General features: G+C 35.3%; 6 protein-coding genes across 8 annotated transcripts; 4 read left to right on the forward strand and 2 right to left on the reverse strand.

The window, feature by feature from the left end:
* The first annotated feature begins 478 nt into the window (after nt 1–478).
* On the forward strand, nt 479–3,574 carry si:dkey-76k16.5 (uncharacterized protein LOC566887 homolog). Its single transcript, XM_056470925.1, has 5 exons — nt 479–784; nt 876–983; nt 1,084–1,204; nt 2,082–2,211; nt 2,548–3,574. The coding sequence occupies exons 1-5, from the start codon at nt 710–712 to the stop codon at nt 2,945–2,947; spliced, it is 834 nt and encodes a 277-aa protein (XP_056326900.1). The 5' UTR covers nt 479–709; the 3' UTR covers nt 2,948–3,574.
* Nucleotides 3,575–4,807: 1,233 nt separating this feature from the next.
* si:dkey-76k16.6 (uncharacterized protein LOC566817 homolog) lies at nt 4,808–6,721 on the forward strand. The gene is made up of 5 exons (XM_056471324.1): nt 4,808–4,989; nt 5,157–5,273; nt 5,360–5,468; nt 5,558–5,684; nt 6,173–6,721. The coding sequence occupies exons 1-5, from the start codon at nt 4,852–4,854 to the stop codon at nt 6,567–6,569; spliced, it is 888 nt and encodes a 295-aa protein (XP_056327299.1). The 5' UTR covers nt 4,808–4,851; the 3' UTR covers nt 6,570–6,721.
* On the reverse strand, nt 6,707–9,799 carry mgme1 (mitochondrial genome maintenance exonuclease 1). The gene is made up of 4 exons (XM_056471323.1): nt 9,102–9,799; nt 8,799–9,021; nt 7,257–7,389; nt 6,707–6,944 (listed from the first exon to the last, which is right to left on the reverse strand). Exons 1-4 carry the CDS (start codon nt 9,616–9,618, stop codon nt 6,813–6,815), a joined length of 1,005 nt encoding a protein of 334 aa, XP_056327298.1. The 5' UTR covers nt 9,619–9,799; the 3' UTR covers nt 6,707–6,812.
* A 481-nt stretch (nt 9,800–10,280) lies between these two features.
* Nucleotides 10,281–20,121, forward strand: snx5 (sorting nexin 5). The gene is made up of 13 exons (XM_056471092.1): nt 10,281–10,439; nt 12,231–12,335; nt 13,628–13,738; nt 13,954–14,075; nt 14,180–14,303; nt 14,735–14,830; nt 14,912–15,017; nt 15,108–15,183; nt 15,503–15,542; nt 15,638–15,724; nt 16,298–16,457; nt 17,280–17,365; nt 18,796–20,121. Exons 1-13 carry the CDS (start codon nt 10,404–10,406, stop codon nt 18,844–18,846), a joined length of 1,200 nt encoding a protein of 399 aa, XP_056327067.1. The 5' UTR covers nt 10,281–10,403; the 3' UTR covers nt 18,847–20,121.
* An 8,115-nt stretch (nt 20,122–28,236) lies between these two features.
* Nucleotides 28,237–56,015, forward strand: rrbp1a (ribosome binding protein 1a). Of its 3 annotated transcripts, none has more exons than XM_056470255.1 (29): nt 28,237–28,413; nt 30,087–31,721; nt 34,353–34,507; nt 36,520–36,642; nt 37,103–37,255; nt 37,766–37,884; nt 39,645–39,798; nt 43,194–43,332; nt 43,587–43,723; nt 45,080–45,114; nt 45,392–45,476; nt 45,603–45,640; nt 45,732–45,813; nt 45,904–45,941; nt 46,015–46,090; nt 46,201–46,241; nt 46,381–46,468; nt 46,909–47,001; nt 47,905–47,997; nt 48,432–48,521; nt 48,609–48,701; nt 48,896–48,967; nt 51,002–51,097; nt 51,276–51,359; nt 51,494–51,574; nt 53,094–53,177; nt 53,267–53,362; nt 55,306–55,449; nt 55,531–56,015. In XM_056470255.1, exons 2-29 carry the CDS (start codon nt 30,104–30,106, stop codon nt 55,567–55,569), a joined length of 4,146 nt encoding a protein of 1,381 aa, XP_056326230.1. In that variant the 5' UTR covers nt 28,237–28,413; nt 30,087–30,103; the 3' UTR covers nt 55,570–56,015. The 3 variants fall into 3 exon arrangements, with proteins under 3 accessions (XP_056326230.1, XP_056326231.1, XP_056326232.1); XM_056470256.1 differs by having other exon boundaries at nt 34,356–34,507; XM_056470257.1 differs by lacking the exon at nt 51,494–51,574.
* A 760-nt stretch (nt 56,016–56,775) lies between these two features.
* Nucleotides 56,776–59,579, reverse strand: cfl1l (cofilin 1 (non-muscle), like). The gene is made up of 4 exons (XM_056470284.1): nt 59,365–59,579; nt 57,744–58,042; nt 57,318–57,394; nt 56,776–57,161 (listed from the first exon to the last, which is right to left on the reverse strand). Exons 1-4 carry the CDS (start codon nt 59,365–59,367, stop codon nt 57,049–57,051), a joined length of 492 nt encoding a protein of 163 aa, XP_056326259.1. The 5' UTR covers nt 59,368–59,579; the 3' UTR covers nt 56,776–57,048.
* Nucleotides 59,580–71,360: the final 11,781 nt, after the last annotated feature.

Below are 71,360 nucleotides of genomic sequence, written 5' to 3' on the forward strand. Positions count from 1 at the left end.
TTTCAAAAATAGCAAAAATCAAGAGAAACGAAAACATATACAATTTTGTTAAAATCTTGTTTGTAATTTATTTGGCATGAATTTAAATGTATTGGCTTTCCATTTCTAAAGATGTTCTGTTACTAAAATATTATTTTAATAAATATATCTATTTAATAAATCTGTTTTGTTCTAATGCACCAACACATATTAACCCTTTTTGACTGAGAAATTGATAAAAATGTAAATTTTCAAAATGGGGTGTACTCATAAAGGCTATGTATGTATGTATGTGGTCCTCCACAGAACAATTGCAATGAATTTTATACTTGTACGTTTTAAATGAAGACGTTCGTGTAAAAACAAATCTTCAAATAATTACGCTTAAATATGTTGTAAGTTGGGAGAAAACTCTCTTCTCAAATCCATTTCAAGTCTTGGCCGGTCTTTTTTGAACCATTCTGGTTTCCGTATATACAGTTGCGCTGCAATACTAACTTACGGAAGATGTAGTTTGATTGCGTAAAGTCAAATTCCGAGGAAACAACGAGCCAATCGTCACTTCTCTGCAGTTTACTTTTGACAAGCTGACTAAACTACATGCAGTAACTACTGGCATACAAATTTAAAAGCTACGTACAATTAGCTTCACAGAGGTTTCTTAAGCTTTACGAAGCAGTGGTTCGAAAGTAGACTTCCTTTTGACAAAATACATATCTACTAATTTACGATGAAGACTTTAAATTCAGATGAGTTAAAAGAAGCAGAGACTGCTTTATACGCGCACCTGCCTAAAGCCATAAAGGTGAGTTGCTTATTATGTTTTGCTTGTCACATTATGTATCGCTTTTGCTTGTTTTACAGTCGCACTAAATTATATACCTTATGTTCTTTAGGTGTATGGATTTGTTTTTGCCATGAACAGAGGAAAGCCAAACACTTTGGAGGTATTGGTGGATTCGTGGCCAGCTTTTACCACGATTATTGTTCGACCAGACCCAAATGTGAGATTAACTTTTTTTATTAACTCACCAAATGTTTGTTCAAAGATACCACTTTAATGTCAAAATCACTCTGATCTCTGATTTCCTCTGAAATCATCAGAATAATCGAGCTAAAGACTTTATGAAGAAGGTGACTTTATATAGTACAGATGAAGACGTACTGAGAAGAATGTTGACTGTGGAAAATGCAATTGACTGGAGCACATACTTCTTAATAGGAGGTATTTTTTGCCAAAAATCACTATATTATCTTTTATACAACAGTTCTGTCTGGTTTTCGAATCTGATTGGCTAATAGCTGTGAGATATTCTGCCATATTAGAACTCGTACAGCCACCTCACCCATCTATTCTGTATTACTCCGCCCACATAGTGACAGCAGATAAATAAACTCACTATAGTTTGACAAATATTGCAGCTGTTGGACAACATAATGTAATTTTGTGGCTTTTTTTAGGCAAGAACGTGGTTGTTTAGATTGCAATTATGCAGTTTATTTATTAGGATAGTGCCTATTTTACGTAGTTATAATTTCTGAGCTACTGCAGTGCATAGACGGTTGACGTTGTCCATCCACAAGATGGCGATAGAGACAGCATAATAAGCCCTTAGAGGAGAAAAGATTGGCGTATTTTCAAACTACAGCTGATAGTTATAAATAAATGCCCACATGTGTTTAGCGTTTTTTTTCTAATCGCAAACACTACATTAAGTATTAGTAACTGCTTCTAAGCAATTAAGAATTAGTAACTGCTTCTGCTGTTCTGACGTCAGCTGCAGATGTGAATGAATGGCGGAAGAAAGTAGTTCCTCATACAAAAGGATTTTGAGACTCTCCGTGTTTTTTCTTTTTTGATGCACTATTATGCCGTCAAACTGTTGTATAATCACAATATCACAAGTAGCAGTGCGATATGACTGTATGTCGGCACTGGTGGGACACTAAGGCACTCGGCCTGCAGCCTCATGCAAACGAATGCCTGCCACCAGTGCAGATACACAGCTATATTACACTGCTACTCGTGTGATATTACTTTATATTATATTATATTATATTATATTTTTCAGCTTCTAGTAATTGAATAACTTTAATTTCAGGATGTGATATGCGTCATTCACCAATGCTGAAGGAAATTTCTGTAGCTCGGGGTGTCCGTATGAAAGGGCTCTCCTTGGTTCACCTTATGACATTACCTGAACTCAGTCATTTGCCTCAGCTCATTACTAGGTAAGATGATCAAATTCAGCTTCTTTGAAGGGATCTGATATAAACTCATGAATAGCTAAATGTGTTTGTACAATGCATTTTAAGTAAAGCATTCTACATTGTTTAAATCAGTGTTTCTCAACCACGTTCCAAGAGGAACACCAACACTCCATGTTTTGGATGTCTCCTTTGTATGCCACACCCATTACAGGTCTTCCAATTTGTGCTAACGAGCTTATGATCTGAATCAGGTGTGTTTGGTTAAAGACAATAGAAAATGTGCAGAGCTGGTGGTCCTCAAGGAATGTGGTTGAGAAACACTTGTTTAAATGATTTTTTATTTCTTTGCTTCCTCAGTGATCTTGAGTCTAGAGTAACAGTACTGAATGAGTCGCATGCTGATGTTGTTAACAAGACTTGGAAATTTGGTGGAGATGACAAAGGTTACAAGAACATTCTGCATCTTATCAGCCATTTCCCCACATACTGCATTACTGATGAGAACAACCAGCCTGTGTCCTGGGTGCTGTTATATGATTACTGTGCCATGGGGATGCTGTACACTCTACCAGAGCATCGAGGGAAGGGCTATGCCAAAGCTCTGGTTACTACAATGGCAAAGAGGCTCCATTCTCAGGGCTATCCCGTGTACTGTTTCATTGAAGAATGCAATCAGGTTTCCTGCAAACTTTTTAAAAGCCTTGGTTTTACAGAAGACCCATCTTATAGGGCTGCCTGGTATGAATTATTTTGTTAAAGTGAATGCACACCAGTTGATAAGTGATTATCGACAGTTGTCATCATAACATCAAAGTTGCTGTTATTTGCCCTCTGGCTATTAAAGATGTAGATGACATTTGTTCATAAGTTGAATATTAAAGATGTTTTTTTTTTATAAAACTGTGGTCAAAGTCAAAGGCTGGCTGCACTTTGATTGTCAAACGTATACAGATAAAACACATTGAATACCTCTGGCTTCTCCAGCTGAACCAAAACTATAATCTTTTACAAGAAAATTATCAATATTTACAACATTTTACCAGTGCTTAATATTGGCTAGATCCAGTTCCAGAAAATATCAGATTTTCATGTCTTGATTTCTATTATTTATTGTAATCTATCTGGCATTAACTTGAGTCTGGTGACTGCATGTGTGTTTGAGAGAGTAGCCTACGAGTGAAAAACAGCGAGTTGTGTGTAGGTTATGTTTTGCTGTGGAGACCATTCAGATACTTGATGCTCTTATGCTGGGATCACACCAAATGCAGAGCACCATGTCACTTTTTCTAGTTTGCACATGGGATGTTTTTACTAGTGTTGGGCAAAGATTCATTTGATCCAAAAATATATATTTATGTCAAAAAATATATTATGACATAATTTATGTGTGTGCACACTGTTTATTATGTGTATATATAAATGTATACATTATTGCATATGTTTGAGGGAAAATATTTAGATATAAAATATATCTGTAAATGATACAAAATATAGATATATTTAAATATAGGCATATAAAATACACATAGTATATAATACACACAGTCAAATCAAACTCTTATTTTGGATATCATTAATTTTTGCCCAGCACTAGTTTTTACCCTTAGGTGTGTTATGCCTTTGTGTGTAATTAACATCATATAAATAGTTAATATTTCGAAGAATTTCATTGAAAAACATCACCAACTTCTAGAATTTACTTTGAATTTAGTTAACTGATCAATACAAATCATACTGTATGGTTGGTGTAGACTTCACATCTCATTTTATTAGCAAGTATTGTTACAAAGATTATTCAAAGATTACACAGATTATTATTATCTTTTATTCACAGATCCAAAATAGTTCTGAGTATGTTCATAACAGTGGCAAGCAAGAATCCTATTGAATATCAAACACTAAATCTTCTCAAATTCAAACATGCAAATGTTTATCTTATTTATGCAGGTAGCAAAATTCAGGATCAGCATAAATACAATTTTGAAAGATACCGGTGAATGCTTACTGTAATAAAAATATTTTATACACAATTACAGAATTTTTATTATGTATTTGTGACACCCTGGATGGTTAGTGGTGTGTGTGTGTGTGTGTGTGTGTGTGTATATAGTGACATTGTTTTTAAGAGCTTTCACTGTTTTATGTTTTATAAATTAGGATCAAACCACCAAATGCTGTTATTCATTTTGCATGTGTAGCAACACAATAGTTGGAAGGAATCTGTATCATGTCAGTGGTTGAGTTACTGTATAATTCCTGAACAATTTTCATTTCAAATTAAATATATGAAGTTTTTATTCAGAGTTGTAATTATTTAATTTGTGTAGGAAGGTAATATTTTAATGCTGTGAAATAATTCAGAAAACGTTATAGAAAAATACATAGAAAATACATATTTAAAAAGCTATATATTGGACTTAACATATTGATTCACTGTTTCACATTAATAAGCTATACATAAAGTTTGTGGCTCCAGCATCTACTGTATACGTTTTTTACAGTCTGATACATATAAACTATTCAAGTGGGGGCCACTACATCCAATGCTTCGCCCGAACACTTTCAACTTTTCTAAATTACAACCTCGACCTCGCCTTCCTGCTTGCCCCCGTACAGTGTCATTTTTTGTGTGTCTGTGTGTGGGAGAGAGAGGGAGGTTTAATGCGGTGCAAGCAAAACAGACAGCAGACACCGAGCGAAGCTCATGAGCAGAGAAACGTCGTAATGCGTCAGCTGACAACAGAGGATCTGAAGAACCTGGAAGTAGACCTTAAAAACTACTTTCCACAGTCGCTGCAGGTTTGAAAGCGTTTATTAAGAGTAGTTCTGTTGAAATAATTGTATCACCAGCAGAAACACCATTTATTGTCCGTGTTGAAGAAACAGTCGTCGTGTCCTGCAGACATTAGAAAGCCTGTCGTTTTGTTTTGCTTAACGTATAATTGATCTGTCTTCTATACATAAAGGCATATGGGTCCATTGTGCTGCTGAACAGAACTGGGCAGAGAGCTGATCCCTTTATCGTGCTTGTTGACCAGTGGCCAGAGTTCAAAGTTTTACTCATTAAACCAGAATATCGTGAGGTATTCAGAACATTATGAAACATAATCAGCGGTATTTCAGTACAGTTTAGGATGATTTGAACAATCAATTTCTCATTTTTCACCAGAAAGGAGATTCTTTCAAAGACGTGACTGTGTTTTCCAAAAACGATGATTACCTTAGAGACCTGCTGGCACAGAAAGATGTCATTGACTGGAAGAAGTTCATCTGTTTGGGTACTTGCATATGCCTTGTTTGATTTCACATCAGTATGAACCACTAAAAAATCTTTAAACACCTTTTTAACTTTAAACTTTGTCTCAAGCTGCTGAGCTTAAACATGAGAAAATGCTGGAAGCTGTGGCAGTAAACAGAGGTGTACTTATGAAGAAAGAGGCAGTGTGCCACATGCTTGTTCTACAAGATCCATCAAAACTTCCAGCATTTGATAGGTGAGATACTGTACATCAACTATAATCATTAACACCACACTTTACACCATTTTATGACAGGACATAGTTTAAGTCAGCTTATAATGCTGTAATATGTCACTTAGCACGAGCACCATAGCTGAAACATTACATATTACAGGTCTTCAGTCATCAACATTGTAGTTTGCTTTTAGCTCTGTGGTGAACTTTGGTCTAAAGTATTTTTCAGTTCATTAAAATAAAACATTTCTGACACTTGCTACAAGAGGATAAAATAAAAAAAGGATAAGTTGTCTTGGCCATTAATGTGAAACGCATTACTCAAATTAACATTCTTTTTAGCTAAGATTCTAAAGATTAAATTAGCATCTCTTAACTTTAATCATACAATTTCCATCATCATGGCATATCACTTATATTATTTGATGTACCTTTCAACTGCCAAGGATAACAAGTGTGAGAAATATGACAGGGGTTAAACTAAAAGTTTTGTTTCCTTTTTCCGGCAGTTTATCACTGAAGATTTCCTCCCTCAATGAGTCTCATATTGAGCTAGTCAACAGTAACTGGAAGTTTGGCTGTGAAGATAGCAAAGTAATGATTAAAAATATGATTGTGAACTTCCCGTCTTGTTGTGTACTGGACTCAGACGATCAACCAGTAGCATGGTTATTAACTTATGTCTCCTGTGCGCTCAGTATGCTGTACACGCTTCCAGAACACAGAGGAAAAGGCTATGCAAAAGCACTGGTCACCATTATGTCTAACAAGCTTCACTCTCAGGGTTGTCCAGTGTACTGTTTCACAGAAGAGGAGAACCAGTTGTCTTACAGGCTCTTCACAAGCCTGGGTTTCAGAGAGGAACCAGAGTTTAGAGCAGCCTGGTTTGTCTTCAATGATTTATAATTAGATTACCATATGAGCAACTCAATTAAACGGTTTAATTTCAATGAAGATGTGCGCTATTTGGTTACGTGAATGTTGTCTGATGTAAAACTTTTAATAAGGCCACTGTCAACAACAAAAATAATACAGCAATAAAATGTGTAAAACGCAAATGTTTATTCTTTGTATCAAATGTAAAACATTTACAGTTGAACCACACATTGTGTAGCATTAGTTAGAATCTTGATACTAGTCACAGGGGTTTTATTTTTCTGCATACTCTTCTAGTCGAAGAAGCCATTTCTCCCAGAATTGCATTATCTGCTTGGAGTTCAGGAAGTGAGCATGTGCAGGTGAGCCGTCTTTGTAGGCCACCACAATTAAGCCATTTTCTACCTGTAGAGAAACAACCTGACATAGTTCAATAGGATAACTTGAACAGTACATCTCAAAGAATAAACATGCTGTTCATATCTAGAATTAAGATGAATCACACATATAGTCAAACAAAAAGTTTACACTGGGTATTAACATGACTATTTTTCATATTTTATTGTATCGCAAAATGCAATGTAACCCTTTCACTTCCAGACAATCTAAGATTATTTTTGACCAATTTCTTTAAATTGTGTTCCTGGCACCACTCTATGCAAATGTTTTTTTTATAAGTTTTTTTAATGATAACACCAGAGTAAAAGTAATGCTTACCTGGTAGTTGTAGTTGTTGTCACTGTTCAAGGCACCAGTGTATGCAGCTACTTGTAATGGATTGTCATAAGTATTGTGAAGTAGAGGCTTCGGCTTCTCTGAGGTCTTCCAGTCAATAACACACAACGAACCTCTGTTTGAAAGCACATACACCTTAGTTTTAGGGTGAATTTCAACATGACCAATATAGCAAAGAAGAAATTAGTAAATGTCAAAAGAACAAATTGAGGATTTGGATCCACTGAAGTGGCTCTGATATGCTATTTAAAAGGTTTTTAAGGTCTCCAACAATAGGTTTACTCATTTCAAAAAGCACTTGGATTTTTGCACAATATACACTGCAGTATCACCTCTTCCCACTGTCTGACTGAAATGTCTTTTTCAAGGATCTCTTTCTAAACCACCTCCTTTCTGAGAGGATACTCAACTCTGATTGGTCAGATGACCGAACATCATCTGTCAAACGTCAAAACCAGTTGTCTATTACCATATCTAAAGCCCCAGAGGCTTTTAAACAGTGTTTTACACAATAACTATGGTGTAAATGTTTTGAGGATAAGTCCTCATGCTTTAAAAATGTAGAAAATTAGCTTTCACAAAAAACATTAACCAAATTCTTTCATGTCTCTGCTTCAACTACAGTGTTTGAGTATCAAAGAAGAAGTTGCTTGTGTTGGGAGCCAAAAAATCAATTTAATACAGGGGTGTAGATTTAGCATGGACGAAGGGGACGTGTCCTCACCAATAATTTAATTCACTTAATAAATAAATTGCGCTGTCAACATTAACCTGGACATACAGAAAAGCTTAATCACATTATCTGCTCAAGCCGTACCGCCCCAAAACACATTATATGAACATTGTGACTGGCTAAGGCTTTCCCTGCTGTCATGTGAAAGGCTGTCGCTGTGTTCAGGTGTAACAGCTCCAAAACTGCACAGGGGAATTTTCCTGTGCAAGAATAAGGTGTGTGAGGTGGGTGACACACATATGAGGATGGTGGCAGCAAAGAAAAAAAAGGTGCAAGTCACATGAACTCAAGTTTGCTACTAAATAAAACTGTCCATCAATGTAATGGTAACAATTATGCTAGTGTTTTTTCCCCACTTTGACGCACAATCTAATGTTATAGCAGGCAGATATATTCTGTGATTAATATAGTCTGAAAACAAACTGCACAATAAACTGCTAAATGTAAAAGTATAAATAATATGATCCCTGTCAGTTATTTTAATCTCTGACTTGGCTAGCATGTCAAATTTCAGTTGAACCTATATGTCAGAAAAACTACAATCTGTGCTCCATCTACCTTTTATTAATACTGATGTATGAGACAAATATAAAAGCAATGAAAGTTTTTTTTAATATCAAACTCTCTCTGTGTAAGTTATTAACCATTCCACTATTCATTAATTTAACTTAATGAACTGTTTTAAGAGTGGATTCATATTTTCATAGGTCTCCACCAATGTCAAGAGTAAACTATGATTTAATAATACACTATATGAAAAGTTAACTTATAACCTTATAATTGAATCTCACCTGTATTGGGCAACACAATCTACAATGCCCAGATACTGTAATGTTGAATGATGTACAGCGCTTTCAATAGCTCTCACACCCGATATATCACTCAACACATGAGAAACACTCTCCATATATCCGGACACCTCTGCTGGACACTCAATGTCCTCTTTAGAGATAGCTTCCTGAGTGAAAGTGTTCTCAATAGCAGCATGAAACAGCTTTCCTTGTCTGAAAAGGTCTAAAAGAAAATACACAGTTAAATGAGGAGGTCTGGTTTGTTGAATATGTCGTCTAATGAAAGTAAATAGTAGTTTTTACTCAAGCTGTATTCTTTAAAGCCTTCCTCTCCAAGTTCAGCAATCATCCTTCTCTTCCACCTCTCCAGGTAAAAGGCCTGTTCAGGTGGCATCGTCTGCTGGAGGATGCGGGTGACACTGGGTATAGATGTCTTACTAGAGTCCCTCTCTAATGGTATATGAGCCAAAGGTCCTGGGAGATACTCCGACAGACCTTTGGCCTCATTTACCAGTGGATGCAGGATTTTAGGTTCTCTGGGCTGCTGTGAAGGCGGTTTTGATCTTATTATTGGTCCGAACAGCTTAGAGTCTTCATCCTCGATGCTTTCAGGAGTCTGTGAGCTGGTTTTTGTCAACACCGCACGAACCAGGGATGAGTAGCGCTCTGTGTCCACTGTGCTGTACTGACTGACCTTTTTGCGTGCTCGCCATTGACAGCTTGTTGAAAAGTTATCCACCCTCGAGAACCGACCAGAGGTGAAGTCTATTGATCTCACACACTTGTATTGTACCAACTGCCTCAATAACGTTACCAGCATCGTATTAACAGTTCTTTTTATTCCCGTGCTGTGTCTGTTAAGATGTTTAAATATGGTTTTGCATGCTTTGAAAAATAAAATAATGGATAAGTAAATTAAAATAAACAAACCCAAAAGTTACAGCGCGGATTAGCAGTCATGATGTTGCTACATTTCACATTCAAACGGAGCGCAGAGTGAACTGGATATACTGGGGAATTGTGGGAATTGTAGTTCGAACTTCATCGAAAGCCCGTTGAATTATTTTCCAAAAAACTATATTTCCCACAATGCAATATTTGCTAAAAGCTTGGAAAGTGTTTTACTACACACTTTAATTTTCTTTTCCACACAGTACACGATTATTACAGAACTATTGTATATTTGTTTACTGACTATCTGAAGCTACTAAGCCGTAAACCAACTGTACTGAATTTTCTCAATGCCTTTCAAACGGTTACTACCATCTAGCGGTGAAAACAATCAATATCTATGGAAAACAATAAGCACCTGTGACCCATGTACATCTGAACTGCTTACAAGCAACAGCATTTCAATAGATGTCTTACAGTTTTGTAAACTGGATGTGCGGTATGTTGTCATATTTCTTTTAGCGATGAAGTGTCAAAAGAGTAAAAAGTGAAGACTTTTATTTTGACTTGCTGGCAGAAAAAAAATATTCGAGCCGGATGTCCACAGTGACAGGCGAGAGAGTGGAAAGTGAGGAGCGAGCTTGCAGTTGGAAAGTTAAGTGCAGTTTAATGTACAACGCAGAGACGATAAAATAAACGAAATATTTCCTGAACATGACGTCTATTTCAGAGGACAACGATAAGGAGAAGGTGAGCGTTGTCATATCTTTCAATTACAGGGATAACACGGAGAGATTTGCTAGGCTGCCTAATAACCGCCCAGCTCCGCTTTGCACTTTTAGTGAGTAACGTTAGCTAATAATCATGTGCTTGTCGCTCTCCATGGCTTTAACGCTATCTAGCTGTCAGTGTAAACATGTTGGAGTGATAGTGGCAGATACTACGTCAGTATTTGTATTTAATTTGTCAATAATTCAAGTTTATTTGGTAGAACGATGTATATGGCAAAGACTCTTTGTTCCAATGATTTGGGGAAGTTTCTCCAACTGACAGATTTGGTAACTATGATCCATGGACTCAATTTACATAGCATAGACAGCAGAGTTATGTAAATATGCAGAGCAATGAACAAAAAAAACTTGCATTTTTAGCAGGAAATAAAGAAGACACCCAGTAAAATGTTCAGTATAACAATAGTTTATTAGTTACTAATAATAATAGTTATTAATATAATAGTTTATTAATTAGTTGTAATTTAACTTTGTCACTATCTCTGAAAATGTTTAGTTATTGAAAGGTTTTTTAGTTACTTAAAATATAATAAAATGTGATCACCTATTTTTTTTTTTTAAATATTTAGAAAAGTACAGGTCATGATAAGTGTGTTTAACTTTTACATGTATATCTATTACATTGGATGGTGTTTTCGTATGCCCCAAATTTTAGTTTGTAAAATGTTTCAGCATACCAAAAAGGTTTTAGTATAATTTGTGTTTATGCAAGTGAGACAAGTGTGGTGCTAATCATCAAGAGAAGGCACCAATAACAGTCTATACACCATACTAATCAAGCAATACAACTGTTTATTGCTGGTACACACAGCTGATGTCAATTTTCACAATAATCTTGAATGATACTCATGAACATCATTAATCGAAATGTAACAAAATTGCATAAAAGGCTTATAATGTGAAATAAAGAGGAGTAATAAGGATTACATGAATAAAAGACAGATAATGAAATCCCAAGCAATTTGAAATAAGTATATACAACCTCAGAGACATGCCATTTATTTCCTCTTCAAAGAAGGGGGAGCCTGTTTCAGTCACATTGGGAAACCAACCCATGTATCCAAGAATGCCGGGCAATGTGCACTTATCCCACGGCTGAGCTTTCAATGTTTCAGCTAGAAACACTCACCTTTATATCCAAAATTTGGGTGCTGGCCAAAGGTCGGTCTATTAGGTAAGAGAGAAGAGTGAGTTGATCAGGCCCACCTTCTCTCTCAGCTAGGTGCACATTATTTCTGATTGCAAAGCACAAATTTGAGGTTTGTAATGTAAGCATGATTTTCTAGAGAAAGTTAACCTTAATGTCATGAGACCCTTCTCTAGTCATTTGGTCATGCTTGAGGGTCAATATTTTACCTTCTAATATTTGGAGAAAGATGTGAAGTTAACCTTAAGGACATGGTACCCTTCTCTGTTCACTTGGTCTTTGGTTGAGCGCAACAGGAAAAAAAAAAATTCTTACAAATGGCAATGTAGCATTCGTCTTTTTGTGACATTTATTTTTCTCGAATGTGATTTAAAACATTAAAGTAGACCAAAAGGCTTTCTTATGTATATTTAATAATTTTTGTAAGTTTAATTTATGTATGCCCTTATGGAAAGGCTTGTTTTAAAACCATTTATTTGATATGTTTTCAATATTATTTTTTTCAAAAGTCATGACATGACTGTTAGTTGTGTATCTTTTTTCATGATTTGTCAACAACAATAAAAAATGTTTGGGTTTTTATCAACTTCTTTTTTTATATAGGCACGTTCTGTATCAGTTGACTTGAACAATGATGCATCTCTCCTCATTGATATCCCTGATGCCCTCTGTGAAAGGGACAAAGTCAAATTCACCGTCCACACCAAGGTGAGCCAACCTTAACCTCATATTAAAAGACATTCAGATAACTCATCTAGGCATGGGACGATAACCTTTTTTAAGGTTTACTGTGGTTTGGAAAAAATGTTTTAAAACCACCAAAATTTTCTTTTATACCAGTGTTTACTCTAGGATTTTTTCCAGCTGTGGCGACAGAACTTTTACAGAAATCTACCTACAAAAATACATATGGCGTTATTTCAATGACAAATGGAGAAATGTCGTGAGCACAGTATTACAAGTCGAGATCGCATTTATGCAATACGAGCTTGCAAATCTTTTTGCTTGCGCGCCGATTTCCTCTGCTTGTGCACAAAACCTTTTGCACACTCCCTTAAATACACACTGCTCAAGCGCAGGTCTTCTTGTGCGCTCTCAAATAAACGCTGCTGATGTGCAATTTAGTGCGTTTATGTAGTGAGTATGTCTCCAATATTTCTAAGATTTGCTAGGAATATTTCTGAATGTCTCCAATAGACCTACAGAGTGGCTATAATGCGTCCTGAATTAAAGTGAAACGGTTATAAACTCCAGCAAGATAAAGTCACTGTATGCAGAGCCACAGACCTTTATCTATAAATAAAGTATAATTATGGAAACTGTGTTCATCATAACTGAAAGCCATGTCGTGTTTGCTGGCCTCACGCACATAACCTCAAAGGGTTAAACAAATAACGCACAGCACTACTACGGTTACTGAAAAGTTTGCGCTGTTATAATTCACTTACCTTTTAATACATTTTGGTGCAGTTATAACCCGCTATTAATAACAACTACAAGAATGACTGAATGTTTTGAAAGAAAAGCTGTAGCCGTGGAGGGATGAATTTTGGTTGTGGCGCCCCGCCATGGAAGAATGAAAGTAGCTGAAACCATGTATATTGTTCCTATAGATATATAAAAAATATTATTTACGTTTTTTTTTTTGTTTTTTTAGGACAACAGTATCTCCATCAGAAAAGATTTACCAAGATGTTGTTTTACATTTGGAAAGAAATCTGTGTTTTAGAAACTAATGAAGACAGTAGAAGTCAATGATTAATTTGAATAATTTAGCCTGGCATGTTTACTGCTCCAAAATATTATAAATTTTTCTCAAAATAAAATATATTGTGTTTAAAAGGGGAAAAAGTTAAATAGTTTTTATCCAAGGTTAACAAGCCATCCGAAACTTATACCAGCCCATGCCTAAAAACATCACTTGTATATCTAATGTCTAGTTTTTGACAGGCGGTATGTCCTTGAGTCATATTCTCGATTTGCTCTTCACTTCCCCTCAGACCACACTTAGTTCCTTTCAGAAGTCGGACTTTTCTGTGCCACGACAGCATGAAGACTTCATCTGGCTTCACGATGCAATTGTGGAGACTGAGGAATATGCTGGCCTCATTGTAAGTTTAAAAGCCATATTCCTATTGTCTAGATTTATAAAAGCTTATCATCAGGAACACAATGCAAGGTTCTGCCAATGTTCAAACCACCAAGTGTCTCCGCTGACCATCAGCCTGCATTGTAGAAAGTTGGAATAGCCAAGTAGTCTTATATTGAATTGAATTGTCTTGCATTTACAGTACTTTCCTCCTTCCTCCCTTCCAATATTTCTCAGATCCCTCCTGCCCCACCAAAACCTGACTTTGAGGGTCCCCGAGAGAAGATGCATAAGTTGGGAGAAGGGGAATCAAGCATGACAAAGGAAGAATATGCCAAAATGAAGCAGGAGCTTGAGGCGTGAGTCTAACTCTGTAAAAAAACTAACTAATTAATGAATAAATTAGTATTTTTGACATTAATAGCTTTTAAATGTATTTATTAAAGCCTGTGTATTTTTCTAGGGAATATCTTGCTGTTTTTAAGAAGACCGTGCAGGTTCATGAAGTGTTTCTTCAGCGACTTTCCTCCCACCCAAGCTTCAGCAAGGACAGAAACTTTCAGATATTCCTGGAATATGACCAGGATGTGAGTATTCTGCTTTGTCTAAGCCAAGCCTATTCTTCCCAGACCAGGAAATAAGGAGACAGTGAGAGGGACTGTTGGCATTGCTTATTTCCTGTGAAGCTGCAATGTTGGCAGTTTAAACACAAATGGAGAGAGTTTGAGTGTAGAAGATAAAGGGGGAGGGCATATTTTACTCGGAGAGCCACTTCCTGCTTAGTTCAGCTTAAAAAAATGATTCATGACTGGACTGCTGCTTTAAAAAAAACTTTAAAACTAAGCCATAATCTTTAAGTCTTGTATTACTCTGACAAGTGTCTGTTATGCTGATAACAAAGACAAGTGACCTTTTTGGATCTGAGCCAGCGGTGATAAAGAGCACACACTATGCTTCTGCATTCTGATTGGTTCATATTGAGCTTGACTCTGTAATCCTCTTCTCATTTGGTCTTTAGCTCAGCGTGAGGCGGAAAAATGCCAAGGAAATGTTTGGGGGTTTCTTTAAGAACATGGTGAAGACTGCTGATGAGGTCCTCATTTCAGGGGTCAAGGTTAGTCATCTAGAAAGTTTCTGTGGGGGTGTTTTTTAATATCTCATGTCATGTAACACAAGTTTAAACTTTATTTTGCAGGAGGTTGATGAGTTCTTTGAACAGGAGAAGACTTTTCTGTTGGATTATTCTAATAAAATCAAAGATTCCACGGCTAAGGCTGAGAAAATGACTCGTTCACACAAAAGTGAGACCATGAAGCAATCAGCTGAATGCTTATCGTTTATTGGTTAATGCTGACATTTATTTTCATAAAATATTGTCATTCTTTTCTAAGATGTTGCTGATGATTATAACCACATTTCCGGGGCTCTGAACACTGTTGCAGCTGACAACAACTCTGCCTTTAAAAAGTAAGAAATTTATTATATGTCATATTGCTTGCTGTGAAAACAGCATTTAGCAAAGCAAAAATGTTTAATAATACATAAAGAATATATTTTGTGTTATGTATGTTCAGCTTTAAATATATTATATGGTATTTTCTTACTTTCTCCACTAAATTGTATTATTTTCAGTTAAAAATGACAATATTTTATTTTATTTAAACAGTATTTTGGGGAGTCTTTTGAAATACCTTCAGATGCTTTTGTGGAGTGTGAGTGTTTAAATTTGAAGATGTAAGATTTTACACTTTTACTGTCTAATTTTTCATTTTTGTTCTCTTTCAAGGCACTTGGAAAAATGTGTTGAAGTATTTGAAAAGCTTAGAGTGAGTATCTATGTAGGAGTTGTATACAAACCAATTGTCACCATCTTCATATGGCCTTAAAAAATGTCATGAGTTTGTATGTGCGTGTTTTGTAGAAAGTTGAGGACAGGGTGGCATCAGATCAGGAGCTCAAGCTGACAGAATTGTTGAGATACTACACAAGAGACATCCAAGCTGCTAAGGTAAATAATTTGTTCTCTTTTTGTTCAGAAACCTTGTAATGCTGTAATATAACACACATTGGATTTTATAATTCAACCAAGTACATTAGATATTACGTTTTTAGAGTCTTTTTTTCCAGAAAGAGGTCATTGTGGGATTTTTTTTTTGCATACCAGACATGTGCAGAGAATGCCCCAGTTTTACAAGCCATCTATATTTTTGTCAGTCAATCAGACATGCATGCTTATAAACAGATATAAACAGAAAAAAGGAGATATTTTGAAGAATGTTGGCTATTAGTTTCCAAAATTCTTCAAAATACATTTTTGTGTGTTTGACAGAAGTAAGAAAGGTTTGAAATAAGTGGAGGGGGAGTGATTGTTTTTTTTTTACGTTCTTATAGTGACATTATTGGTCCCAACAGCAACAGAATTAAGTTTGAATCCAAGTCTTTTTATACAGTAGCCTGTGTCCCACAGCACAACGAGTATTTGCCTTTAGCTGACCACCTTGGGTCATTGTTCACCAACAACACTCAAATAAGTTGATTTATCCTGATTATATGTTGAGCAATTATGCATTCCATTCCCCAGGACCTGTTGTATAGACGTGCACGGGCACTTGCCGATTACGAGAATTCCAATAAAGCTCTCGACAAGGCTCGCCTAAAAGGCAAAGATGTCCCACAGGCTGAGGAAAACCAGAAGCAGTGTCTGCAGAAGTTTGATAGGCTTTCAGAATCTGGCAAGAAAGGTGTGTTGTGCATTCAAAATCTTTATTTTTTATTTGACTGTCAAATAACCTTGATGAATTACTGTGATGGTTGAAGTTAATAGTATATGAAGAGTTAATGTAGACAGGGCTGGAAGCCAAAAGATTGTAGGTATGAATTACCCAAGGGGTAGTTTATAAACCATTACTGTTGTGCCTTGAAAAGAGATTCATTGCAGAGAACTGTTGAATTAGACTTTTAGATAGCTAATACAATAAAAAAATACATGTTTTTAGCTTTTCAGGTAACTGTGTTTCATTCTAAACTAAAGGGAAATCTGTTATCTGGGTTGATGTTTCACATTGCTAATAATTTATTTGTGGTTATTGTTTAATATTCAATTTCACACTTTACATTTCAAAACCATCCTTATACGTCTATATATATCATGCTAGTATCATAGATTTGACAAGGATGCATAAATAAATACTTTATTATTGTGCATCATAATATTTTACATTTACCATCTTTGTAGGTTATAAAGGTAAATACCACTCAATTTTTGCCCCTCAAAAGTTTATAAGACCTGTGGTGTGAATATGAGCACAATTTGCCTGTAACATTATAACACTGCATCGTTTCACACTGCAATCTCCCAATTCAGTGTGGCTTTAATGTTGCAAAGATGGTGTAATCATAACCCCAGATAAAAAGCAGGTCTAAACTTTCTTCTAAATTATAAGTGAAAAACATTTATATACCTGGACATTTAGAACTTTGATAACCCAGGTTTAAGCACCGTGTGAAAAATCATAACTTTTTTTTTTCCTTGGATAACTTGTTCTAATTTATTACTTGTGTAGAACTCACCAGCTTCAAGGCAAGACGTGTAGTAGCCTTTCGTAAGAACCTGATTGAGATGACCGAGCTGGAAATAAAACATGCCAAGGTGAGGATGACAATTTGTCACATGTATCATGTCTCTGTTGAAAAGTCTGGTAATATCAGAGAAGTTAATTTGGGTGATTTTCACAAATGTTCTTAGTGTGATTCTCAGTATTTAAATATACAGTTGAAGTCAGAATTATTAGCCCCCCTGTTTATTGTTTCCCCCAATTTCTGTTTAACGGAGAGAAGACAACACATTTCTAAATATAATAGTTTTAATAACTCCTTTCTTATAACTGATTTATTTTATTTTTGCCATGATGACAGTAAATCATATTTTACTAGATATTTTTCAAGACACTTCTATACAGATTAAAGTGACATTAAGTGACGTTAATTAGGTTAACAAGGCAGGTTAGGGTAATTAGGCAAGTTATTGGATAATGATGGTTTGTTCTGTAGACTATCGAAAAAAATATATATAGCTCAAAGGGGCTAATAATTTTGACCTTAAAATGGTTTATAAAAAAATAAAAACTGCTTTTATTCTAGCCTAAATAAAACAAATAAGACTTTCTTCAGAAGAAAAAATATTATCAGACATGCTGTGGAAATTTCCTTGCTCTGTTAAACATCATTTGGGAAATATTTAAAAAAAAAAAAAAAATCAAAGGGGGCTAATAATTCTGACTTCAACTGTATGTGTTGAACAAGTTTGAGCTCACTGAGATTTTAAAGACTTTTTTTTGGCATTGATGTATTATACTCATCAGTAGTGATTAAAACATAGCATTCTATTTGTCTTTCATATTTTTAAAGTATTAATCAGCAAGGTTATTTTCAAGAGTAATCATAAGAAATCATTCTGGAGCACAAAATCAATTCTTAAGGATGATTCCCAAAGGACCATCTGACAGAAAACTGGAGTAATGATACTAAATTTTTGCTAAATTTTGTACAGGAATTATTTCCTTATTTAGAAAAAAAATATGCAAATAGAGATGTTATTTTAAATATTTATATACACAAAATATACTAAATGTTTGATCATATAAATGCAGCCTTGCTTTGTGTGAGAGACTTCATTCAAAAAATGTTAAAATCTTATTGATCATAAAATGGTTCATAAACCATTTTTAAGATGCTTTTATCTGGTGTTATAAATATGTTTTAAAACATTAAGAAACAATATGACACATATATACTGTATTAGTAACCAAACAAAGAACACCTACCCTATCCCAGACAGAGCCATAAAAATATATACACATTTGCAAAAAGAAATAATAATAAGGACAATTTTGTAAAATACATTAACGACAATTCAACACATTTACATTCCAATGAAAGTGAAATATAAAATAAGTCATAACAAACATTGTTTGAGTTTTTTTTTTTTTTTTTTTTTTACTAAACTTAGGAATTAATTTTTTGGAGCAATCGTAGTCAACAGAAAATCAAGATTTTGTCTCTTCTGTTCTCCCACTACAGAACAGCATGTCCACTCTGCAGGGCAGCATTGAGATGCTGAAAAGCAACTGACCCACACGATGATGATGTCGCTGCACCATCTTGAGCTCCTAGCATTGTTACCAGCCCATTAGAGTGGAACCTAAATGCACCTACTTCAGTTATCCCTAACATGGTTCATTAACCACTCTAAAACATGAAAAAGAGCAACTGCAGTGTTTACACTTTTGCCTCGTTTTTTTCCTGCTTATGTTCTTTTTCACTGCCAGTACCATCTCATGAAATTAAGGCAGCGAACACGACCGGAAAGCTCTCTAATATGTTCAATTATGAGTTGTTAAATCCCTGCATTAGCCTTCGTTTTTACATATTCCAAGTTATGCAAATATTAGCTGATATATCCTATCTGAGATTATGCACACACACACATAAAGTACCACAATGACAACAAATGGATCATTTCAGCGATTTTTCTGTTGTTTTGACTGCAGTTTTGTACCTTAAATGTGATTAATCTGCCTTTTGCTGGCACACTGGAAAGCTGATGCATACTAATCAAACTATTACACAAAACTTGACCTGTGATGAGAAATAGAGCAGTATATAAAGAAGTGTTATGTGAGATGGAATGCTTTAGATGTCTTTCCTCCTCATATTTTTCTGTTGAATTGAGATTCGTCCGAATGCATTACTCTGCGTTACAGATTAATGCACAAAAATGTACGTTCCAAAAGAACGCTGACATTAATTTACGATCAAATTCTTTGCCAAATTACACTTTCCTTTTACTTTAAATGAAAAGGACTGACTGATGTCCCCAGTTGTTTGTGTGTGAAATGAGGTAAATAAGTGAGTAGCAATAGTAATAGTTCATTAGATTGTTTATGGTTTGCACAGTAATGAATAAGATGGTGCTTCCATATTTGTGTATGCAAGAAACTTTTCTTCTCAATTGAGCTACGTTTCCACAGAACTCGTCCTTTTCTGAAGACTCAAGTTCAATTTGATATTTTCGACACTTTCTATTCGATATAAATCAGCATTCCTTATTCAAATGTATTTTTTTACTCCGCTAAATGTTGTTACTAAAACTCTAAGACTAGCTACTTTTAAGTTCAGTGGACCAAAATATGTGTGAAGTTTGGTTTTGTGGAGTGCCACAAAAATATGTCACTGCTGTTCTGATTATGGAGATTATTTTTTGTAAAGCACTATTGCAATCACGTGCATCTCAGAGAAGACTTAATTTTATAAATGACTGAAAATATGGGAAGTCATTTTCGTATGGATTACCCTTATTTTTATGAAAGCTTGCAATAATGAAAATAAATATTCCCTGTTTTCCCATTTTGTGGTTTATTTCATCTCTGCTTATTGTAAGATGTAAATACCATTTTTGGGGGGGAGTGTTTGGTCTAAAATTCCGTTTAAATCGTTATAATCCTAAACTCATTCATTTCATTGAGATTTGAGCATATTTCTCACCAGAAGGTGGCAGTGCTCATGTATTTCGTTGCTTCTTACCAGAAATTGTTAATATCATACATCGTAGCTGAGATAGATTTAGAGGCTCTTGCAGCTAAAACGACGCAATAGTTCTTTGCTTATACAGGATGGTTTATTATATTTTATAGATTCCCTCACAGAGATTGAAATCTATTAATAGGACGAACAGACACACCAACTGCTCAGACTTCCTCATTGTCTTTAGCTAAAAGCATATTGATTGATGATTTTCCCCACTGTCTTCCTTCTTCCTTGTATTTAAACAGGACTTGCTGTCCACGTTTGGACTTGTAGGGCTCATTGCTTTTTACATATGTTTTTTTTGTTTTTGTTTTTTTTGTTTTTTCGAGGAGGTTGTTTCACTGTTATTTAATGATATCTCCGCCAGACTTCGAACTCGGACCTCTCGGCCCTGTTGCTGATTAAATTTCCCCACAGACATAATAATAATAATTAAATGTTTGTCCTTAAATGAAGGTAGCCTGTTTGTCCCACGAGGAAACTATTTTCCACAGAATGTTGTGGTGGCATTTCTAAATAGCTGTTGGTGAGTTTGATTATAAGAAGAGATTGTCCTCAATCATTTTGACTTCATCAGTTTTGTAATAACAGGTCTGTTTTATCCAATAAGCTCATCATAGCGATAAAGTGATGTACATCCTGTGACTCATCATGACTGTCCTATCCATAAATTTGATAGAATATATCATGTTCTGACAAAATAATAATATTAATAAGCTTTATTATAAAATCTATGACAAACAAAGCTGGATTCTCATACGGGTTTGTAAAATGTTGTCATTGCAGCCAGGATGTGGGTCAGCTCTTCCAAACCATACAATAGATATGGTTCATGTCAACAGTTGAGGTGGAAATTTCGTGGTTTTGCATTTGAATTGTACATACGTGTAAAGTTCCTCATCTTCTGTATATCTGCAGGCAATCCAGTGACCACATTTTACAATCCACTATTTCAGTTGTGTTTATAGCATAATTATGCTGGCTTGACAAAGCCAATATAGTCTACTAAATTCCTGTTTAAGCGGTCATCTAATTCTGTGGCAAAATTTAAAACAGTGTGTCCCACTAGAATCTTCTAGACCTTTAAATTGTTCAATGACTTTTAAAGCAAAGCAGAGTTGTGATTGTTGTTAACCAGGCTATCAAAGTGAGCTACGATAGAAACCCACAGCAAAATGCTAAACAGGAACATGATATGAAACATGATTAAACACTGGGCATGAGTTAAAATATATCAACATGCTAATTCATGTGTTAGCACAATGTTGAACATGCTAGAATAGAAACTTGTTGGCCATCCCTACTGGAAAAAAACGAGCTTAAACCAGCCTAGGTTGGTTGGCTGGTTTTATCTGGTTGACGAGCCTGGTTAGGGGTTTTGGCCATTTCCGGGGAGATGACCAGCTAAAACCAGCTTGACCACCAAAGCAAGGCTGGAAGCCCAGCCAAAACCTTGTGTAGCTCAAACCAGGCTGGTCAAGTTGGTTTTAGCTGATGATGTTCCAGCCATTTTCTTGCCTAGAAATGGCCAAATCCCCTCTAAAACCAGGCTGGTCAACCTGCTGAAACCAGCCAACCAGCTTTGGCTGGTTTAAGCTTTTTTTTCACCAGGGATGTGTTAGACAATGTTAATGTGCGCAATTGTGCTAATTCATACTACAAAATGTTAAAACATTGTAAGAATAAACTTGGCATGCTAACAACACTAGTCATAATACAACATTCATACTTTAAGGTTTTCAAAATTTTACTTAATGTTCAAATTTTAAACTGTCAGACTGGCTTTGCTAACCAAACACAGAGTGTTTACGTCCATACCTGAATGGATACAATGTATATATACTATATTTTTTATATTTCCCTCTTGAAAATGTAGGTTAAAAAGCTAAAAGCCAGTTTGGAGTACTTGATTATTATCAATAATCACATTTAGTGTTTAAATATTTTAGTATAATGACCCTAAACTGGTAACTAATATGCCAGTTTTACATCTTTTGTGTCACTCTGCTGCCAACATGTAATAATATAATTTCAATAGAAATTCATTGTCTTTAAATTCATTTATCTTGTTAGTAGTCATATAGTGTCATATTGTGAGTCTATTATCAAAAATAGCTCTCAACAATAAGATTGGGGCTCTGAAGGGAGGTGCATACTGTATATAGGCTGAATATATATTCTTCCTTACATACACAATATAACGTTGAGCAGCTAAGGCAGAAATATAAGACCTTAAATGGGTCATCCAATACAATTCCACCCTCTTTGCAGTCATACAAGACTTTCATTATGGTCTTACAATGCCATTAAATCTTTATATACTTCTGTCCTAGTTTCCTTTCAACCACAATCTAAAAATCATTTTACGGACCTACTTTCCTACAGAGTTTCAATATTGTGTCTGGATTGCCCAATCACATGTCAGAATTCTGGGTCAGAGTGTCTTGTCCTGTGTCAAATGACTTCACCTGCATAACAGGAGACACAAGGGTAGAGCGGGTCCCCCCCACCTCACTGATGTTTGGTAAAGCCTTGAAAAAAAAAGACTGTAAATATTCAAGTGTATTTTAGCCTTAGGTAAAATTCACATACATTGATATAGCTACAGGGTTATTTTGGCAGTTGACTTATAAGTTAAAATTCATTTGAGTTGATTGACAGTGTAACATTTATACTCCTTTTAAAGGGGTGTGGAAGAAACTAAATATTGAAATGAACAAAGAGACAGGACAGTGAGTTGATGGTAACAATGTGAATTTTTTTTTTCGATTTTTAGGATAGTTCACCCAATTATACCAATAGTATCTGGATGCAGCCTTGATGATGCAAGCTGAGACTGCACATGCACAGACACCGTGCACTCAATGGAGCTAGTGATGTCACTACCCAGGTAGCAAAGAATTTTGGCCCAGATTTGGCAAAAATCTGGCACAGCAGGCATTCATCCAGCACTGGCATACAGCATATCAGCACATGGCCCTGGTTTGGTAGAGGTGGCACCATTTTAAGGTGGCACACAATACTTGGGCCAGATGTTAATAATTGATATGTGGGCTATGTAAGTTTGGCTTATCTTGACCCACATTTAAAATATATTTTTATTTTTTTTAAATAAAGAAAAAAAAATCTACCAATCAGGTCACTTTGGGAAAAAGCACGGCCATAGCACGCCTAAAGTGCAATGATTCATGGGTTTATCAATTTCATTGCAGCCAGGACACACCAACATATCTGACCCTGTTCAGGCTCAGTTATGGGTTATCAACTTGGCTGAGACTTAGCCCAGATATGGTCTATGATTGGCCCTTGTCTGGAATCCAGACTTGGTCCAGTTATGTACCATAATTCACTCCGGCATGTGGGCCAAACATAAGCCTATTGTGTGGGCCAGAGATATTTTGCTATGTGGGTGTAAGGGGTAGGAGTTCATTAAAAAGCATTGGATGCAGCTCAGATTGCACTGCACCAGGTCTGTATCCAGACCCCTCTCAATTATACCTCGGGCCATCTTGACATGTTGCAACTTTTTTTAACAAGAACTGTGGTCCTTGGTGATTCGTAACATTCAATGTGACATTTTGATGGTGGGCACCTTGAGCGGACACCTTGTCAAAGTAATGTCAGAAAATGTCATTCATTTTCCTTTGGCTTAGTCCCTTATTTATCATGGGTTACAACAGCGGAATGAACCACCAATTATTCTAGTATATGTTTTATGCAGCGGAAGCCCTTCCAGCCGCAATCTATTACTGGGAAACACCCATACACTCAGGCATTCTCACACACTCATACACTATGGCCAATTTAGTTTATTCAATTCACCTTTAGCACGTGTTTGGTCTGTGGGGGAAATCGAAGCACCCGGAGGAAACCCACCCAAACACAGGGAGAACATGCAAACTCCACACAGAAATGCCAACTGGCCCAGCCGAGACTCAAACCAGCAACCTTCTTGAATTTAAATTTATGTGATGTCAGTTGACTACATTGATGCCCAAACGTCATCAAACCAACATCTAAGATTGGCATCAAAAAACTGCACTGTCCTGATTTTTGTCTTGTGTATTACCACCATTGTTGGGTGTCAATTTGATGTTGTTTTGATATCAAGGTATAGTTTACAATCATTCTAGGGATACAAAATTGATTTAATCATTTGGGATGGAATCTTGCAGATGACCAAAACTTTTGTAGTACTTTGTAGTGAATGTATAATGAATACTTTGTGTGTCATTATTTTGGTGGTCAAAGGAGAATCATGTGTAGATGGATCATCTGTCAAATGGATGTCAAGAGTTTTGATGTGTTTTTTGACAGTAAGCTGATGTCAATTTGATGTTGTTTTGATACCAAGGTGCTCAATGGGATATACAGTCAACACAAACTTTACTTTTTGAGGAACAGTGCAACGTGTCCTCCTCTTTTTCTGTGACTACACTTTTAGAAACCGTTTTCGTAGGATGTGCATTAAAAGTAATGTTCTTACACAAACTGTTTTGCATTAGTGTATATATACTGTACACCAATATGTATTAATTTTGTTTATTTAACTCTCAAATTTTAGCAATCACCAAGAATGGTTTCAGCTAAAATTCTCTTTTAATGTTCAGTGGTTAGTACTGTCGCCTCACGGCAAGAAGGTTGCTGGTTTGAGTCCCGGTTGAATCAGTTGGCATTTCTGTGTGGAGTTTGCATGCTCTTCCCAGTTTGGCGTGGGTTTCCTCTGGGTGCTCTGGTTTCCCCCACAGTCCAAAGACATATGCTATAAGTGAATTGAATAAACCAAATTACCCATAGTGTATGAATGAGTCTTTATGGGTTTCCCAATACTGGGTTACTACTGGAAGGGCATGCGCTGTGGCGACCTCTGAAATACAGACTAAGCCTAAGGAAAATGAATGAATGAATGTTCTGCTGGAAAAAAGCATCCCTTACACCTTCCCATGTGTGAGCAAATTAACAGCAAATTTTAATTTTTGGATTAAATATTTAAATATTTAAAAAATTAAAATATTTTTGGAACAATGTTATGAGGAGTGTTTTTCAAACCAATGAGATTTGAATATGGGCAGGACTACCCAGAAAATCAGTCAGGGCTAAATCCATTATGAGCATTAACACTGGCAGAAAATATCTCTGTAGAATCGCAGTTAAATTCAGTTATATGAAGTATTGCACAGTGTTTTCTAAAGTCAGCGGAGGGCATCCGCTCTGTTCTCCCTTGCTCAGTCTATTGAGACCACAGTAGTGGTTTAGCATGAGTGTACTCTCAGTATCACTTCAATAAACCCCATAAGCAGTGGTCTTAAAGAGACAGTTCAGCCAAAAGGAAAACCTCTGTCATCATTTGTTCAAATCTCTTAGAGTTTCTTTCTTCTGTCTGAAAAATATGGTAAAAACTGGTAACCACTGACCTTCGTATTTGTTTTTCCTACTGTAGTAGTCAATGGTTACTGGTTTCTAACATTCTTCAAAATATCTTCTTTTGTGTTCATCAGAAAAGGAAATTCATAAAGGTCTGGAACCACTTGAAAGTGCTTAAATAGTGAATACAATTTCTTGGGTGAACTCTCCCTTTAAAGTCACAAACAAATCTAAAATAAAATATAAACAATAAAATAAATAGGAAATTTATAAACAAAGTTAATACTATAAAAATATAGCATAAAGTTACTTTATATAACTTCAATGAGCAGTTCAGTTTATCTTCTTCTCTTGATGAAGTTAGCGTAGCAGTTCTGTTTACTCTGAACTGACATCAAACACTGCAGTAACAGCTGAGACTCTACCATGCAGTCATTTATAGCTTATATAATGTACCATCTGTGTTCTATACAACAATGCAAAGGAGCTTCAAATTGTGAGCTATTTTCACAGCTATTTTTACTATATTTAAAAACATTTCTAAATATGAAACAATGGTAACATTTAATAATTATTTTATTTTCATATTCATGAATTCACCCATTAGGATTAGGCAATATTCAGCAAGATTTAAATTAAAAAAGGGAAAATACTCCTCTGACATTACATTTCTAGACCATGTGCTACCGCAGCTTTGACTTTCTCACTCACTACGCAAATAGACCACATTGACTTGACCTCGAATGGCTGACCGATAAATGTGAGTCAGCAGTAAAACTACAGTTTCATGCCAGTTATTTCCATGCATATGGGATCAGTTGTAAATCTCTAAGCTATGAAGCAATTATATTTCATGGGCAGTGTGTTCTTCCTGTTCTTCCTGCAGATAAACGAACATTTGAATATATTAAAAAAAAAGGTGTTTGTGGATATTTATATTTTATTTTTAACAATCATGCAGTTATCGTGTAGCTTGTGCAACATGTGATTATGCAATTTCAAAGAAGGAAATGAAGCATGGATAACACAATGCATATTTCTGCCACCTATCTGAAAATATATTAGGCTTATGCTGAAGTTTGCACTGAAATGAAACTAAAAGAATGACAAGACATTTCACCTGGTTATTAATTTTAAAGCACGTGTTAAAAGGTGTGGACTGACGTTACAAATTCAGGTATATCTGCTTGACTGTACTCTTTTAACGCCCTTTTATTCAAGTTGTTGATGTACTATCATTCTTTACTCAATAAAGTAATTAATTTAGAATGCATATGGCATGTATTAGATTTTTTAAAAGCATGATATGTTTTGAAGCTTCATTTATAGTATAAAAATCATTCTAAAATAATTTAATATTAAATATTAATAATATATAAATATTTTAAAACATTCTACTGACTGTTGTATGCCACATGTGCAGATGGAAACCACACCCACTGCTAAGCAAATGAACATAACACCACACACACACCTAACATAACACAACCACACCAAGGAATAACCTTGCAAAAGTAAATTAAGGTGTTTTTGGTAGTCTATGTTCTGTAAACAGCATCCTAACTGAGGCTAATGCCATAAGCTTAAGGCAAATAAAGATAAAGAATATAAATATTGACTTTTGAGATGTTTATAATGAATGTTCACTTTAGCAATAAATAATTCACACCTTGATTTACACACTATTTGTAAAACAGCCTTTAGTTAGAGTATCTTACATAGTTTACAAACCTTAAAGTCTTAAAACTCTTTAAAAAACTACAGTTGAACCATATCAACCACAAATCAATACGGTTTTCACTAGACTACAGTTTAAACATGGTATTTATTGTAAATCTGTGTTGACAATCAGTTTGCTGAAAGCCGTGGTTACTTACCACACTTTTACTATAATAAAACCATGGAAATATTTGTAAGGAAAGAGTCACATTACAGCTGAAATCAGACGAATAAGTAAAACAATTAAATTACTTAAGCTTTCTAGCTTTCTCCTTGTATATGTTCAATTATTTACATGTTATTTTCACACTATGCAAATTGTAGCCTATATCTGTACGCTGTAAAAAATGCTGGGTTCCGCACAATTCCTTCATGTTTTCTTAACATAAACCAATTAAGTTAACTCAGTTGTTTTTACAAATTTAATTTGATTGAACATAAAACTAAATTAAGTTATTCCCCAAAAATCTCAAGAATTGTGTTGATTTAGCTTATTTTAAATACGTAGTTTGAACAAGTAGCAAAAATATCTTTTTGAGTGTATGCTCGATGACATTTAAATAACAGCTTATTATATAAATCATGTAAGCTAATAATATTTACAGATAAACAACCAGTGTGGTGATAAACGAGAAGTCAAAATAAATCGTTTGGTAGTCAAATCTGTGACGGTAACTTTTCAAAGAATTGTTTCAAAACCGAGCAAAAGACTACAACTCCCAGAGGAGTCATAAAGCCCAGCCTTCTTAGAGGATTGCGAAATTCTATTGGCTGATATCAGTTTGACTGACTCTACTCTAGCCAATTAGCTGTCTCCTGAATGGACGGAATGTGGGCCACTGACCGGCGTAATGCCAGCGCGAGAAAGTGCCACGACTCCACACAGACATCGACTGACTCCTCAAGCTGGGGATAAGATTTTTTTTTGTTTTTTTGCTGGCGTGGTAAGGCAGTTGGATTCGAGATATTCTCCTCCGTATCAACTCTTCCTGAAGTGATTCATCAAACGGAAATCTGCCGCGAGAAAAGGTGAGATTTAAAGCTTTTGTTTCGGCGTTATCCATTAAATGCCTAAAAGATTTTCAGTAGCAGTTAACCCTAAACTTTGATCTCGCTCATTTATTTTCTCCTATCGTTAACCTACTCGTAACACAAGTGGGATGAAGACATCTTATTGTAGTTAGGAAGCGAATGGCATGACTATAATAAGTGCTTTCACATTTTGGTTGGGGTGATGCTCGGCTGTAGACAGACAGTTAATATCAGCCTTTCCTTTGTGAGCTAGCGAAGGAAACTCTTCAATATATAACACATTTCAGCTTCTGTAACTGCTCTGAAGTCTGTCGATTTTAGTGGAAACCTGTTTAAAAGCATATTTTAAGTAGAGTTTCAGGGAGGAAAAAAACATACGTAGTTGTTAGAAAACCTTACATTAATTTCATAATTTATATTAATTGAACATTATAAATACTAATCATGGGGCAGAATGAACAACAGTTGTTGCTTTAATTAATTAAAATAAGCGTTTTGACTCACTTTATATTCAATAAGGTTGAGTGAGTCTATTCCTCAGTGTTTGCTCTTTAAATGTATTGCAGATTATCCATGCTATATCATTTAACTTGTAAAAATACTTTAAATCTTGTATAACAACTGTAAATATACAAGAGAAAACAGAAATCAACTTAAAAGTGGGCCCCATAATCTCCAGTTGGCCCATTTTGCTTTGAATGAAAAGAGGCTGTTATACTGTAAGTGAATGTGAAATGAAAGCACATAATGCAAGTAATCTTGCCTTATTTATAATAGCATTTTATTTCCATTAATATTAGAGTTTTTCATTAATTGGTACCTGATCAATGGATTACACACACACACGTTGGTGAATGAATGACAAGTATTTAAACATTATATAAATACACATGTTTTGTGATATGCAAAGTTTTCAACTTTGTCTAGAGATAAAAACCATATAAGGCTGCTGACCAGCTTCACACCTTTCTCAGAATGTGAGTGTAGGGCTGTAAAATTACCTGTCGGGTTATTACAACAAAAGTAAACATAGTCAAGGCCTATGCAAAAGAGAGCAGTTTATGTGCAAATCTGTTTCCCCAGATATTTAGCATACCTAGTACACAAAGGTAACAGATGGAGACTACAAATTTGTATTTATATATTTTGTGATTTGAAAGCTGCCTAGGGCTTCTGTATTTGGGATGCTGAGAATTCACATTTCTATTGTCATTTATTTGTGCTTTGGTGCACATTTGAAGTGTGAGATTGGTAAGAATCTCATAGAAGCGGCAGAGTACAGAACTTTAATTTGGCAGACAGCAGCACATGCTGGAATGGAAATCTATGTTGCGTAACTCAGCCTTTTACCAAATGCACCGTTTGCAAATTGAATGGAAGTTTTTTTCTTTAAAAATTATAGTTAAATTTGAGGGTATCATGCTTGGTTGTCTTTTCCTGGTTACATCTGGAACAGAAAGCCATCGTTTAGTTTAAAGTCTTGAGTTTTCTCTCTTGCCTCAAAGACAGCATTCATAAGCCAATATTAATGTCCTTGGTATGAATTTTAAAATATGTGTTGAAAAATATATGATAAATATGTTTATTAAAGGGAATCAGTGAAATTTTAATGTAAGCTCTTTCTCTGTGTATAATGCCTTAAATCATACCTTTTTTTTCTTTTAAATCAGAAAGGACACTAGCAGTCATGGACATCTATGATCCTCAGACCCTAGGAATTGTGGTGTTTGGTGGCTTCATGGTGTTCTCAGCCATTGGGATTGCTTTGGTCTCAACATTTTCTATGAAAGAGACGTCATATGAAGAGGCTTTAGCCAAGCAGCGCAAGGAGCAAGGGAAGGCCCAATCCAGCCAAAAATCCGACAAGAAGAAAAAGGACAAGGTAGCTGAGAAGAAAAATCGTAGTAAGAAAAAGGAAGATAAGCCTAATGGGAAACTCCTGGAATTAGAGTCCACCACTGAGGTTTTAGAAGTACCAAATGAGCCCAATCCTCCTGTTCCTTCAGCCCCAGAACATGTTGCTGCGCCAGCAACTAAACAAGAGGCTTCAATTCAGAAGTCTGTCCAACCCACTTCTTCTCAGAAGACCACTTCACCTGCCCTGGCTCAGAAATCAGCCCCAGCTGTCCAAGCTCAGAAGTCAGCTCCACCTGCCCCGGCCCAAAAGTCTGCTCCACCTGCTTCGGCCCAAAAGTCTGCTCCAGCACCTCCCACTCAGAAAACCTCTCCAGCGCTTCTAAACCAGAAATCCTCTCCAGCACCTCCCACTCAGAAAACCTCTCCAGCGCCTCCAAACCAGAAATCCTCTCCAGCGCCTCCCACTCAGAAAACCTCTCCAAATCCTTCTGGCAAGAAATCTGCTTCACCTCCTCCTGCCCAGAAACCTCCTTCACCTGCTCCAGCCTTAAAGTCAGTTCCAACTGCCCCTGCCCAGAAGTCCACTACAGTTGCTCCATCCCAAAAGTCTGCTTCAGATGCTCCAGCCCAGAAAGCCACTCCACCTGCTCCAGCCCAGAAAGCCACTCCACCTGCTCCAGCCCAGAAAGCCACTCCACCTGCTCCAGCCCAGAAAGCTGCTACAACTGTCCCAGCCCAGAAAGCTGCTACAACTGTCCCAGCCCAGAAAGCTGCTACAACTGTCCCAGCCCAGAAAGCTGCTACAACTGCCCAAGCTCAGAAAGCCACTTCATCTTCCTCATCCCAAAAATCCGTTCCACCTGCTCCAGCCCAGAAATCTGCTCAGCCAGCCCCTACAGAAAAATCTGCCAAAGCCCAAAAAGTTGCTCCAACTGCCCCAACTCAGAAATCATCTCCACCTGCCCCATCCCAAAAACCTGCTTCAAATCCTCAGCCCCAGAAAGTTACTCCACTCGCCGCATCCCAGAAATCAGAAACACCCACAGAAAAATCTGCCAAAGCACAAAAAGCTGCTCCACCAGCCCCAGCTCAGAAATCCTCTCCACCTGACAGAAAACCCAGCCCTTCTGCCACAGCTTCTTCACAAAAACCTACTTCAGGTATTACCCCTGCTCCACCCTGTCTTACTGTTGAAGATGCCCCACCTGCTCCATCTCCTAAGGGTAAGAGAAAGAAGAAAGCCAAAGCAGAGTCTGCTTCTGCTGAGGTTCAGCCCAAATCAGTTGCTCCATTGGAGGTGGTGACTAAAAAAGTTCCTGTTATGGCAGTGCCTCCGGTGGGCACTCAGAAAGCTGCAGCAGTGACTGCTGTGCCAGTGAAGGCAGAAGAGCCTAAACAGGATGCTCCACCCAAAAAGAAATCAGCATCCAAGAAGAAGGCAGAGCCAGGTATGCAGCTATCTTAACCAAAACGCACACATTAGGTGGTCAGATAATTACTAGACCAAGTACATAAACATAAAGGAAGTGTTTGACACTGCCCCCTCCTGGTTTTTGGCAAAACCTAAACATTTTCTATTTAGATTTTCAGACATTTCACTTAACTAGATTAATAATTTGCAGTAGTAGTCAGTATGAGGTTGCAGGACATCATCAGACTTAAGTCTTGTTCTCTCTATTAGTTCTTTTCCATTTAGCAGTTTTATTTCTTCAAAATGGATACATGTTGTGTTGAGGGGAGGTGTAAAAGGAATTAATCACCCAAAAATGATAAGGTGCTCATCCTTAAGTGATACAGAATGTTCTTGAGTGTCTTCATTCTGTTGAACATTAAAGAAGATAGTTTAAAGAAAGTTGAAAAGCTGTAATTGTTGACTTCCATAGTAGGAAGAACAAATACTAAAGAAGTTGATTGTTACAGGCTTTAAGTGCTCTTCAAAATATCTTCTTTAATGTTCAACAGAATAAAGACACTGAAAAAAACTTTCTATATCACTTGAGGAAGAAACAGAAACTGAAGAAAGAAAAACAAATAGGGTTGAATCAAGTAGAGGGAGAGTAAACTAAAGAATTTCCAGTTTTGGGTGAACTATCCCTTTAATAGTGAAATCATGTTGTGTATTTTTAGGGGCTGTGCATTGCAGCATAGCAAACTTTAATGATTTAACCTAGTGGCCTTATTAGATCTGTCTGATCTTCATTCTCATTTTCAAAAGAAGCCAGTGTAGCAGATGCTAAATTAAGGATGGAAAATTAAGTAAACCTGTCCAAATGAATATGCAGAACTCGGGTATCTCTTAAAAGAAGTTTGCCTCAATATGAAAAACAGGATACTGATTCTGATTGGTTTGCCAGACCCATAAATACACAGATTACTGTTTTGGCTGGACCGCACAGATGACATCTACGTGTAATAAACCTTCAAGCTGAGTCTGGAAAACTTGAACAAATGGTGTATGTGAAGTGGCTGACTTCTGAGTTTATATGAGTGTCACTTCCTGATGTCATTCATCTAGTTCAGAGTACCGTCTGGATTGACTCTGCTGACAAATAGCGCTGATGTGCTCTATTTCCTTTGTGGGCGGGGTGTTGGAAAAGCACTACTCCTTATTTGCTGATGTTGGCTCTGATTGGTTGCCGAGAGCTCAGAGTGGGCTTGTGTCTGAAGTGCTACTCACTGGGGAAGGGAGGCAGTGAGCTGCATTTTTCTGCTCTTGTGCTGGATTTCATGCACAGTTCTAGCTCACAGGCGTATGTGATGGTTTGAGTTTCATAATAATGATTTAATTTGGAATATGGTTCATAGTCTAAATTAATCTTGATTTGTGCATAATGTTGCTCTTATTTAGGTGTTCATTCTGTTTCTTTTTCATGTGCACTTCTTTGCGCAGTAAGAGATGTGCAAAAATGCTAATTTGTACTTTAATAAATACTATGTTTAAAAAATGAAAATTAATTTCTTAAAAAAGCAATAAAAAGACAAAATAAAAACTAAGATATGTTGCTAAAAGTTAAAATGCAAAGAACAAAAATTGAAAATATTATACTACTATATTGGCGCCATGGAGTGCAGTGGGACGCACGATCGCCTCACAACAAAAAGCTCTCTAGTTCGAGCCCCAGCTGGGTCAGTTGGCATATCTGTGTGGAGTTTGCATGTTCTCCCTGTGTTCGCGTGGGTTTCCTCTGGGTTCTACGGTTTTCCCCCACAAGTCCAAAGACATGCAGTTAAGGTGATATGAATGAGCTAAATTGGCCGTGGTGTGTAAATGAGTGTTTATGGGTGATTCCGAGTGTTGGGTTGTGGCTGGAAGGGCATCCGCTACATAAAACATACGCTGGATAAGTTGGCGGTTCATTTCACTGTGGCAACCCCAGATTAATAAAGGATCTAAGCCGAAAAGAAAATGAATGAATAATACTACTATATTAATTATACTAAAATATCACTGATCATATCTCAGTCAGTAAATTTCCCACTCACTTGTTATGAAGTATTTTCGTTTACATTGGAGAATGCAGAGTGTTTGTGACTGCACCCAGGTGGGTTTCTGTACACTCAAATTTCACTTTATGAAGCGCAGCCCTTTTGGCCCTGTTCAAACAATACTTTTGCTTCAGCTGCTTCATTAGGGAGGCACACAAAGGCCTTCAGTGACCAAACAATAGGAGTTTATTGCCAATCTTGGGTGCCATCTCACACTGGTGCCACACTGCACACATGCCATACTGGCACTGTCTAAACACAGAGAGTTAATAAAAAGAACATGATAGTACATGCACAAAGCACTGTGTAAGGCTCTAGTTAGCTGTATTGACAAAGAAGAAGCAGTTCTTTTGGGATCTCGGCTTTTTCATTACTGTGCCGATCTGAACACGTTTGATTAGATGCTGAAGTGTAGATTGGGTTTAGGCATTGTTTAGGAGTGCTATAAAATGATTTGAAGAACTTGCTCGTAAACACCAGGAGTATAGTGGGCACCCTGCTGCAAACAAAAACCAAAGCACTTCATAGCTTTCTGATTTGGTGTCCATTTTAATGTATAATCTAAATATATGATCTTTTCTGTTTGTCTCTAGCAGTGGCTGCAGACCCCGCAGACAGTCCACTGTACCTGCCCTATAAGGCCCTGCTTTCCACGGTGAGGAGTATGGTGTTCAGTGAAGGAGAAGCTCAGCAGCTTATTCAGATTCTGTCGGATAAGGCTGGTATTATTCAGGACACATGGCAAAAGGTATGGCCATAAATGGTTTTATATTTTTAAATGAGTTTTATTAATAAACTAGGACCGTATGATTTCCTTGATGTGGAAAACAGACTGAATCATAGTGTGTAAATAACTCAATAGTAGGTCCTGAGATCTTTTAAACACCATACAGTCTAGTGAGACTGCATAGGTGAAGTTTTACAAACTAATTTCAAAAGGAGCACATGATATGATGGATCGCAGCTGGCCTCTTGTCCGTAATCAGCAATAATCCAATCAGGTTGATTCAAGCTTACAATAAATAGACAATTCGCCCTACTACCTTATCTTCGTTTTGGAAGAATTCACCCATTCCACCCCATCTCCTCCTTTTCCTCCCTTTACCAGGTGGTGCTCTCAAGATTTACCTGATCTCAGACCCCCTTATATGCTTATTGACTAGGCAGGAGCCCTGGGCTCAATTATCTCTAAGCTCAGGGTTCTCTCCCGGGACAATATGCCAAACCTGCTATTACCATCAAGCATATCTAAGTGTAAACTCTTGAAATACCACTAATATACATGTTTGCATATTTTTTTGTGTGTGAATGAGAAGGACAGTTTTGTTTACTCTACATGCCCAAATGATGCGACTTAAGAATTCACAAGCATTTTAAAGTTTTATTTGAGGAAAACTATTATTTATATAACGAAATTAAATATTTACAGCCTATCAAAACTTAAATATGGTTTAACTTGAAAAAGTTATGACAGAAATATTGGCATTTTAACAATGTACAGACTTTCTCTCAAGTTTTTTTTTCTTCACTTTCGCCAGTTAGTGAAGTTTTTTTTTTTTCCCTCTCCGCTGTTGCCACTGGCTTGCATGGTTCGGGATCTGTAGAGCTGCGCATCGTTGGATTTGCTCCTCAGTGTTTGGACTCTCAGTAGTGATTATTAAACCACACTGAACTGAGCTAAACTGAACTGAACTTAAACTAAAAACTGAACAACACTGTTCCAATTTACTATGACCTTTTATGTGAAGCTGCTTTGACACAATCTACATTGTAAAAGCGCTATACAAATAAAGGTGAATTGAATTGAATTGAATTGCGATCTTTTTTTTTATTTTTTTATTTATTTTTTAAATATTGCGATATGATTAGTTTCAGAGGACGGTTTGAATAGCTCTAGTTTTCTTGGGAGTCTTACAGTATTCGGATACAGAAATGGAATAATCACAATGCAAAAAAGCTTTTTGTCTTGTTTCTAGTGCAAATATAAAAAAATTATTAAACCAAGTAAAAATATAGTTTAATTTTCGCCGTCTGAAAAAATAAGTGAAAATGAAGAGGTTTTTTTTTTGCTTGTTTTAAGGAAATTATTAATTAATTAATTATAATTGCCAGTGGGGTAAGTGAAATAATCTGGTTTTCGCTTTGAAATGTAGATATTTGAGCTAGAAACAAGACAAAAATTCCAAGAAATATATGTTTTTTGCATAAATCAAATACATTCCATATAAATACAGGGATTAATTACAATTCTGTAGCTCCTGGTCAATAATAATTCAGACTGGACATTGCATATCTTTGCTATGTGACAATTGCGTATGTGCACATTGTGATATCGATGCTGAATATGTGCAGCCCTTGTACAGACGTGTGCTTCTAAATGTAGTAATAATATTATATGTTATTTTTTGCTATTATATGTTATTTTTTGCTCATGTTTTGTTTTTAACAGCAATAAATTGGAATTTGAGGAAAAAATCTAGTTTCCAAAAAATGTAAATGCATACATTGTAAAATTGTTTAAATGGTATTTTATATTAAATCATATACTTGCAAATACTTGCAATCATATGATTTATGAAAAGCAAACAATAAAATATGCATTTTTATTTCAAAAATGCAATGTGAAAAAAAAAAAATCCAAAACAGTATGAACGTATAAATCAAGAAAAAAAATACTGTGATTCATTGTCTTCTTACATTCATCACCTTATTTAAACTTAAACAGAAAGTTTGTCTAAGCAGTTTTGTGCATGTTTATAGGCCACACAGAAGGGTGATCCGGTAGTTTTGCTGAAGAAACAGCTGGAGGAACGAGACAAGCAGCTGGCAGCTGAGCAGGAGGATGCAGCAGCTGCTAAAGGACGACTAAGGGATTTGACTAAAGTAAGCCCTGAAACACTTATACCAGTCGAAAATATAATCATGTATGAATTAAGAAAAGTTCTGTATGTGCTCATGCATCAGGAATTATAATTTTTTTTTTTAATCGCAACGTCTTGTGTTTGTGTTTGCTCAGTAGAAATATAAATTTCTAGTATTCTTTTTAATAACCACACTAATCAAAGACTTTTAATTGGTAGTAATGTGCACTTATGTTTACCACTTCAAATGTAAAAATGTTATTAAATTTGTTTGTTTGTGGTTTTTGTTTGTATATTTAATAATGAAATGTTTGTGCCATGAAAATAGCCTTATTTGCTGAAATAGCATTAAATAAAAATATATGATATGCTATATGAGCAGATGTATAGCCAAACGCACAGCCCTTGAACTAAAAGCCAGTTGTATTTTAGTGGCCTGTTTTCACTCCAAATAGTGACCTGTGTTTGTTTTATGTGTACAGGAGCTGTCTGTGGAGAAATCTAAGGTGGCGTCTATAGAGACCAGATTGAGCTCTCAGTTGAGCAAGCGTGAGCAGGACATCATCGCACTGCAAGCACGCATGCAGGCCAGTTACCAAGACCACCTAGCTGAGTCTCAGCAGCTCAATGCTAAAGTGAGAATTTTATTCTCCGCTTTTACACCAACATAAATATTTATTACACACAATTATGACACCTGGCAAAATATTTGTTGAGTTGGACAGAAATGTTTTTAGAATTATTATCATGTATTAGCGCTAAAAATCTTATTTCATTTATGTATTCATTTGTTTGGTGATTTTTATTTTTTATTTATTTTTTTATTGTATTTTTATTATTGAATGCCATGATAATTGCCTTGCTTGCTGACGTGGCATTAAATAAAAAATACATTAACATTATTTAGTATGACAGTAGTTCAGTCTCTAACAATCTCTAATCATAAATTTATTTTATTCCTAAATATGTGTTTATTTATAATGTATTGTTTATATATAGTTTCTGTAGGTTTTCTCATTAATATTAGATTTAAAGTGCATGTATTAAGTATAACAAGATTAGATGCTTTTAATTAATCACATTAGTGAGCTTTGGCAGCTTTGATATTTACATGACTTCACTAATCCCTGTCTTTTGCTTCTCAGGTCTTGGCTCTCCAGGATCAGCTGGAGAAAGGTCCTAATGCTCAGCTGGCTCGTCTACAGCAGGAGAACTCCATTCTCAGAGATGCACTTAACCAAGCCACCAGTCAGACGGAGAGCAAGTATGAACATACAGTTCCTTCAAAACCAAATACATTTGTTAATTTAGCAGATGCTTTTTATTTCGAAGAGTTTTACTTGCAAATGATTATAAAATAAGCACTTTAAATCCAGTTAAAAACATCTAATCTTGTTAAATTGAATACATGCACCTAATTTAAGTTGAAATCTAACATTAAAGAGAAAGCAATTGCCTTGTAGCAGTCTATGAATACCTGCATGAACACAAACGTTTATACGCATAAACACAAATACGCATACATGCACATAGGGAGGAAAGAGTCTCTTCTACAGGTGGCTTGACAAGCTCACTCACCCGTGTGAAGTACGAACAGAACTGCACAACAATTAGTTTAGTTTGCTTAATTTGTCTGTTTCACAATTGTGACAGACATTATTTCATATGAAGGGATGGGCCTTTGACAAAAGAGTTTACAACAAACTTCCTGGCATGACACACCAAATAAAGTAACCAAGTAGCTGCAAAAATGCGTTGGTGTAATGCTGTGAATGATAGCTGCTGGTTATGATAAACTTTGCACACATTTGTTACAGTCTTGGCTACTAATAAACTGATACCTTTTTTCTCATTTGTAATATGCATTCCTTCTGCTGTGGATAATTCACCAAAATACATTACAAACATTTAAAAATTGTCTTTCTAATTTATAGAAATGTACCATATATATCTTAAAGGCAATGTTGTATGTGAAAAAGTTGTTATTGCTTTTTATTTTTTAGATTTACTTAATATTAATCTCATTGAGTGTTTACATGGACACCAATAATCCAATTTTAATATGATTAAGACAATACTCTGATTACCATGTAAACAGCTATTTTTGATTAATTTAATCAGATTAAGGTCATAATCGAACTAAAAAAAAATCAAATTAAGACATGTGGAGTATATCGATTTTAGTTGCATTATTGAAGTGCAGTACAGACATGTAAACACCTTAATCAAACTATTACCATCATGTAGGACTTTTCGCTGCGCTTTTTCCGACAGAGTTGTCCACACACACATCTGTTATACACTATTCTTTGCACATACTCCGAAATGCGTTTTTTTTTTTTTTTTTCTCCCATTCAGCTTGCGGTATGAAATTCCATTAAAACAGCACTCTTCCAGCAGTTCATACTCTCATCCAATATCTCGTTTGTCAGGGGGGAATGCATGAAATGTTCCTGAATAAAAGTGAAATTGTCAAACTGTAGTTAAACTTGACAAGTTAAAAATAAAACACTTGAAATTACATGAAACTCCGGAGGAAACGTGGATAGCTCGGTGACACAATGATGTTAATTTAATTAGTTGCTATAACATGTAAAACGGGATCACAAAAGAACATTCAAAAAGCTACTCGTGTAAACACCTTAATCATATTATTGTCTTTATTAGATTAAGGCAAATTATTCTATTACTGATGTCCATCAACATAGTCGTTATCTCATATTTTGGCATAAATCATTTATTGTTTATAAATAGTTTATTTATTGCATATTATTCATCTCATATTTTTGTCTGTGAATATTTTGTTTTAATTTCTTGCTGATATACATCCTTTCCTTCAGCCACTGGCACATTTTTAATACATAATATCGATTTATCATGCTATCAGTGGAGTTTAATGGCAGAATTCCAAAGCTAAAGGTTTTGCAGATACTTCTTGAATACCAAATGGTGAAGTTTGATTCAACCCTACACAGTACTTTTTCCCATCTATTTAATCATATTTATTTGTTTTTGATCCGTCAGACAAAATGCTGAATTGGCCAAACTGCGTCAGGACTGCATTCGGCTGAATAAGGAACTGGCGGAGAAGAACGATGCCTTGCAGGCTGATGAGCAGCTAAGGAAAAATCTAGAAACCAAAGCCGCCACCACTGAAAAACAACTAAACCAGATGCAGGTCAGATGCACACCTTGCTAAACCGTTCTCTGCACCACATATGCCATTTCTTAGTGTTTAGTTTGTCAATTTGTAATTAGTTTTGTACCAAAGAGCTAAAGCGATACTTTTTACGAAGAAGCTCAAAATGACACTCTAAGTATTATAAAAAATCTCCCAGTATGAGCACAAGCCTCATTAGTGCTTTCTGCTACCTCTCGCTGGGCTGTTTAGCCTTGCACGTCTGCAGGTAGGCGAGCTTAGTTTCTTCAATCTGCGTGTGCATTAAAGAAGCTTGATTAGGCTTGCTGGTAAAGCTCAGGCTTTGACCCCACAGTGCTGGTGCCTCTGCTAATGGGATTGTTCCCATGCTGGCAGAACATTTGATTGCCAGTTTGATCGCTCAGCAGTGCGCTGTGGGTTGGAACATGGCCCGCACTACAGGGAAGCGCTTCTTCCAGCGATCTGGAATGTGAGCCTGCCTGAGCAGTTCAGTTTCAGACAGAAGTATCTGATTATCCGTACTGGAAGGACTGATAACAACGATTTAGCTTCGAGAACTAACTGCGTTTCTTTGCTAATCCGTTGCTATAAACCAAAAGGCCACAGAATAAATAGCAGCCTTGTGTTGAAGTGTGTCCTGAGCCCATTTTGAGCATCTAGACGGTGTACTGGATTAGGAGAGACATGGTAATGTCTGGAGAATGTGAGTCAGTCATCTTAATCATGAGTGTGGAGCAAGCAATGGGGAAACTCTCTCCTTTTGTGTAAGGTCGGGATGTAATTCTGAGTAATCAAACAGAGAATTAGTGTTTATACGTTATGTTTGAAGGGTGGCCGGTAAGAAATGTGTATTTAACATTAACTTAACATTAATTTTAATATAGTGTTAATTTAAAATAGAGTGGCTTTCAGTGGAAAAAGTAGTTTTAATAGTTTCTCATTCAGTTTTTGTGTATTTTGTTTTGTTTATTTAATTAATATAATTTTTCATAAGAATAATGGTGGTGATTAATATATATATTTTTTTAATTATTTTACAATTTTTATTATTATTTTATTGTTGTTTTTGTTGTTGCTAAAGGTGTGGTCCACCATGATATCATATTTTAAACTTTAATTAGTGTAATGTAGCTGTGTGAACATAAACAACATCTCTGAATGTAATATGCTCAAAGTTCAATGCAAAGGGAGACTGTAGATGCGTCCCAAATTGCATACTTATGCACTATTCTACGCCATTTTGTAATAAAAATAGTGTAAATAGTGCATTCACACTGAAAACTTTACAAATAGTAAGTGCACTTTAATAACCCGGATGATGCACTCATTCAACTAGTAAAATGAAGTGTGGAATGATGGACACTTCACACACTCAACGACCGCAGTTTTGCTCAAGTAGCGGAAGGGGCGGAGCTATCGGGCCACATTTTGGATAACTTTATTTATTTTGGATTGTGAAAGCAAAATTCTCCTATGAGAGCGATTATAGCGCCTCCTGATGGTGAATGTGGTTATACTAATGGCAGGTATTATTGGGTAGTTTGGTCATTTATTTCACTAATTTGGCAACCGTCAAACGTCATCAGGGAAGCGGTTTGAGTTTCCGCTTAGTAAAAAAACATTAGTGTTTAATTTGGGACGACACTACATACATATACTATGCTGTTGAGTGTGTAAGTGTATAGTGTGCCATTTGGGACGTAGCTATTGACTTTTACAGAGTTAGCTTAGCAAAGCCTACAGCGAACAAAGTTTTGGACTACAAAAAAAATACATCCGGGTTAGTGAGATCACAAACGCTTCAGGTTACGCGCATATACCCTGTGCAGGTTCGGGGCATGGCCAGAGGCACTATAATGTTATAGCAGAGAAAGCTAAAATGCCGTCCAAACGCTGCTATTTTCACAGAGCTTGTTCTGTTTCTGTATTTTGGCTTCCAAAGGACATGGAACGAAGTTTGTCAATATTGCAACAGAAACCAAACTTTTAAACATACTTGTGAAATGTTATTGGACAACGTTTTTTTTATCTGGAAAGACTTTAAATAAAATATTTTTAAATGTGAATCCTTATAAAATTGTAAAATTTTTATCAGAAGTAAACTTTAAAAATGGTTTTAGATTTTTATCTTCTTATTATTATTATTTATCTATTTTATCTTGTGTATTATTTATTGCTGTTAATTAATTTAAATTTTTAGCATTATAGAAAAGTGGTGTTTTTAAAATGTGTTAGACTTGATCTGTTTTTTTTTTTTTTTTGACATTGCTAGAGAAAATCCTCTCTCTCTCCAAAGGACACGACACAAAGAGAGAAGTGCTTACAATTAAATTTTAAATTATGTTCCAGAGAATTATAAAAAAATATATAGATAGCATTTGACAAAGGACAGCTTCCAGAATTATTATTATTTATGTATTTTATCTTGTGTATTATTTATTGCGGTTAATGACTGTTTTAATTTTTATAATTATAGAAAAGTGGTGTTTTTAAAATGTGTTAGACCTGATCTGTTTTTTTTTTTTTTTGCAATGACATTGCCTGAGAAAATTCTCTCTCTTTCTCCAAAGGACACGGCACAAAGAGAGAAGTGCTTACAATTTAATTTTAAATTATGTTCCATAGAATTATAAAAAAAAATATAGGTAGCATTTGACAAAGGACAGCTTCCAGAATGTCTCCCGTGCCGCTTTTCCTGGTGACGTAAAGCTGATCCGAGAATCACATCACATTGTTCGCTGACCAAACATAGCCTTTCTGAGGAACTAAAAAATATGACGGTCGTTTTCATGTTAGCCGAGTACCTGTATATAAGTAAAGATATTTGAAAAAATAACCAGATACAAATAAAGCGTGAGAACACATTGCTTTGCATTTTAAAAACACAACCAAGCCTTAAAAATACACTCTGGACCACCCCTTTAAATTGTACATTATAAATTTAGATATGTAATATTTTAATTAAACCATAAGCAGAATCAACAAATATTTAATAGTCTCATTTCTTTTGGCTCAAAATAATTTTTAGTAATTTTAGGGTCAATATTATTAGCCCCATTAATTTTTTTTGGTCTAATTAATCAAACTTGCCTAGTTAACCTAATTAAGCTATTGTTTTGGTTGCACTTTAAGCTGAATACTAGTATCTTGCAAAATAGTTAATAACGTATCATGGCAAACACAAAAGATATTATTTATTAAGTTATTATGTTTAAAATGTTTTAATCATTTCTATGTTAAACATCACTTTGTAAATATTTGGAAAAGGGTTCACGGGACGGCTAATAATTGTGTTTTATTTGATTGTCTGTTATGATCAAACCTTCTTTCTTCATAAAGTCTCTGACATCGATGGTATTGTGTGACCAAACCTGACCTGTGTTTTCTGTGTTCTCATGTTTTGTCCCCTGCAGGCGAACAGGGTGAATGCTGAACAAGCTCTGCAGAAGCGTCTGGAGGAAGTGAGTGAGGAGCTCAGACAGACCCAGAGCAGCAAAAACAACCTTCAGGCACAACTTGAACAAGCTCAAAAAGACGCTGCTGCTCTTGCAGGTCAGCACCCACTTGGTGTTTCAGAATATAAAAGCTTGTAGAACAACAAGATACATCCAGAATGTTTAGAAAATCTTTAAGAAAAGTAATGTAATTAAATCTGATCTTAAAGTCCTGCAAGGTATGATTTCTTGCAGTATCACCAATGTGTCCTTGTACGAAACGCTTGAGTATGGTGTACTGCGGCTTTGGGCAGACGCATTATGAATTAGTAATTTGAACTAAGTGTTTTGTTCCACACTGCACTGTTTTAGAGGCTAAAGCCCGTGTGGCCAGTGTGGAGGTGGAAATGAAAGAGCGGGCTGGACATTTGGAGAGCCTGCAGAGCCAGCTGAAACAGACGCAGACAGAGAGAGAGCAGCAGCTGAAAGAACAAAATGACAAATCAGAGGTATCTTTGCAGATCTCTCTCTCAATGTATAATAATTGCATGTTTGTAGATGGATATAATCATTTAAAAATCCTTGTGGTTTGCCAGAGAATTTGCATTACCTCAGTTTGCATTATACCAAATGACAAGCCTAGCCTGAATGATGAAACTACTACTTAATTGCAGGATATTTATTGCCAATCTAAATTAAATAATCATTTTATTTATCTATTTATATATATATATATATATATATATATATATATATATATATATATATATATATATATATATATATATATATATATATATATATATATATATATATATATATATACACATACATACATACACACACTCACTGGTCACTTTATTAGGTACACCTTTCTAACTGCTCATTAACGCAAATTTCTAATCAGCCAATAACAAGGCAGCAACTCAATGCATTTAGGCATGTAGACATGGTCAAGACGATCTCCTGAAGTTCAAACTGAGCATCAAAATGGGGAAGAAAGGTGAGTGACTTTGTAACATGGCATCGGTTGTTGGTGCCTGATGGGCTGGTCTGAATATTTCAGAAACTGCTGATCTACTAGGATTTTCACGCACAACCATCTCTAGGGTTTACAGAGAATAGTCAGAAATATAGAAAATATCTAGTGAGCGGCAGTTCTGTGGGCGCAAATGCCTTGTTGATGTCAGAGGAGAATGGCCAGACTGGTTACAGCTAATAGAAAGGCAACAGTAACTCAAATAACCACTCGTTACAACCGTAGTATGCAGAGGAGTATCTTTGAACGCACAACACGTCAAACCTTAAGGAGAATGGGCTACAGCAGCAGAAGACCACACCGGGTGTCACCAAAATTGGACAATAGAAAATTGGAAAAACGTTGCCTGGTCTGATGCAGCTACTGCATGATGCTATCATGTCAATATGGACCAAAGTCTCTGAGGAATTTTCCAGTACCTTGTTGGATCTATGCCATGGAGGATTAAGGCAGTTCTAAAGGCAAATGGGGTCCAACACGGTACTTGTAAGGTGTACCTAATAAAGTGGCCTGTGAGTAAATAATTATTAGCCCTTGTGTGAAATTTAATTCATTTTCAGATAATTCACAAGCGATGTTTAACAGAGCTATTAACGGAAAATAGATAATGTTTTCATTCAAAATAACTTTAATGGTTATATTATTACCTCCTAAAGAAATATATTTTTTGATTGGCTCCAGAACAATTACAGAACACGTTGTCCGTTGACTTAAATACTTACAACACACACCTTGGTTTTGTACCGTGGGTTACTAAAACTGTTAATAGGTAAAATTATCAAATGTGTAAGAGCAATTAACTCATTTACATTGGCCATTATTACAGACTGTGACGGCTGAACTGGAGCAGGCAAAGAAGAGGTAAACCTGACTGTTAATGTGTTTAAGTGTTTTTGTTATTTCCAATTACAAAAATTTAAATACCCTCCCTTAAGATAAGTATTGTTAATTAAGACACAAAATAGCATAAGATAGGACTTAAATTCTTTTTTTGTTGTTATTTTATAAATTTCTTTTTTGCATAAATATCATAAAATTGTAGTATGATTAATAATTAAATTAGATTTTAAAAGAATATTTTCATATTTCATACACTTGTTTGTTGAACATGAATTCACCTAGAGTGTTTAATTTTTAGCCTGAAGGAGAAGAAAAGTGCAGTTTCAACACTTGAGCAAGAGCTGACTCAACTCAAAAACACAATCTCAAGTCAGGTGAATCAGGTACTGCTTTTTAGACATTTTCAGCTCATTTTAGTTAGTCATTAGTACATTTGACTGAGCGTGTGTACTTTTTTTTTAAATTAATTTTTTTATTGTAAACAAATCCTTTTCCATTGTTCATTTTAGGTGGATAGCACAACAGACGTCCAGCATTTACAGCAAAGGTATAATGTTTTCTGTAGCTTCTCTAATACACTTCAGTATCTTAGTCAATTTTTCCGGGTTTATTTCATTCATTTTGCTTTTGAATATAAGCATAAAAGAAAAGGATACCCAAATAGCAGCTCTTCAGGAAGAACTACAACAGGCTAAAGAGAAAAGTTCAGACCTAAACAGAGTAAGTTTATCATAAGAGATTTCTAAACCTTGAACAATAATTGAAATGCTGAACTAACTGTTCGTTTAATTCTTTTGAAATTATCCATAGCTTGAAAACCCAGAAATGCTGGAACAATTACAAAAGAGGTACGCGTCATTTGTAATCCAAACAATATTTCACATTCACAATCTGTTATTAAGATGTTTCATGTTTCTGTAGTTTGAAAGAAAAGGAGTCTCGGGAGGAGTTGTTTGAAGAACAGATAAGGCAATGTAAAGAACAGTACAACACTAAAGTAAGTGAGATTTACTGTTAATATTATATGTTTGACCTTCAAAGATGAAGTGTATATTTATGGTAAAAATAGCTTTGAACTGTGTCCAATAACACAATCTTCATTTACAGCTGGCAGATAGCACAGCCCAACTAGATTCACTACATAAAAGGTACATATTCAGTCCCACTGAAGGCCATTGCATGTTTATGTGCCTCCCCAGCCACCCACGTTAACATCATCCTTTGATTAAATGCCTTCCTACACGTTGAGTGTTTTTTTTTTTCTTTTTTCTTCAACGTGTTTTTCAGCATATCTGAAAAAGAGAGCTTGATGACATCACTACAACAGAAAGTACAGCAGCTCAAGGAACTAAACCAGTCACAAAGCAAGAGTTATGTAAGTAGCTGGGACAATTGTGGACGTGCATGTCATTATCTTGCATGTACACAATGATTCATAAAAATGTGCACACGTACACATTATCACATCTTGTCGACAGGGTTTATGGCTTAACTGTGTAAAGGAGATTGTCACAGTACTCTTACATTACCATTTCAGGAGTGTTGACATTAAAAGCACTATACACAGGTATTTCTGTGTATAAAATGTAACCGGTAATACTGGTATTGAATATAGTGACATCAATAAAGGAAGTTTTGAGCGTCATCATGTTACTCAGCAGTTTTTAGTTACGGATTAAATACATTTGTTACATTTTAGTTTGCTTAGAATTGTGCTGAGAGATGCAAAACATGCCTTTTTGTTGAATTTAAGTGAATTTTTTTTTTTTAAAGCTGTTCCGTCCGGTTATTAATAAGCTTATAATTGTATTACAGGAGAGTTTGGAGGATATGCTGAAGTCTTTCCAGTGCGAAACTCAAGAAGTTCTTCACTCTCTTTTCCCACACATCAACATAGAGACAGCAAAGGTATTTAGGCTTTCAGTCATCTCGTAGTTTTATTTCCCAGTTTTGTTTTTCAGATCCACATGTAATATTGGCTTGTTTTGGAAACACGCATACACATGACCTCAGTCTCTCTGTATGTGCAAGTCTGGAGGCTGTATATGCTTCCTTTCTAAATGATCCTTTGGAAATCATTGTAATGTGATGATTTTTAATAATAAAATCACTTTATTTATACATAATTCTTTAATAAATACAAAAAAATTATATATATATATTGTTCTAAACTGTATTTTAAATGTATACATTTACTGTATTTGATCATATTAACATATTGTTGCTAGCTTTTTTTTCACATGAAAAGTTTCACACTTTGATTCCTGAAACTTTCGAATAGTAGTGCACTTAGCCTTGTCATAAACAGTTAGTGGAGTTATTGTTAAATAGTTGTACAAAACCACTCAAGCTCTTCTATTTACATTAGGGCTGCACAGTATTGGAAAAGTCTGACATTGCAATATTTTGTTTGCTGCGATATATATTGCGATATGAATACAATTCCACCAGATGATCTGAATAGCTGTATTTGGAAAGATTTCATTAATTTAGATCAACTGGAGTGATCAAGTCTTTCTACGCAGTGCATCTGCATAAAATATAGTAAATTACAAACATACATAAATACAATGGAGTAAAAATAGAGGTTAAAATAAACAGTGGCTGCTGGTTTTCTGGGGAGTCTGACAGTTTTCAAATGTACAATTTGAACAATGAAATATAAAATATAATAATAATATTTAATAATAACTTTGCCTTTAATATTATAATCCTGCGCCGTGTCTTGTGGAAACACACGTTGTAATATCAATGCACAATCAATATATTGTTCAGCCCTAATTTACATCACTGCAAATTCTTTTCTTTCAGACCAATTGGCTGCAGGACTTTGCTGTTAAAGCACAAGAGCTTTTAAATCAGAAGCAACAAAGCCAAGAATCTCAGCAAAGTACTGAGATAGAGGTAAGCATTCTGCAGTTACTAACCTATTGCTGTTTATTACCTAAAGTGACTATTTGCAGCCCCCTAGTGGGGATATAAGCAATATTTTTCATGAAAACACCCGAAACAAAATACTCTAAAAAGAGTGGTGCTCAATTTGTAGGTTTATTCTTTATAAAATGTACACCGTACGGAACAATTTATAATGAAAATGAAAACAGATCTAGGTTGTGACTTTAAGCACTGTATAGTTGATTTATTTATATATATATATATATATATATATATATATATATATATATATATATATATATATATATATATATATATATATATATATATATATACATATATATATATATATATATATACATATATATATATATATATATATATATACATATATATACATATACACACACATTTGTGGTTATGACAGTGCTTTGATTTTATAGGAGATTACGGGTAAACTACAGGCAGCCCAGGAGAGTCAGTGCACATTACAGTCTGAGTGTGAACAGTACAGGACCGTTCTGGCGGAAACGGTGAGATTCTGCACCAGGCAACCTGTTTCAGCAAAGCCTGAATGCCAATGAGATTGAGCCTGATGTTTTTTTTATGTTGTTCAATAGGAGGGGATGCTAAAAACACTTCAGAAGAGTGTAGAGGAAGAGGAGAGTGTGTGGAGGACAAAGATTTCAGAGTCTGAGGAGAAACTGAGAATGGTGAGTTTTGACACACAAACACACATAATACTGCAGACACAGTGTAAACACAAAAAAAGAATACTTTCTGTAAGATTTACTTGTTTGAATGACAAATTCTTTAAAGTGTTCACAGACATGGAAGTATCACTGTTTGTGGGTAATTTGAAAGTTTATCCACCATCAAGTTTCAAATGATCATTTTGTTTTTGCAGGCACTAAAAAAGGTGCAAGAATTAGAAGAGACAGCAGAGAGCCTGAGAACAGAGAGCCAATGCAACCAACAGGTATACACTTGTGTATGTGTGTGTGCTCTGTATGCATAAACCAACTGCATCCTGAAAGTATCCTATCAATATTTGTACTTGTCATACATAAAGGAACTTATCAGACAATCTAAATAAAGGAGTGTATTTGACATTTCTCCTTAGTGATCTCCAAGACAATAAAGCATTAATGAATTATTAAACATGCCGTATTAGGACTCTAATGTTTTGTAATACTGGTATAGCAAAGTTCTTATTTCAAGAGGCCTTCAGTTTGGGGACAAAAAGTGCAGGAATAAGCCATTTAAATGTAAAATATGGTATTGCAGAGCTACAGGTTTGCTGGCTCGCTAATACAAACACATTTATACCAAGCGATTGCTTATCTTGGGGCCAAACAAGGTCTGTGGACATTAATTGCTATTTTTGCGTAAAATTATATAAAGTTCTGTGGATTTGTGGGAGTATATTAATTAAACTTATAATGTGAAATATAAAACAATTACTTTTTAAACTTTTATTTAAGGTTTTCAATTAGAGCCATTTGTTTTGTAAACAAAGCAGATGTCTCGTATAATATCTCTACTAAAAGACAGAAAATATTACTTTACAAAATGTATTGTATATAAATCATACATACAATCATTTTGAAATTAAGTTAACAATATAAAAACTGAGCAATACATATTTACACATTTACAAAAGTAAATAAATAGACTCAACGATAGGCTACAAATCTGCGGATTTCTGTGCATGCAGATTCCGTGTGGACCTATAGAATGTAGTGTTGATTTATTACCACAATGTTTATTTCGTTTTTTTACATTACAATATGTTGTAGATCAGGGGTGTCAAACTCCGCAGCCCTGCACAATTTAGTTCCAACCCTGCTTCGATACACTAACAAGCCTGAAGGACTCAATTAGTTTGATCAGGTGGGTTTAATTAGGGTTAAAGCTAAACTGTGCAGAGCTGTGGCCCTCCAGGAGTTTGACACCTGTGTGGTAGATGGTTTTAACAGTGAATATTATCTCCCTCGTCTGTTTGAGTGTGAAGTTGGAAGTAGGAAAGCATGGATATATAAAATTAGAATCCCAGTGTAATTTGGAATTGTTTAGAATCAAAAGTACAACATAATGCATTACATACATATATTTATTTCCCCTCCCAGTCAGTCTTGGTATTTTACTCACAGAGTAGATTTTTTAGTAGTAGTTTTTTGGTGTTTAATTCAATGTGAACTCTTTAAGCTTTTCTCCATTTTAATTCTTTAGGTATGTAGGTTAAATCTATATAATAAATGTTGTATTGATACACTAGTCTGTTTACAGTTTGCTGATACAATAATGTTTAATGTGTCTGTTTTTGTATTTCATTGTGCATTTCTTGAAGATCTTTTAAAAGGCTTAAATTTGATTTTTAAAAACACTGAAGATACAAAAAACAAACATTTTAGTTCATGTACAGTTTAGGTCAGAATTATTAGCCCCCCCTGTATATTTTTCCCCCAATTTCTGTATAACGTAGGGAAGATATATTTTTTTTCAACACCTTTTTAAACATAACAGTTTTAATAACTTATTTCTTTTTATCTTTGCCATGATGACAGAAGATTATATTTATCACTATACTATTTTTCAGCTTAAAGTGACATTTAAAGGCTTAACTGGGTTAATTAGATTAAGTAGGCAGGATAGAGTAATAATTATTGTATAACGATGGTTTGTTCTGTATACTATCTAAAAATGATTGCTTTAGGGGGCTAAAAATATGAAATGGTTTTAAAAAAATTTAACTGCTTTTATTCTAGCCAAAATAAAACAAATCAGACTTACTCTAGAAGAAGAAATATGATTGGAAATACTGTGAAAAATGTGTTAAACATTTGGAAAATATTTTTAAAAAGATAAAATGTACAGGAGGGCTAATAATTTAGACTTTAACTGTCGTTGCGTATACAGTAGAGTAGTGTATATAAAGAAATGCATTTTCAACAGCACTTAATATTAGTCTTTGAATCTATACGCGTATCTAATCATTTTCTCTTGTGCACAGCTGCAGGAGCAAGTGAAGCTGCTGGAGGCTCAGTTGGAGGAACAGCTGCAGTCAGCTTCCACTGACAGTCAGAGTCAATCTGAAGAGATGACGCACGTGAGCGCACACTCCTATTCACTAAAGCACAATATAACATACAAAAGCTCAACAATCATCTCAGTCAAAGTCATAAAGCACATTATATTGTATATTGTGCTATGTGTCGACAGACATGCATTGTGAATAGGTCACTCTTTCTCTTCTGACATTTCTCCTTTCTGTCATTTGTTTTCAGCTGAAGCAGGTTTTAGCTGAATCAGAAAGCCAGTTGAATTCGGCCCGGAAGGAGGCACAGACACAGAGGGAGGAACTTTTACAGGTTAGTTGGTTTTACTCAGAGTCCAGTGCATGTGCTAAAAATTGTTTTTAGCCACAATCCTGTGCTGGAGGTTTTGCCCATGAAAAAAAAACACACACAAGTTGGTTTTGTTGAGTTGAAGCTTCCTTTTCCAGGTCAAACAGCAACTCAACGACGTGACAAAACGAGCTCAGGGAGTGGCGGAGAACGGGCAGCCTGAGGCAGAGGAGTGTCAGGTTAGGGTGCGACGCTGAAAGGCACCCTGCACCTCACTTGGCAGTACTAGATAGAGTGTTTAGTACTATGTCTTTCAACCTAGTGCTGTGGACGGATAAAGTCTTTTAAAAGATGGTCCACCAAAATAATGCTTATTTTTCAGATTACAGAAAAGATGTAGATGCAGAGACAATTGGCAAATGTAGTCATCATGGGTTTTTTCTTAAATTAAATGTTTTATTATTATCGTTTTTGTAATAATTTGTTATTTTTATTGAATATAATATTAATACAGTTAAAAAATATATATTTTTCAGAGATGCACCAGTTATTTGCATTCAACATAAAGGTTGATATTGATAATTGATCATTTTCTCTGTGATAAATAAGGTACAATCTAATCAAATCAAATGTTGAAAGTATAGTTTTTAGACCGAATAATAATTCTCAAGTCAAGTCGAGCTTTATTGTCATTCCGTTACATGTGTGGACATACAGAGGAATGAAATGTCGTGTCTCGCAGGACAACGGTGCTACATAAATTAATCATAAATATAACACTTGATGCTGACGCCCCGTGTAAATGGGGCATTGGATAAGTCAGCTCTGAAGCCAAATCTGGAGCTTATCTAACAAAGTATGTTAATGATTCTCAAATTAGTACAATTAAACGAATATCAGGGTAAAGTATTAAATAAAAATGTAGAAAAGAGGAAAAATTAACTATCCAAAAAATATATTGAATTTAGGTGAAATTTTGTAGTTTGTCTTTTTTTTGGTGCAATATTTAATTTGAATTTTAAATGTTATCTTTGTTTCGAAAGATGTTAGGTGACCAATCTATTATTTTAATGAATATCACTGTTTAATAAATCTGATTTGTTCAAATGCACCAAAATATATGAACTATTTTCACTGAGAAATGGACAAAAATATCAGTTTTCAAAATGGCGTGTATTTCTTTATGCTGAGCGCTGTATTATGTATAATGAATCCATCAGATCCATGTTCAGTGAAAATGATATGAATCAGCAGGAAAGTTTAAATTGAGAAGGTGAAAAATATTTGGAATCAGCCCGTAGTGGTTTATTAAATTTAGCACTGACCCCAAATTTTCTTTTTCTTAAAAGAGGCTACATAAATTCAACATTATACATACAAATACAACAATTTCTCCCTGTCTAGTGCTGCCAACAATGGGAACGTCTTATTCATAAGTCTAATCATTCATATTTCAGCATTTTGTTTCAGCAGCTTCTGTTAACCCAGCCGGCCGTTTTCACTTCTGAATATCTGCACCTTTGGGTTCTTTCTCTCATCCTCACCTTTTATAACCACTAACATTTATCTTTTGCATTGGAAACTCACACTTCTTTGATGATCTTGCTGTTTTTGCAGGATTTTATGCTTGTTTCACACTTTTTTTGAATGCAGTGTGCACTAATGCAGCTCTTGTGCTGGATGGCATGGAAAGGTTTAGCAGTAGTTCTTGTATTAGTTACAGTAGCTAATTGACTGTTTTGGTTTGCTTTTTGTCAGGTCCAGGCTCAGCTTGAACAGACATTAGAAAAACTGCAGGGTGAACAGGCTCTAAACCAGCAGCTCTCTGCAGAAGTGGAGCAGGTACAACAATCTCCATGACCTTCACTCTCAATTCAATTCAATTTTTTTTTAATTATTGTTCACATGATTTAATAACTCGTTCTTTTTAGGCTCAGGAGACTCTCAAAAATCATCTTCAGAGCCATCTAGAACAGATGAAATCAGCTGAAGATACTGCAGCCATGGGAGATGTTGCTCAGCTGAAGGTATTTGGCATTGTTTATAACAAGATTTGAGATTAAATGCATACAAATCAGTACTGTAATTTTACATTTAAAGATTATATGTAGTCACTCATTTATAAATCTAAGGTTTAATACAAGTGGTATCATCTGAAACTTGCTGTAACTTGTATTCCTAAGGATTACTAAAACAGAGTTCAACATCAAACCAAATTTGCACAAAGAACCCACATTTTTGTATTCATGCCGAGTGAGAGACGTGTCAGTATTTGTCTACAACGTTTCTGACCAAGATTCAGGTTTCCTTTAAATTGTTCTGGTTTGATGTTTGTGATAAATGTAGCATTATCCAGAGAATAACATTTGGCCATCAATACAAACTTTGATGTTGACATGGCAATAGACAAATACTAATTTTAATTATGAATTTTACACTTATCTGTTAGAGAGTTACATTACATTAGGAGATTTCAGAATCTTCCATTTCAATTCTGTTTGCACAAAATAAATGCACAAATTTCGAAATGCATTATACTTTGACAGTACACAGTAGGGCTGCACGATGTTGGATAAAACCGATGTTGCACTTTTATATTTCTGCAATATGAATATAATTCAAAATTGAGTAACAGTTTGGAAATAATTCATAATTTTACATTGATTTGGATGATTTTGTAGGGAAGAGCATTTTATATAAAATAACCAAAAATAAAAAAAATGTAATAAATTAAAGTACAGATGAAAACAACAGAACAAAGATGAAAAACTAAATAAACAGCACTTTATTATTTTTTGTGGAATCTAACAATTTTGAGGTTAGCCATGGACCAGTATAAGAATCTAATAGTATGATAACCTAGGATTAAAATATTACGGTTTCGCTGTATTGTGATTTACTGCTCTAAAATATATGCTTTATAAATGTCTTGGTAAAAAGCAAACTTTCCGATTGAAACACAAAGGCTGTGTCCAAAAGTGCGTACTTCCATACTATATAGTACGCTAAAAAGGTATGTGAGCCGAGTAGCATGTCCGAATTTAAAGAAGTTGAAAAACAGTATGCGAGAAGTACCCGGATGACCTACTACTACCAGCGAGATTCTGAAGTGCGCATCTGATGGATGCATGGAAGTGAAGCGGGTGTGTCAAGTGATCATGATTAAATGGAGGATGTAGTACGTCCGAGCTCCATTCATACTACCCACATTCATACTGTATAGAACGTACTTTTCTATTGGTCGAGTAGTAAATTCAAATGCAGTACCTACTGAGTAGCAAGCAATTTTGGACACAGCCAACATATTTTATTCTGTGAAACATTTTAAATATTTAGGAGCAGTAAACATGTCAGGGTAATTAATCAAATCAATCATTGACCTCTGCTTTATTCATTAGTTTCAAAAACACCGATTTAAAACGGCATTTTTTCTGCTGGAGATACTGTTGTCCTAAAAAAACTAAACAAAAAATCTTACATGTACCTTAGGAACGGTATAAAAGAAAATGTTGGCAGTTTTAAAACCTTGACTTCTCCAAACCACGGTATACCTTAAAAATATAATTATCAATACTAAAATATGACTAACTCAAAGTAATTGATCACAACTATTCTTTGTAAAAGCGGCAAATATTATCATTTCTTGTGCCAGATGGTTTAGATTTGCTTTAAATCTTAGAGTCGCAGGCCTTAAAAACACATTCAAGTAAAAAATCTTTTACATTTATTCGATTATGGTTAAAATTCGCAGTGACTCCACAAATCATGTGTACAAAACTGTGGTTCCTGGTTAATTATAATTCCAACTGGCCATTGCAGATTCTGCTATGCGATTATAGCAGATGTTCACATCGTGATATTGATGCTGAAACGATACATGTATATTGTGCAGCCCTAGTAATAGAGCCATAGAGGTTTGGTTAGCTGTTAGAATTGTTTCTGTAAAGCTTTAATGCTCATGTTGTTTCAGGAGTGTCTCGAGAAAGAGCGAAAGATGACCAAAGATTTAGGCCAGGCAGCCACTAAACTTCAGCAGCTGCTGAAAAACAGTCAGGACCAACTTGCCAAAGAGAAGGAGAAAGTCAGAAGCCTGCACGATCAGTTGCAAAACAAGGTAAACAGTCTTTCATAACAATAGAAGTCTTTTATAGGAGGTAAAGCTGTGTGCTTATGAATTGATGTGCTTTGTTTTCAGGAAGGAGATGGAGAGCTCAAGCAAGGCACATCTGTTTGAGGTGGAAAACAAAACATATAGCCAAAAATTGCCTTACAATGACCAAAATGAAGCATTCCGATGTGTTTTCTTTTTTTTTTTTTTATCGTACTGTAGTCATGGGAGAAATTGTATGAAGACGTTTGGAGAAACCTAACTTGTGCAAACGTTTTTTTATCATGGAGATGCGCTGGAACCATTTTCACTTTACATTCCATCTAAAACCTTCTGGCTATGTCAGAAACAATGCCTTACATCCTTAGTGTTCCTGCATTTCTCCTGCTGTCAGTGTTAAAAGGGAAACCGTATGTACGTTATGCGTACATCAACTTGTGCAATTAATTTCTTGGAAGTAAATGAGTATGGATAATTGTATGGTACATGGATTCAGCATTTGGAATGCCCTCTCTGTAGCTGGCTTCAACACCACTGAATAAGTTTGATAATAAATAATAAACAGCAACATAGCTACGGTTTACTGTCTTCATTTTTATGGGAGTTTACCTAGAAAAATAGCATTTCATTTACTTGCATGAATCTGTTGAATAATGACATGCGTTTAAGCCTATTGAGTTTTGACTAGGATTTAAGGGGTGGTCCACTTCGATATCATATTTTAAACTTTAGTTGATGTGTAATGTAGCTGTGTGAACATAAACGTCTCTGAATGTAAGACGCTCAAAAGTTCAATGCAAAAGGAGACCTTGGCTTTTACTGAGTTAGCTTGGCAAAGCCTACGACGAACAAAGTTTGGGGACTACAAAAATATACATCAGGGTTAATGAGATCACAAAAGCTTTAAGCTTATGCACATTCACCACAATCACCACACTACAGTATTTACACTGCAGAGGCACAGCGCTATTAGAGCATGACGCTTTTCCTGGAGACGTGTAGCCAATCTGCGAATCACAGCACATTATGTTAGATGACCAACTACAGTTTTTTGGAAGAACTAGGAAATATGACAAGTCGTTTTCATGTTAGCTGAGTAGCTGTATATAATCAAAGTAAGGTATAAGAAAAAAATATATATTTATTTATTATTATTATTATTTTTTTTTACAAATGAAGCACATTGCTTTGCATCTTATAAACACAACCAAGCCTCAGAAATACACCCTGGACAGCCTCTTTAAACACAGAAGAATAAGCACAGTATTTGCATTAAAGTCAACAATTTTTGGGGAAAAAATTAATTCCCAGTTATGACACATTCAACATTCATTGAAAATCATACGATTTTATTTCAGTATACACTTTTGCTTTTGATAACAGTCCAGTTATGCTTTGTTATACAGGATTACGGTCACTATGCTTTGTAAAACGGTTTTATTGAAAACTACATTGGTATTAATGAACATTGAGTTCTCATATGGTCAAATTACAAATACTGGTCCCAATGAAATACAGTTTCTCAACATATCTAAAAAGTGGTTTTTAAGAGGTAATCCTTTTCAAAATAGCCGACAGACTGACAAAAGGCAATTGGGTCAAAGTTTAGACAGGCTTCCCCTCCAAAGACGTTACAATTTTGCTTCCACCAAGTTTTTCCACAAGACTTGATGAGTCTTTATCTGCGTTGTCATTAATTTGCCACTCAAACTTCATACCTGTCAAAGGAAAAAAAGAACAGCAATGAACACAATGTTGCTTTCCATATGTGAACAGTTTTCCTTTAGTATATCCTTTTCTGTAAAACTATTAATGTGCATTGTAAGAGAATGCATCACAGATAAATCTATATATTGATTATAACGGTAACAAACCTGGCAATTTGGCCTTCAGAGCATTCTTTGAGCTCGCGTACAGCATTTTACTCCTCATGGGGGCATCATCAGGGGCGCTGTACAAAAAAAAAAAAGAAAGGAGGAAATTAATGCTATACAATAGTCTGCCTCACAAAATGCAGTGTTGTTTCTTAGTGGGCTTGTATGAAAATGAGTAGCAGACATTTGTTGTACTGTGTTGTGAATGTCACAATTAAAGATTTGTATGTGAATAGCATTTATCAGTGGTGTTGTATGTTCTCATTACCAACTGACAAAGCTACAGCCTTCAGATGTCAAATTATTTTGAAATGAGTTTCAAATTGACTCCACTTACATTAGAAACATGTTTAACGCAACCAGCTACACAGAACACGCCATCACGAGCTACAAAACTAGTTTCGATTAATGAAAATGGTCTCTTACGTAAAGATGAAGACCAGGTCCTCCTTCACACTCTCCTTGTTAGTATATTTGCAGTCATACAGGGCGTAGCGACACTCTTTGGGAGGAAGCACACTGATGATCTTTTTGAAGACATCCTTTTCGTGCTCCACATCTTTGACTTTCAAACAGTTTTTGTCGTCCACTATGATGGTCTTTTGGTCATCGCTCAAGCGCATGACCACCAATTTAAACCGCTCTTTCTCATCTGTACCCTGGAGACGCACCCGGATTAAATCATAGTGGGCTATCACGTCATCGCTGATCGCTACACCTGAGGCCTGGGTGTCAAATGGGGAAAAATAAAACATGCAGAAGTAAGAACTGAACAACCCAATTAAGATATTTTCTTCAAAATGACTCCGAGGTAACAATGCTGGTCATTGTTTGAATCTTCTAAAATTATACATATTAGATTAAGCAGACTATTGCTAAAGTATTTTTTTCAAATCAACATTCCATAAGGGCTGTCCCATCTTTATATATGTGTAAGTTTAAAAAGTAAGAGATGGAAATCTGAACCAGTTTGCAGCCTTCACATTCCATTCCTTAATAAACAAGTCGAAACAAGAAGCAGAGTTACACCTCAAGACACTCTGCTGCTTTGTTCACTCTGGAATGTCTTTGAATATCATTTCCTTGGTAATACTATAAATTAGTGTCCATGTTTTAAATTTGAGGTGCTAAAATATAGCATTCCACCTCAAACTTTCAGCCCACTGAAACCCTTAGTATTCATTTATCAGGAAGCTCTTTAAAGGAATAGTTCTGTTGTCCTTTACTCTCCCTTCACTTAGTTCAAGCCTGTTTGTCTTTCTCTTTTTTTTTTTGTTTAACACAAAAGAAGATATTTTGAAATAAGCTGGAAACCATTGATCTCCATAGTATTTGTTTCACCTTTCATCGATATCTCTTCTTCTTTTGTGTTGAACAGAACATAAACTCAAGATTTTATATTGTATATCAAGAAGGAACCACTTGAGGGTGAGTATTTTCCTTTTGGGTGAACATTCCCTTTAATGTTTTCCAAAAACATTATTTAAAAGGTCACTGCAACCATATAGACATAGAAATCTTAAGTTAAACACTATTTGCTCAGCCGTCCTAATGGAGTAAAACTCTGATACTAGCAATGAGCTACAGTAGTCTTAAAGTAATAACACACTGTAGCTACCAGCAGTTCATCAGCATTACTCAGAGCTTTTGACATGTGAACATGTATGATGTAAGGTGTGGCCCAACACATTCTGTCCTATCCAAACAATTATCTACAAAAGCATTACATAAAGAAACCTTTAAATATGGCTTTTCCACCAAATCTCACAAACAAATCAAGCTTTTAATACTTAAATTCCATTATATTTTTTGACAAGCTAGTTTAAACTTTTTTAATATAGATTATAAGTGATTTAAACGAATAAAAAAGTAGTTTACCAATGAACAGGAAGCCAGCCTTCCATGGATGAATTGGCGTAATAGATTTTTACCATACGCTACTCTGTACGACGCTAAACAGTTTTAATACAAATTACCTTATCTTCATTAGCATATCAGAACACTATAGTACAGTCCACAAAACGTACACCAAAATCTGAGCACTTACCATGCCTGTCGCTTGTTTGGAGACGGAAGAGAGAAGTGGGTCGTTGCCCTGAACTGTAAGAAAGCGACTCCAAGAAGCGCGCGGATGTGAACACACCCTCCTCCTCAAAACAGATCAGTCCTGAACGACCTGACTTTCCACCTGCTGTGCCTGTCCGCGACTGCAAACAACTTCAAATACTGGATGGTTGTGTTGGAATATATCCCGTTGTCGCAAGATTATTTATATTTTGTGCTTGTGATAAAAAAAGGTGTTATAAAAATGATGCGTTTATGGCACGTGAAATGTCTCAGGTGAGTCATACGCAGATTTGGAGGTGGAGTCTGAACAAAACGACCTTATAAGGAAGACAGAAACGCAATAGAAAGCCCGACAAAAATCCGTATTTGGTGAGAAGAGCTCAAATACTAGATTTGCGGGGATGGGAGGATCCAGGTGTAAAAATGCACGGAGCGTGACGTGGTTTCATGATGTTTAGACTGAGCAGCAACTCAATTTCAATGTTTTGCGTTAATGATTAGGTCTTCAACTGCTCATTACTCATGACATGGTTTTTCATGGTTAAGAGTTTCAGGTACAATTGTGTTTTTAAACCGTATATGGCGATTTATAATAAACATATATATACACACTTTTCAACAATGTGAGTGAATTATAGGAAAAGCTTTTTCATTTAAAATAATAAAAATTGTTACCCAATAGTTGGGGATGTGTGTATTTGAGAACATTTTAAGTTAAAACACAACTGTTTTTTAGATGTTAAGAATTAATACATTCTGAAAATTAATATTAAATAAACGCCTACTAAAAAAGTCAGTTTGCATCAACACATGTATTTTTCTTGAACATATATAGCTTAAAAATGCTGTTAGTTATATATATATAGTTAAAATTAAAATCATTTTAGTGCACAGCATACCTTTTTGTTTCCTTTTTCAGCATAATCCCTGGGGTGTTTTTTTCCTCCCTCACCTACTTTGTTTGAAATTATGAAAAGCAAATTTAGGATTCACATTTGACAGATTAGATTAGATTAGAGTAACTTAGTCTTTGGTCTTAATACTGTAGGTGTGAAAACTGTCATCTGTGTTGGTTTTATTCGCTATATCACATTGGTATCTTTCAGAAATACTTTATTTTTGGCATAGTTGAATGTGGGCTATATGTAGAACTTTAAAGATTTATGCACATCAGTCTCAAATGGGTTCTCAACTTAAAAAAGCAAATGTAAACGTGGCAACACCAAAGCTCCAAAACATGTCGAAATGTCACATAGTCACATAGCGTGTCACGATTGTTGTCTTATGTAGAGCCAGTGTGTTCTAAATGTTAAATGCTATGTGATAGCGTTTTAATAAACTTTATATATATATTGGAGCTTTAGGGTTTATAGATTTAAAAAACTGGGAAAACATTATATAACAACTAATATTACCGTAACCACATAAAAGTTTCTGATATCTTTTAAAAAGAAAACAAATTCCAGGTTTTTTGACAATCAACCCAGTCCAATGATAATTTCTAATTCAGAATGGCTATCACTTTACTACTTTAGATAAGATGGTCTTTTATTGAAAACTGTTGGCATTAATGATTGTTAGTGTAACTGATAAATTAAAAATGCTGGTCCCAATGAAATGCAAAGTTGCGATTAAAGATGCTTCTAAGAGGTAAAAGGTTTTATAATGACCACCAGACTGACAAGAGGTGTTGGGTGATGTAATCTGCTTTTTAAGCATCTCATGTGAATACCACAGTGTTTTATTTATTATCTTCTATGTAAATTGCACCTATCAGGCCTTAAACAATCTTATTTATTTTAGATGCATCAGTTCCCATTTCCAGCGGACAAAGCTGCAGCTTAAATATGTCTTATTATCATAAGTATCACCCATCTTTATGTATGCTTTAATTTAAGGTATGAGAGGAAAATGTGAACCAGATTGCAGCTTTCACATTCCATTTCTTTACAAACAAGTCGAAACAGGATGCCAAGTTACACCTCAAGACACTCTGCTTTGAGTAAACCGAGGCACTTAATTCATTTATTTGCTAACATTCGCTGTGTCTTTAATTTATGTGCTACAGTATGTTTCACCTTAATACATAGACTAGAAACTGGGATTTTTTTTAATGATTCAGAAGAACTGTGACGTCACCAAGGCACTTCAACAAAGCACCCAAGTGTACCTAACACAAAACTCAAATGGTGGTTACACCGAATTTAATATAATTTAGTTAATAGAAGTTAATTCATAAAGAAATTTATGCCATTATTTTCAAAGCATCTTTGCTTTACCGCATTTTTACTTGTGTTATACATACACTCTTTTAGAAGATGGTTCTTAAAATATTCTTTGCACATAATAACAGTCCTGTTCAGAACTGTATTATCTTTTTTTTTTATACTGAAATGTGTGTGAGTGTGTGTGTGAATGAGAAAGTGTATGGGTGTTTCCTGGGTTGTGGCTGAAGGACAAATATGCAGCATGCCAAATTTATGATATATGATATTGATGCCAAATATAAAATATATGCCAAAGCTTTTTTTCAAATCTGTAACTGACGAAGTAGTTCATTACTGGTTTTCCAAAGCTCAAACATCATCACTACACTGTCAGTACTCACATATTTCCTGTTAGATTTTTTGTTTCACATGTTTATTAATGTTCAATGTGAATTATTATTTATAAACATTTATCTAATAACTGTTTCTGCCATTTTGGTTCCAATCTAATAACTGTTGCTGCCATTTTGGTTCCAAGTTCATCAAGTTTTACATCAATTAAACAAAAAAATATATAAATACCAACACGCACATGCTTTTGGATTTCTACAATGTGATTTTATGTTTTTTTAAAAACCTTATAGCATCTGAGATATAAGACTGGACACAAAAATGACATATAACAACATATACTAATGTACAATTTTATAAACTAATGCTATTAATAGCGGTATAATATAAATAAAATAAGTACTCTTTATGCTGAAACTTATGACAATATTATTAAAATATATATTATGTTTTTGCAGAGCATTTTCAACACACAATTCTTTATTGAACCATATAAAATGGTTCTACAAAAAACAATAATACCCTTGCAATAAAAGGGGTATATTGTTAGAAGTCAAGAACCCTAAATTGGAACTGTGTGTAAAGGTTTGCAGGTATAGATTTTCTTGAAAGGTTGCCACAAGTTCTTCTAGATCAATCACTGCATGTCCACATAAAATGTTGTTTGGATACCAGCACTTACATTAAACCACATTAAAATCAATAATCAATGTAAAATATTATTCACTAGATGGCGCTACCAGACCTCTAAAAATAGATTTTTAAAAGGTTTATTTTTTATCAATCAAACATCCATCTTATACAGCAAGGAAATGCAAGCTTTTGCACATAAATTCTCTAATTTTGATTAATTTCACTTTGCTTTAAAAATTTTTCTAATACTCATTCCAAATTAAAAGTACCATCAAAATAATGTAATGATATAAAATTCTAACAAAATAATACATTTGAGATTTTAAAAAGTCCCACACTGAAGGAAAAAAGTCATTTGAGAATACATGAATAAACTTATAGAATAAGTTACATAAGATGTCTATGAAGACTCCTTAAAGGAAAATTATGACACATGGTCAGAAAAGTCTTCAGCTGTAGCGAATTTATTTTAGTCCCTGTTAAATCTTTATAGTCTTTTGGGTGAGTATACATGAAAAATGACAATACAATGACATTTAACAAGCACGTCCATTCAAAATAATCTTGACAGCCATAAACAAAACTTCAGATCAAAATTTCTGTCAGATTTTCACCTTCCACGTCACCAGCTTTACTTACAAATAACAATGTTTTCCAGTACAATTGAACAATTGAATGAGGGAATCTGTTACATTTCAATTCATCTGTAGCCTACCTGTTACGAGCTGTTGAATGCGACTTTGCAGGGCTGTGACGTGAATAAATTGAGCAACTTGATATGTCCCATTGTATTAATGGAAACCATGCAAACACACTAAATAACACTGTGAATGGCTATATTTCAGTATTACTGACCTAAAATCCGATGTTATCTTCTTACCCAAAATACCAAGTTAGGTCAACCAAACGTAAAGGGCAAAAGCTACTTTTGGAAGCTGTTTGGGCAGAACGGTGTGTAGATGATACAGTATGTCCCAGTCATATTGGAGTGATATAAACACAGTCTCTTTTCAAAAATTTCCTTAGATCAAAAATAAGATCCAAATCCCAGCGATTTAGGGGCCCACCGCACCGTGACGTATCAGTGCAGTTATCCCCGCCCACCGATATTGATTGACAGCCGTGTATAAACATGTATCTGTAGTAAGGTGTATAATCATGTCTTCAAGACGGTTTGCAAAGAAATTTGGATTAAAAGATCTGTTCCAACGGTGAGCCAACTGCACTTCAAGAAGCAGTAAGTTGTACACTGTATATGTAAAACAGTTTGAGCTACGTAACCGTTAAAATCACCACAGCTGCATAGCGAACACACAATATAAACATGGATGTCTCAATTACACACAGCAACAGTCCAGGTTTGTGGATGTTAAATCAGGTTTATTTTGTACAGTAACTTAGCTATAATGATTCTTTATACAGCAGCATATTTACACTCATGTCACATTTGCAGCCGAACAGATGAGCAAAAACAGCAATTGCATGTGTGTTTGTTTGTGTGTGTGTGTGTGTGTGTGTGTACACGCAAAAGTTGTGAAGCCATTTGTTTGTAGCTCATTCATCTCATTGTGGTATTTGTGACTGTGGGTCTCTGTTTCATCTTGTCTGAGTTGCTTTCTATCTTTTTGCTCTGTACACCCTGACAACCCTGGTTATCCTTCTCTGAAGCGAAATGATGAAGAGTGGGCAGGAAGAACCAGCTAATTTTCATTTCAAGGCACACCAAAAACAACTACAATTGTGTTTGACCATGGGTCCTCAAACCCAGTCCTGGAGGGCCAGTGTCCTGGAGAGTTTAGTTCCAACTCTATTTATACGCACCTGAACCAGCTAATCAAGCTCTAATACTAGAATCGTCCTGGTAGGTGTGAAACTTTCAGCAAGTTGGAGCTAAACTCTGCAGGACACTGGCCGATTTTTGGGAGCCAACCCCCCTCCTCACCCCAATCAAACTGAAAACAAAAATTGTAATGAACCATAACAACTGTAGTTGAGCATCAGTGTTGGAGAGGAATTTCAGTTCACTCTGAAGACATACTCACACGCACACACACACACACACAAATAGTCCACCTTTACTTACCTGTTTCAAAGCAATTTGTGCTCCTTTCCAAAATCAGATATTTGACGAATATTGGAAGTTTTTTTCTACTTTTTTTTTTTTTTTGCCAAACATTCTTTAAATTATCTTAGTTTTTTGTTCAACAGAAAACTAATTTTATGAAGACTTGGGATGACTTGAGGCGGTGTGAGTAAATTTAAAGGGATAGTTCACCCAAAAATTCTGTAACACACTGATGCGCCAATTGTTTGAAATATTTGACTGTTCTGTCTTCTGATGAACAAAAAAGAAGATATTAACCGGTAGACTATTTATTTCATACTAAGGCAGGGCTTGATGCTTGCTTTTTTTTGGAAGGAGCACATACGCTCTCAAGTTGAAAAATTTAGGAGCACATTAAAGAATTTTAGGAGCGCAGTGAAAATGTATAAAGTAAATAGTGTTTTTGCCTAATAAATGTACCCGAGCAGAGATCTTTAATAGCAAAATAGTTTCAGTTATTTGAATACAATAAGAACAATGGGTTTTATTTTACTGTAACTACAGCTTAAATAGTATTTAATTATTATTTTAATTTAAGCTGCATGACGGTAGGGGTCCACAGCAAGACTGGGATCAAATTGCTCTAATAAATGCCTCTCTAAACGGATCAGAATCAAGTCTTCAGTTGTGGACATGCCTAGCCAGCTTCTTGTTCAATTTTTGATCCAGTTTTGAGCTAAAAAATATCATTCACACTGGGCAGCATAGTTAGTGCAAACATTCACATGACCAGAGCGAATTAAATCTGTGTTTGGATCATAAGAAGATTATGGCTGTATCAATGGTCCCAAACAAAATATTCTATATTTTTTATAATATATATATATATATATATATATATATATATATATATATATATATATATATATATATATATATATATATATATATATATATAATATATTATTATAATAATTTACAATATTTGTTTTAATACTGGTTACACCAAAAGTTCTGATTGTGATGCTTTCTCAAAAATGTTGCTGGGGTGCAAGACAGAACATTTTATTCTGTCAAAATGATCTGTAAGTAAAGTCAGTGAGAAAGATGCAAGGATTCAAGTATAACTTAATCTCTTGATAGAAATTAAACCTTGAACCCTGTTTTCATAAGAAACAGTAGACAAAGACATCCTTATTGTAGCTGAGTGCAAGAAATTGAATGTGTTCAGTGCTTCCCAGGTCTGAAATATACTTGCAGTGGTGGCTAGATTGAAACACACATTTTTTCTCATGGCATATAAAACAATTTGACTTTCAAGAATATTTCTATTTAGCAGAATTTATTTTATTTGCATAATATATTACACAGATCAAAGTTAATACCACCATTTCTATTAAAATTTAAAGACTCTCAGCAACAGAATAATTTCTTATTCTGTTATTATTATTATTTATTTTTCTTATAACTGACAAAATTTAGATTTAGTTGAGAAAAAAAAAGTTTAGCATTTAACACCTTTTACATTGTTGAAATAAAAAATAAGAAATCCACTATTTCACTCTTAAAGTCATGTCCATCACTGAAAGGTAAAATCTGCTCTCTCTCTGTCTCTCTGCTGTAGGCTTGGTGCTGCTGAGAGATTGAGTTGCACCCGCCAAAGTTTGCGTATAAAGTAATGCAACAACGCATTTAGTTACCAACAGGTATCGAAAGCGAAAGCAGAATTCCGGACATTTTAGAAAATTTCTAAATGCATTTTTAAATCACAAATAGAGGACATGTCCGAGAAAAAGAGGATGTGTTGTCAAGCTAAATAGTGAGCTGGTCAGTCTATTTACTAAAAGGCTTTTCTTTTCCGCGTGTCCTCGCGCTCTTCTCAAAGCTACTACCAAAGTCAGTACAGGTACAGTTTTGTGCCCAGCGTCTCTCTGTAGGCCTACTTGTAGCTTCTTTTGCTTTGTTCAGAAACCAATGGGGGACGTCACGGATACTACATCCATCTTTTTTACAGTCTATGGAGTGCTAGCTGTCAGGGGATAGGGGAGGGCGGACAATCGCGCTTCGGCACGGTTCAAGTCAACTGTACCTAGTGTGAGTAGACCCTTAAACTTCATTTTTGAGTGAACTATCCCTTTAAATTTGTGATTTTTATTTTTTTTAATTAATAATAATAAAAAAATGTAATTAATAAAAAAAAATTAAAACAGTGTCTTCTTTGCAACAAACAGAGCAGCATAATTATTACATATTTCTGTGAAGTGTAAATATATCTGTCTTAATAAACTCTCAAACAGAATCTAACTCTTAATCTGAAAACACATTGGCTGGAGAAATAGTTTTCAAAGAAAGCTGTTGTAAAATGTTCTAGGTTTTATCCTCATGCAATACTTCGTTTTTCTGTGCATCATGCCAAAACTTCAGCACTGTAATTGTTCTCTAGTCGTACACTTGTGTAAGTGTGTGGTTATGCACTTTTGCAATGCTAATTTAAAATGTCTTTAAGTTACGGAACCGTTGCTCTGTAGGCCTGTGCCGGAGTGACTGTTAAAATGAAGTTACACACAGCGTGCAGATGAAGCAAGCGTGGCGATTGCTCAAAACACTCACAGGGTACGAGCAGGGTTTGGATCATTGGTATGAAGAGATAGTGGAAGTCTGATTGGCTGCTGAGAAGGGGGCCGTTACCCATCTGATGCAGAAAGAGATGATCTCCTTGAACCCTGTCAGTTCAGGGGTCTCCCGGGCTGCTGTGAGCTTTCACAATAGGCTTGATGTCCACTGAGTCTTACTGGACACAACCAATGCATTTTCCCAATCAAGAGGGTCCTATGTGTACAAGTGTGTGCATGTGTGAATTAATCTGCCAGAAAATCAATCTGGATTCATTTTTATGTGTGTGTTAATGCTACTACGAACTCCATAAACCCGAGTAAGTGCAGGGGAGACGAGGTCAAAGGTTATTTCAACACAACTGTTTCCCCCCCTCCAAACTCATTTTTCAACATGTGCAACAATTAAAGATGATGACAAATATCTAGGCCCATGTGAGAACATTTCTGGCTTCTGGTGGCTTTGGAAACATCTACCCTTCTCTGCTTTATACACTGTAACTGTGTTATGTTATGTTATGGTATTATTCTGAAAATGGCAGTGCATTCACATTCTTTGGGGGCTGTGGTTTAATGAAGTCAGTCTTGTGGTTGAAAATCTCTAATTGAAATGGCAATGTGGTCGAACAGTGTCAGTTTTGAAAATGAAGATTACACTGTATGTGTGCGGGAGTGACTTTAAGCTTCTTAAACCAAGTGTGTAATGTCAATGTGGCATGCATTTGATTTCAGGTTGTAAAAAGAAAAAAATATCCTCACTTTAAACCTGTGAATGAGTGAATCTCAAGTTACCATGAAGAACACACACACACAGACACACACACACACTTACACACAGTGTGTTTAAGTTGCAGTTTACTGAGCAGCTGCTATGGTTACAAAGCAGAGAGGCGGTGAAATGATTTCACTGGAGTCAGATAATGATTTATGACTTCATAAAATGAGAGCAGAGAGCTGATTAAAAGAGTGTCATGGAAAACAACATGAAGGGGTGCTGGTGCCACCAATGGACCCCCACTTTTTTCCTTCTTGTTCTTTTCTTTCTTTTCTAGCTTGCTTTTTTGCGGATGGTCTGGAAAAAAATCTTTTGGAAGAAAGAAAATCAGTGGCACTTTTAAATGTTATTTCAAGGGTCTGCAATACAGTTGGAGTTCACCCGTCAGCCCTTTTCATCTGAGAGTTTAGGCTTTTTTATAAACAGTTTGACAGCGTTCTAGCTGCCAATTAAAATAATTTTCAAAGATTTTAGAGACAATTAAAGAGACTCCACAAACTGCAGATTTAAATTCATTCAATAAACGTAGAGCATACAGAATAGAGCATAGAAACACACCTTATTTATTTCTGTTTAGCTTTATATTTTATTTTTCATTGATTTATTGACGAGATCAAATGCGCTTGACCAAATTTGCACACAAAGCCTAAAATTCATATTCATGTCAAAATTCTTTTAATGAACTTAGACACTGTGATGTGTAGGCTGCGTCTAGATCAGGGGTGCCCAAACCTTTTCTTATGAATGGACAAAATCTAAACTTGACTGATGGCTGCGGGCCAAAGGTAAATTTACCAAACTGTATTACATCAACATTTCCATGAGTAATTTCCGAATTTATTTCCTAATATTTAAAAATAAGTTGCATTAACTAATGCATTATATAAAAATATATGAATTTGAAATGAATATTACAGTGAAAGCATCAACAACCCCATTAATAACACCATGGAGTTCAATACTAAATACACCAAAGACTGCACCTGCCATTGGCCTCTATCTTTCGAGTGACAGTATTTACATTTTTAAACATTTGATGCATTTACACAACAAAAGAAATTACAAAACAAACAACATTGAATTCGAAATGACGATCTCTGTCATGTTTGCCCCATCACTCTCTTCTCAAATGGGACGGTGGGCCAAATCAAAGGTTAGCATGGGCCTGCGGGCCCTACTTTGGGCATCTCTGTTCTAGATGAAGAGTGTGTATACTTATAGTAACTTAGTGCTAGTGTTAAGCAACACAAAGATGTTTAGCTCATTAATGGACCAACATGAACAAATCAATTAAATAATTAACTCTTCATAACAGATTTAAATTGCTGATTCCCTAAAATGACAATACTATAAATTATATTTTGGGTGACTGTGTTATTATCTCATAAATACAATGTGGAAGAAAAGAAACATCCACATTTGGACCAGGCTCAGAATGAATGTAAATCGGAGTATCATCTGTGTTGTGATAATAACAAAAAGTTTTAAAAGATAAAGGGCCTAAAATTGAACCCAGGGTGACACCAGCATGGACAGAGCATTCTTAGACCTGAAACCACCTATAAGTCTGCAATCAGTGAGATAACATTGTTTAAAACAAACATCGAAAATAGTCTCAAGACAGTTAAATAGAAGATGGTGATTAAATGCAGTTAAAAATTAGAGGAAAAATAAGTGTGAAAAGAAAAGAGAACCACAATCTGGAGTTTTCCAATCTCACCATAACCAAAGCTATTCATGTAATATGATAATTTCAAAAAGTAGAGCAAAGTGTTTTAAAGAATTTAACAAGTTTAATTTTATTATTTGTTAAATGATGTGAAGGAACATAACTGATGCTGTTGGTCACATGACTTGCAAAACGGCAATGTAATATGTCAGAATTTCATTTACACTACATACATTTATACTCAGATTGCTTTGTAACATTTTAACTAGGATTCTGTGTAGTATTCCAACTGAAATGATCCCTTATCCATTACATTCCCAGAGGAAGGTTGCATCAGATATAACACAGAAAACTGACCCTAGATTTTTATAAGCTCACACATTCTCCTTAAGTTCACACAAATGTGCTCACACACTTTTTCTCCAACACAAAACAACTACTGATAAGGAAATGTTAAGAGCAGTTGAGGGGACAGTAATATCAGTTTACATCCCACCTGTCTCACAACCAAACCTCATCTGTCCATTGACTGTCTTAAGCTTATTTTATACTTCCATGAGTACCTAAGAAGTAGATTAATTAAAATACTGAGCCTGTTATTGGATGGGGGTCACTTTATCTAAAGGGAATAACATATTACAAACCTATTGGTCACAGATGAGTGAATTATTAGGCGAGATATAATGGGAAAGATGGAGAGAAAGACAGAAAGAGGAAGAGAGAAAAAGAGGGTATGAGGTTTTCCTCACCACACCTGTCCATGTGGAGGATTTCCGCTCTGGGTCCATTGTTCCTGAACCTTGATGTGGTAACAAGCCCCCAGGATAAAAAAACGCACATATACACACACACAAAAAGGATGAGGGCAAAGCATGGGGATTTGTATGCGCATCCTGTACGGCTTCAGAGATCTGAGTGCTGTGCTGTCTGTCGTAGATCTTCATCAAATAAAACCTGACAGGGTTTTATGACCAACATTTTTGTAACATGTCTTTCCTCTGGTTCTGGTTGTGTTGGTTTTTCAGTGACAGCATAACAATATCAACCGCCTTCCTGCATCTGATGGTCGTTTACGGTATTTTTAGTCCATAAAAATTGAGTCCGCACAATAATAATTTTCAATACTAATTTCTATCGTCTATTCCATGATGACAGTACATATTATTTTACTAGTTATTTAGTAAGATATGACTATTCAGCTTATTTATATTAAGGCTTAACTAGGTTAATTATGCAAGTGTGACTGATTAAGCAAGTTATTGGACAACAGAATCTAAAAAAAAAAATCTAAAGGGGGCTAATAATATTGACCTTAGCATTTTTTTTTCAAAAAGTCTTTATTCTAGCCAAACTAAAAGAAATAACTTGACATGACTTCCTCCGAAAGAAATAAATAACAGGAAATACTGTGAAAAAAAATCCTTACTCTGTTAAACATCACTTAGATCATATTTGAAAAAGAATGACAACTTCACAGGCTAATAATTTATAATATTGACTTCCACTCTATATATTTTATTATGACATGCAATCCACAAACAAAGGACCCAAAATCATATTTAAAATGCATATTATTTCATGGTTTTAAAATGAGATTTAGGCGGCATGATTGCTTAGTGGTTAGTACTGTCACCTCACAGCAAGATGGTCACTGGTACTGTACGAGTCCCAGCTGGGCCAGTTGG

The sequence above is a fragment of the Danio aesculapii genome, chromosome 13 (genome assembly GCF_903798145.1).
Source record: "Danio aesculapii chromosome 13, fDanAes4.1, whole genome shotgun sequence".
Lineage (NCBI taxonomy): Eukaryota > Metazoa > Chordata > Actinopteri > Cypriniformes > Danionidae > Danio > Danio aesculapii.

Coding starts and splice junctions, on each gene's coding strand:
- mgme1 (XM_056471323.1), bottom strand. CDS start 9,618: ATGCTGGTAACGTTATTGAGGCAGTTGGTACAATACAAGTGTGTGAGA. Junction 7,390..8,798: donor GATTGTGTTGCCCAATACAG/GTGAGATTCAAT, acceptor GCTTTCAAACAG/AGGTTCGTTGTGTGTTATTG. Junction 6,945..7,256: donor ACAACAACTACAACTACCAG/GTAAGCATTACT, acceptor GTTTCTCTACAG/GTAGAAAATGGCTTAATTGT.
- si:dkey-76k16.6 (XM_056471324.1), top strand. CDS start 4,852: ATGCGGTGCAAGCAAAACAGACAGCAGACACCGAGCGAAGCTCATGAG. Junction 5,274..5,359: donor TTAAACCAGAATATCGTGAG/GTATTCAGAACA, acceptor ATTTTTCACCAG/AAAGGAGATTCTTTCAAAGA. Junction 5,685..6,172: donor AAACTTCCAGCATTTGATAG/GTGAGATACTGT, acceptor TTTTTCCGGCAG/TTTATCACTGAAGATTTCCT.
- si:dkey-76k16.5 (XM_056470925.1), top strand. CDS start 710: ATGAAGACTTTAAATTCAGATGAGTTAAAAGAAGCAGAGACTGCTTTA. Junction 785..875: donor ACCTGCCTAAAGCCATAAAG/GTGAGTTGCTTA, acceptor TATGTTCTTTAG/GTGTATGGATTTGTTTTTGC. Junction 984..1,083: donor TTGTTCGACCAGACCCAAAT/GTGAGATTAACT, acceptor TGAAATCATCAG/AATAATCGAGCTAAAGACTT.
- rrbp1a (XM_056470255.1), top strand. CDS start 30,104: ATGGACATCTATGATCCTCAGACCCTAGGAATTGTGGTGTTTGGTGGC. Junction 37,885..39,644: donor ACCAGTCAGACGGAGAGCAA/GTATGAACATAC, acceptor TTGATCCGTCAG/ACAAAATGCTGAATTGGCCA. Junction 51,575..53,093: donor CTGAGGCAGAGGAGTGTCAG/GTTAGGGTGCGA, acceptor GCTTTTTGTCAG/GTCCAGGCTCAGCTTGAACA.
- snx5 (XM_056471092.1), top strand. CDS start 10,404: ATGACGTCTATTTCAGAGGACAACGATAAGGAGAAG. Junction 15,725..16,297: donor GAGACATCCAAGCTGCTAAG/GTAAATAATTTG, acceptor TCCATTCCCCAG/GACCTGTTGTATAGACGTGC. Junction 16,458..17,279: donor TTCAGAATCTGGCAAGAAAG/GTGTGTTGTGCA, acceptor TTACTTGTGTAG/AACTCACCAGCTTCAAGGCA.
- cfl1l (XM_056470284.1), bottom strand. Junction 57,395..57,743: donor GACCTGGTCTTCATCTTTAC/GTAAGAGACCAT, acceptor TTTTTTGTACAG/CGCCCCTGATGATGCCCCCA. Junction 57,162..57,317: donor TCTGAAGGCCAAATTGCCAG/GTTTGTTACCGT, acceptor TTCCTTTGACAG/GTATGAAGTTTGAGTGGCAA.